This window comes from Gastrolobium bilobum, unplaced genomic scaffold (genome assembly GCF_033153095.1).
Source record: "Gastrolobium bilobum isolate Gb01-03AN ecotype WA unplaced genomic scaffold, APGP_CSIRO_Gbil_v1 utg7896, whole genome shotgun sequence".
NCBI lineage: Eukaryota > Viridiplantae > Streptophyta > Magnoliopsida > Fabales > Fabaceae > Gastrolobium > Gastrolobium bilobum.
Genome location: NW_026895151.1, coordinates 39,157 through 104,525, shown reverse-complemented (window position 1 = coordinate 104,525; position 65,369 = coordinate 39,157). Strand labels below are relative to the sequence as shown.

Genomic DNA, 65,369 nt, shown 5'->3' with positions numbered 1-65,369 from the left:
TATTTATAGATTTGACTTGTGTCTCATTAACCCATAAATCATGGGATAGTTATAATTGATTCGAGTTTTAGAACATTCTCCTATGCCATAAATTTTTTTTGAAGATCGTGGCTTAAAGTAATTTCCAAATAAGTATTAGAAGAAGAGTGTTGGTCTACATTTATTCAACAAATGAGTTTGACTAAATTATAATTTTTTTTATTCTCCCTATTATTTATTATTTTTGAGATATATATACATATATATTATTTTCACAATTTCTACTCGTGTGTGACAAAGGTCAAGGTCCCCTCAACAGTGCTTCTCCAAGGATTAAATTTTCGATCTTGAAGTTTAAACAGTCATTTTAGCCACCGCGACTGGCACTCATGAAATATATTAACTTAACATTTAATGTATATTGTTTTCTATTAGGAAAAATTATATATAATATTTATATTTTATTTATGTAGTTTGACGTGTGACTCATTAATCCAAAAACAAATTGATCTAATTAAAATTGAATCTGAAATTTAAAACATCGTCTTAGGCAAGTTGTTAAAATCGAGATTTTACCTAAGATCGGAAGAGGGTGAAAAATCATAAATTGTAAGATCGACATGGATCGTAAAATCGACATTATTTAAGATGCAAAAATATATTTAAATATATATATATTTATATGTTTAATAACAGATAAAAATTATATTTAAATCAGTATTGAATTTAATTAAAATAAATAAATCATAATCAAATGATTTAACATTCAATTTTTAATTTTATTTTTGATAAATTCATTCAGTTTTTATTTAAGAAATTTAATTATATAAAGGTCTATTTTGCTAATTTGAATCAACACACAACCGTGAGAACTGACAACAGTGAAAGCTGTGAAAGTACAAAACTAAAAATTCAAAAGATAAAAAAAAGGAACATGAGTAGGATACATATGGTGCAGGCGAGAACTAAAGAGTAAATTACATCTGTCCTTTTCTCTCTCTTTAATGAGATAAGAAACATGTGGTAGTGTGGTATTGAAGATGAAAACATAACTCTCTCTTCAATGGTCGATTGCAGCAAGAGCACACCAGTGTTCTCTTCATCTCCGATGTGGTCTTGACTATGACAACCGCATTCTCTGTTTCACTCTTTCTCTCTCTCCTTTCTTTCTGTCTTTCACACTCATTTTTCTCGAACATTTTTTGAATCACTCCAAACGTATAGATCATTCGATTCCACGTTTTTACGAATTTAATCGGCGATCCTGAACGATCGTATTCTTTCACGATCCTGTGACCGAGCAGGCGCGTCCATGGTGAAAAACTCGTAAACTCGTACGATTTTATGAGTTAAAACGCGATTTTACCAACCATGGTCCTAGCTATAAAATGTAATGAATAAAAATTGGTTAAGGATTTGGAGCTTAATGTGACTTCCCATGGCAATAAAAGAATAATATTGTGTTTGACTAAATTATAACCTTTTTCATTCTCACAGTAGATACATGGAAATATAGTTTCTTATATTATATAAAATAAAATAATCTCATTCACACACATAAAAGTGGGTGAGATACACTTATTTTCTTTTTCTCTCTTCTCCTTAGTGAGTCACATTTATATTTTTTTTATGTACATCAAACAATTTTATCTCAACATGGAAAACTATATTACCTTAATATATTATCATAACATTTCTACGGATATTGTTGTCTTAAAATGTTTTAAACTAAAAAGAAATTGTATAATATTTATCATTTTTTATGTAACCATAACTCATTACAATAATTATAATTGATTCAAGTTTTAAAATATTATCTTAGACCTTAAAATGTAATAAATAATATTTTTTTATGAAATCGACGCTTAAAGTGACTTCCAAATAAGTATTAGAACAAGTATTTGTCAAGAGTCATTTAGTAAATGAATTTGACTCAATTATTAAAAAATTTTCATTCTCACAATTAATGTATTAACTTAACATTTACTCATTTTGTGAAAATGCTCTTAACTAATAAGAAATGTTATAATATTTTTTATTTATTTTGTTTGACTTGTATCTCATTAATTCCATAATTCATTAAGATAATTATAAGTTCCTTGACAAAACAATATATAGCAATGTTATTAAATCCGACTTGGACATCGATCCGGTCGAGGAATTGGGTCACTCGTAGGACCGGTTGACCCATATATATATATATATATATATATATATATATATATATATATTTAATTATATTCACCATATCTAAAATGAGTTATATTTAATTATATTCACCATATCTAAAATGAGTTAAACAAGGTTCACAAAATTATTCAATCACACTTTTACAAGTTTATAAAGCACAAATAAATGAAAATGCACATTATTACTATGTCAATTTAAATTGAAACTCATAATCTCCATAAACATAACTCTTAATAGGGGTGTTCATCAACCGATCTAAACCAATTCAAACCGCGGTGACCGAACCGAAAAATCAAAAACTGAATTAATCGAAAAATTGAAAACCGAAAAAAAATCGCAAAATTTAATTGGATTAGATCGATTTTCGGATGGGTTGGTAAAAATTGATCCAATCCAAACCGATCCAATTATTCCCTAACCTTACCATCTACCTACTTGGGTCTTTCCCCAATCATAACCCAAAAATCATATAGCAAAATTCTAAATCCAAGAGCCATCAACCCATCATGTTGGAGAAAGTGGGTTATGTTTGATCTATGTTATTTTTTTTGGGTAAGATACATAATATATTTTTATTACATAGGTTTTTGTTCTACAACAACTCCTCTATAGGATGAAACAATTTTTATTTTTTTTTATATTAAAATGCATGACCCAATCGGGTCACTGAATTTGACCGGGTTTTGACCGGGTCAGGCCGGTTTCATAACACTGATATGTAGGATAAAAAAGGTTATTTAGTTAAATCCCGATAACATTTTACAAAAATTTTATTAATCAAATTTGATAGGAAAGTATTATATAGTTTTCTTAATTACATTTATATTTATGATGAAGTTTTATTTTATTGTTATATTACTGAAAATAATGTCATTCCATCTTAATTCGGTGGAGGGAAGAAAATAAAGATAGTATTCACGTCCATCCCCTTTCAAGCTAAAAACAATAATTCGATTACCAATAAAAAAACAAAAAAAACAAATAATTCATGTCCAATAGTCGAATAGTTGGCTAAAGACAAATTATTAAAAAAGAAATAGTGAAATATTAATAAGATGATGTACAAATCGACCCAAGTTTCATGTATATTTCCAATGAATAAAAAACATGGACAGGTTCAACCAGCTAGTGACATCATCAATTGAGGCAACTACTAAAATAGAATGGCATAATAACATAAATGAAAACTATGAACGACACAAAATATAGATTGAAACAATCATGAAAATGGCAGTTGTAGCTTAGGAGTTTTCACCAAACTTATCCACTTCGACAAACACCTCATCATATCTTTGGACCTAAGTACATGTGATGAAAACCATTATCAAGCTATGACAAGGGTATGTTATATGATATTTTAGTGCACTAAGCAGCAAAAAAAATCTAAGCTTAGAAGTTATAAGTGTATGAGTAAAGGATTTCTCCAGTCACCGGAGATAAAATTTTCTCCAGTGAGCTCAAAACGACGTCGTTTTGGGACGAAAATCAAGGTATTTTTGTAATTATAATATATTGCAGAGTTATATTAGTCTTTATCATTATAATTTTTTAATTTTATAACCGCAAATTTGAACTAACCAAAAAGTTTATCGTAGCATTTTATTTTATGCATTTGACGATATTTATTGCTAGGCATTGGAAGCTCGGTTGTGTAAAAGAATTAAATTCTTTTTCCTTCGCATTGTAAGTATTTTTTTTCTTCCTTGTTGGATTTGATCCTTCTCCTAACACAGTCATTTTTCTTCCCTTCCTTGTCGAAGTTGATCCTTCTCTCCAACAACGAAGATAAGTAAAATGATTGCATCAAGAGATGAATAAAATCCAACAAAAAAGAAAAGAAATACTTCCGATGTGAAGGGAAAAGGCCCTTATGTAACTTTACGCATTAGAACTTCCAATGCCTAGGAATGAATATAGTAAATGCACCAAATAAAATGGCTATGATATGCTATTTGATTAGTGTGAATACATTTAAACTTCTAAGCATATAATTAATTTATTATTGTTTAATGCACAAAATATTATATAACACTCTTGTAAAAAGGAAATAACAATTCACATAAATATCACTCCATTGTATTCCTTGTTGATACAAAGACCTAAAATTTGTTGAGGCTTGTAAAAAAGAAGAAAAAAGAATAGGCTAATTAATTATGCCCAGTCCCTGACCGGAAAATCAACCTAACTCACTAATTTATTTTTGCAAAAAGAAACCCTAGCCTCCTCTCCTCATCAATAGTGCCAAAGAGAATTATTTTGTGCGGCATTTAAATTTAGTTCTCGACTATGAAGCACGGATACGCCTGACATGCTCCGACCCTTCGATACGCTCTGATACCCGACATACAATCGACATTTTTGACACATTGACTATCTCGACACACAAATTTGATCGTTTCCGACACGGTCAAATGACATTTAATATTTAACTTTTTAAAAACCTTCTTTCTTCTCCCTATATTTAATATTTTATATTTATTTCCACTTTTGTATGATTATGATTCTCTATATTTAATGCTTTCACATTAAATATAACCATTGGATAAACATAATTAATCCAATGATGAAATAAAGTGGCAGTGATATTGATAATAACACTAATTGATAGTAATAATATCTCATCTCTCTATTAAAAACATAAAATAAACTTCACCAGACCTAAACCATATTGTCCAATGTCTATACTTTTCGTTCGCAGCGCTGCTATCTCTTTCTTCCTCCTTCGCTCTGTCGACGCTGCCGTCTACCATCACCATCGTCTGTTGTCGCTCAATGTAACAGCCCGTTGTACACCGGTATTGTTAACATTAATTATGATATTAAGCGCAGTTACAATCACAGCAATTCATTTATAAAAATGCGAGTAAACTTTTTCCGTTATTACGCGAGCATTTAAAACAATAAAAAGCGTAATAATTAAAAGTTGTGACCGTAACTGTAAACTCTTTGAGGAATACTTATTACAAGTCACTAAGGGGTTCCCATAAACCCACTTAGCATAATTCTCACTTTTACGTTTTCTACCCTCCCGAACATGGTTCGGTTATTATTTTTCTGCGGACACACCGCACAAGACCAGACCTTCATCTTTAGCTCTATTTTTTTTTTACTTAATTAACTTTCCAATGAGTCATCACACGAGTCATTTCGATCTCGTTTGCTCCGGATATCGCCGTTTGAAGTTGGACAAGCAAAATTGCCATCCAACCCCAAAACAGCTCTAAACATCCTTCACTCCACGAATTACTGCAGAAAAACCACTCACTCGAATAGTCTCAAATTTTTATACCATAAACTAGACACCTTAAGCTTCAATTTGACATATCATACACTTAATTTGGCCAAGAAACGAAGCAGGAATAAAATTCTTAAAAACTGCCAGAAACAGCCCCTGCACAGGTGCGTTCTGGACAGTCCGTTTTCATAGGCTTCTACCGGGCTGCGTGCAACCCAAAATTTCCTCATACTTTAAAAAAATGTAGGGGACATCTCAAGCCTTAAAATGACATATGGCACGTCCCTATCGGACCTTTGTGGAGGGAGATATGCTCTCCCAAAGTTCGCCTAAATTCTGTAAATTCTACAGAAAATTCGCCAGAGTTTCCTTTGTTTTTCCTAAAATCCCCAAATTTGCAAATGCTCTCTAGTACCTCAAATGTACCTAATAACCAATGGGTGGCACACAAAAGGACCAACAATGCCTTGGGGCACTTACAACCCAACTCAGTTTATATTCATTACACAGTTCATACCATATGGCTCACTTTATAATTCCTTAACTTGTTTCAATCACCAAAGTCCATTTACATGCAAATTCTCAACATACAATGAATCATAAACCTAAAATAGGCCTAAAGTCCTTCCACCATAGTACATCATGTATCAATTGTACAATTACAACATTTAACTTACATATTATAACTTACAACTTCAACTTTAAATTACAACTTGAAATATGAACTTTAAATTACAACTTGAACATGAACTTTAAATGACATATACAACTAACTAGACTTGGGCAAAATGACATGAACAAATATGACTATGAACCACCCCCTACATACATATGGAATGTTCATGCCCTAAGTCTAGCCTAGGCCAAATGGCCATCAAAATACAAAAAAATGCAAGTCCTCCAATGACTCATTCTACTGGCTTCTTACCCGCCGCTCCCGTACCACTGCTACCTCCTGAAATAAAGCCCCCAAGACGGGGTGAGATATACGAATATATCTAAGTAACCCAGAGGTTCTGGAGAAAACTCCGCCCAATGGCTCACTTCGATGCATATAAATAATATAAAATAACCATATTTCAAAACGGGATAAAACAAGGGATTTAGAGAAACTGGGGAATATAGGAATACAAAATACGACGAAGCGGGAATGGTAGCTACCAATACCACGCAACGCCCTCGGCATATAAGCCTATGGGTCTCATCCAAGGCGTGTTCCTAGAACATCAACCAAGGTACCCCTCCCATCCGCATACACCCGAGAGTTCCTAGTGTGCTCCTATCCGGATCACACACCACGACCCTAGGTCAACTGGAACTTCCCCTCGAAAGTGGAAGTCCGAACTGCACGAAGGCTACACTGTCTACTGGCCAGAGACTCAGTACATAAGTACCCTCATAAATACTACATGCATGCTCATGTTATTCTACACTACTCATATACATTTCCTACCATCACCCTCAACGGGTATGGTGGAACACACAAGGGGAACAAGCCCCAGTACCAAGAGGTTACCTCAATATGTTCCTCCACTTAGCTCCACAACAGCTTATTTTCCAAACTTGTTACTCAACAGAATGCCTACACAGAGGACATTCCCAATTACTCAAAACTCATACGAATACATGCAATTTACAACTATACAAGCATGATTCAACCACTTACCTCAATCCCACTTGGTTCAGGACCAAGGGAAATCCACCGACTCACGGTTCGGGGTTCAAATCGACGTACGACAACCTACAATATCCATGTACGAATCGTCAGTACACGGCAATTCTATCAAAACGCGAAAAACGTCAAATTTCGACTCCTACACCTTGTAGGTTCGACCTTCTTAGGCTTAATTTAAAATTTATTTTTCTAAATTTTCTTTCTCATTTTATTATACATTCTTAGGTTGCCAAAAGGCTAAATCAAGTGCCATTTTTCCATTTTACGCCTTTTAAGCATCGTTTTTCTTAATAATTCACTCTAGGATCCTTTATGACCCTTAACACCATTTATCATTTTTCATTGATTCTTCCACTTTCCAACCACCACACAACCCATCTAAATACCATTTAACACTTGAAACATCATCCAACTACTCACCAATAAAATCCTAACGCATTTTCAAAATTCAAGTCATGACACCTCAAAATATTCTAAGTTACAAAATCATATTTTTCACCTAATACACATTTTCCATTTGAGCTCTCTAACATCACACATCAACAATTCAAGGTTTATGGTTCATAAATGTGATCCACAAATAAACCATGGAAATGGTGTAGAAACATACTCACAATCAAGCTTGATACTCCTCCAAGACTTATCCAAGCAATGGAAAGCCAAATGACTCCATGAACATCAACTTTCCTCAACAAATTCACAACTGATTTTGGCTTGGATCTCACCAAGGAGACGGTTTCAAGGCCAAAGAGTACTACCAATGGCTTTCGGAGGTGTTTTCCATCAAGTTTCAAGGCAAAAATCGATGGATTCAGTGGAGAAATGACCAAGTTATGGTGAATTGAAAATTTTGCACAAAGATGGTGGTGGACGGGCTGTTGGCGCGGGTTTGCAAGGGGAAAGGGGAGAGAAGATGATGATGAATAGTGAGGGGATGATGTGGCTTAAGTGGATTTGAGTGGGGTGGGTCCCACCGCCACCTCACGCGATCTAAAACTAACCCAAATTTCCCTCCGATTCCACTAAACGTCCACAAATTCAAAACCTATTTAGAAACCTAATTTTTAACATTAACCATTCTCCTTTAATGATACTTGATCAGATGAATCCTGAGTTTTCCGGTCGTTCGGGGAAAATGCTGTTTTAAGCTGTTGCGCGCACTATTGGCACGCTTCCCCAAACTAACTTATTTCCATCAAATTTCATCAGAAATTATATTTCCTAGCTCTATGAATCATTTATAACTTATTTTCAAACCTAGAGCTCAAAACTCAATCGACACGTTTTACGGTGCAATCGTACCGCGGTATTTTACCAGGTAAATGTAACAGCCCGTTGTACACCGGTATTGTTAACATTAATTATGATATTAAACGCAGTTACAATCACAACAATTTATTTATAAAAATGCGAGTAAACTTTTTTCGTTTATTACGCGAGCATTCTTTTAAAACAGTAAAAAGCGTAATAAATAAAAGTTGTGACCATAACTGTAAACTCTTGCGGAATACTTGTTTGACCTATTTTTATATCTTATTTTACTTACTACAAGACACTAAGGGTTCCCATAAACCCACTTAGCTAATTTCTCAATTTTACGTTTTCTACCTATCCGAACTTGGTTCGGTCAGTAATTTCCTGCGGACACACCAGACAAAACCAGACCTTCAACTTTAGTTATCTTTTTTCTTACTTAAATACCTTCCCAATGAGCCATCACACGAGTCATTTCGATCTCGTTTGCTCCGGATATTGCCGTTTGAAGTTGGATGAGCAAAGCTGTCAGCCAACACCAAAACAGCTCCAAACATCCCTCACTAAATGAATTACTTCAGAGAAACCACTCACCCAAATGCTCTCAAATTTTTATACCATAAACTAGACATCTCAAGCTTCAATTTGATATATCATATACTTAATTTGACTAAGAAACGAAGCGGGAATGAAATTCCCAAAAACTGCCAAAAACAGCCCCTACACAGGAGTGTTTTGGACAGTCCGTGTTCACAGTCTTCTACAGGGTTGCGTACAACCCAGAAAATTCTAATATTTTAACACTAAAAGTACCAAGAGGTTACCTCAATAAGTCTCTTCACTTGGCTCCACAGCAGTATTTCTCGAGCTCGCTATACAACAAAAATGCCTACACAGAGGACATTCTCAATTAATTACTGTTCATATGAACACATGCAAGTTACTAATTCTACAAGCATGGTTCCAATTACTCACCTCAATCCCACTTAATCCAGGACCAAGGGAAATCCACCGAGCTCACGGTTTGGGGTTCAAATCAACGTACGACAACCTACAACAACCATGTACGAATCGTCAATACACGGTAATTCTGTCAGAATACGAAAAAGCATCAAAACATCATCTTAACTTATAGAAACCAACATCCACTTCCACCTAGAATTTTATTAACATACTGTTTACACAATTTTCTCCTCTTGGCCGAATTGGGCAAGTTCAAAGTCCATGATTTTCTTTCAAATATAACCATGTTTTTGCACTTCAATCCAAGAGATTCATCAACCATCAAGCCATAACATATTTAAATGAAACTCCATCCAAAGTCAGCCCCTTGGTGCGCATGTTATATGCTTGGAAACTCATCTTTTACCACTTATCAAGAAGAAGAAAATACAAGGTTATGACCACAAGAGCACAAGGATTCTTTTTCTCAAAGCAACTAAGCATTTTAGGGACAAGAAAATACTCACAAGCTCCTCTTAACTCCCTTGGTTGTTACGGTTTGGAAGGAAAGAATTGAGCTGCTTGAGTTCACCTTGGTGGCACGGTTGAGAAGTAGAAATTGAGCTGCTTGATATCTAAAACACAAAGAGACAACCGACTAACACTAAGGCTCATTCAAGTTGCTTCATTAACTTGTTCTCACCAGATTTTTTTCTTGACTGTATACAAGGGAAGAAAGAACACAAGGCGGTCATATGTTTTGAATGGGAAAGAAAGGATCGACTAAGATGTATTGGGAACTACTTAGGACTTACCTCCTTCTCTCCTAAACAATTCAGCTGCTTGATGCTCTCAACCAAGTGAGAACCGACTTGATATCTTAAAACACTTAGAATTCTCTTTGGCCGTAAGAAAAGAAAGAAGGAAAACAAGGGCGGTCATGTGTTGGTGTAAGGAGGAGGAACCGATTTGATTAAAATTAAGGAGCTTACTTTCTTGGAATCGACTTGGATGCTTTGTGCAATCAGAATTTTCTTGTTTAATATTTCCTTGACTCCACCTCATGCTTTACTTTCCCCATTTGCTTTTCATTTCCACCGTTTGGAAGACAAGGGAACCGACTTTGTTGTTTAATCAAGACAAGGACTTCATCTCTTTTAATTTCTTTTTGTTCCACCACTTGGTTCCAATTTTTTTATTGATGTTAATTTACTTACCTTCTAAGGAAGGAAAGCCAACGGACATCACACAAGAAACCGACTTTGCAACTCACCTTCTTTGGTTTCTATAGATTATTAATTTCCCTTTTTCATTTGCCTTTGTTCCACCGCCAAGCCACTTGATTTCTATGCTTATTTAATTCCTTTGATTGTTTAATCCACTCATCATCTAATGGAACAAGGCTACGTGGGATTCATCACCTACATAGGTACCAAATACACCATTTGTTGATTTGTTATCTCACTAAGGACAAAGTAATGAATCACCTACTTGGGAGACCAAAAATGTACCATTTAGTTTATATTTCCTCTACATACTTTAGTTTATACAGAGTAAAATTAATTGGTAACAAGGTTAACAACAATTTGTCAATTTACCGTTTTACGTATTTCGACCTTCTTTTCAGGATTTCGACTAATTCTTCCCTTTAATTCTCATTTAACATATTAATATTTAAACTTAAAAATGTGAGGTGTTATATTCACTCCACCTTTTAGAATTTTATCCGCAAAATTAAATCATACATGTCTGCTAACTCAGGATGCGGCCGGAGAATCTCATCCTCCCGCTCCCAAGTAGCCTCCTCAGGTGTACGTCCTTCCCATTGAATCTTTAGCATTGGAATAACTTTGCTTCTTAGCCTCTTTTCACTGCGGTCGAGGACATTAATAGAACCAACGAGAGTCTTTAAATTCTCCCGAATTTCAATATCATCCGGTATCACCACATGTGATTCATCCGGAATGTAGCGTCGCAGCTGCGAAACATGGAAAACATCGTGCAGATTTGACAACTGTGGGGGCAAGGCAAGCTGATAGGCCACTAGTCCCACTCTTTTCATTATCTGATACGGCCCAATAAAACGAGGACTCAGCTTCCTCACGCCCAATGCACGACCAACACCCGTAACTGGAGATAACCGCACAAATACTTGATCACCTTCTTCAAATTCCAACGGTCTGTGCCTATTATCATAGTAACTTTTCTGCCGATTTTGTGCCTGTTTAAGTTTTTCCCTGATCATTTCAATCTGTGCTGTAGTTTCTTGCACAAAATCTGGCCCAAATCTCTCTTTATCACCTACCTCAGTCCAACAAGTAAGAGTACGACATCTCCGTCCATACAATGCCTCATACGGTGCCATGCCCAGACTAGAATGAAAACTGTTATTATAAGAAAATTCCACCAGTGATAAGTATCTGTCCCAAGCAGTGCCCTGCTCTAGTGTGCAAGCTCTCAGCATATCCTCAAGTGTCTGTATGGTCCTCTCAGTCTGACCATCAGTTTGCGGGTGATACGCAGTGCTCAGCCGAAGTTGAGTGCCAAAAGCCTGCTGCAAGGCTCCCTAGAAACGAGAAGTAAATTTCGGGTCCCGGTCACTAACAATGCTAACCGGTATCCCGTGGAGCCTTACAATCTCCTTCACATATAACTTTGCTAATTTCTCCATAGAGAAGTCCACTCACACTGGCAGAAAATGTGCAGACTTCGTAAGCCTGTCCACTATTACCCAAATTGAATCGTGACCAGCCTGAGTCCGGGGCAAACCAACAACAAAATCCATAGAGATGCTCTCCCATTTCCACTCTGGTATATCCAACGGCTGAAGTAACCCTGCAGGTTTTTGATGTTCTATCTTAAATTTCTGACAAATTAAGCACCTTGACACATACTCGGCTACATCCTTCTTCATCCCAGGCCACCAGAACTTAGTTTTCAGATCTTGATACATTTTTGTGGCACCTAGGTGTACAACATACTGACCCTTATGGGCCTCAAACATTGCCTCCTCTGCTAACTCTTTGGGCACTACAATCCTGCCCTGGTACATCAATAGTCCTTGCTCATTCAAAGCTATACCACTCTGCCCTTTCAAATACTTGACACTGTCATTCCGTACCTGTGTTTCTTTAATTTTCTCATACAATTGGTTTTCCACCCGTAAACCCCTTAATTCTTCCACACTACCAATAAAGACATCCACTAATTTCAAATCGCGAAATTGTTCAATCACTTTGTTATCCCACAACATCAGCTGGGACACGCTGACAGACTTTCTACTCAATGCATCTGCTACCACATTAGCTTTACCCGGATGGTATTTCAGCTCAAAATCATAATCTTTTAGAAATTCAACCCACCTCCGCTGTCTCATGTTCAGCTCTTTCTGATCAAACAAATACTTCAAGCTCTTGTGATCACTGAACACAGCAAACTTCATCCCATACAGAAAATGCCTCCAGATTTTTAAGGCAAACACAATAGCAGCAAGTTCAAAATCGTGCGTCGGATAATTTTCCTCATGAGGTTTCAACTGCCTCGTAAGCAACCACTCTCCTCTCTTGCATCAACACACACCCCAAACCTTTCTTGGACGCATCACAGTACAATTCAAACTCACCTTCCGGATCGGGGAGGGTCAACACAGGAGCAGTAGTCAATTTCTCTTTAAGGTCTAGAAAGCACCTCTCACATTCCTGGGTCCACACAAAAGGAGTATCCTTTCGTGTCAATCGGGTCAATGGCAGTACCATTGTGGAAAACCCCTCAATAAATCTTCGATAATATCCAGCAAGACCCAGAAAGCTCCGGATCTCAGTAACAATTTTTGGTCGTTCCCAGTCAATTACATCATCAATCTTATTTGGATCCACCGCAACACCCCTATCAGAAATAACATGACCCAAAAGTTGCACCTCAGATAACCAGAATTCACACTTTGACGGCTTCGCATACAACTTTTTATCCTTTAATATTTGCAACACAGTCCTCAAATGCTCAGTATGCTCCTCCTTGCTCTTAGAATAAATCAAGATGTCATCGATGAACACAATTACAAACTGATCCAAATACGGTTTGAAAATACGATTCATATAGTCCATGAACACCGCCGGGGCATTAGTAAGCCCAAAAGGAATCACCTGATACTCGTAGTGTCCGTATCTAGAACGGAATGCCGTTTTAGGCACATCCTCCGGCTTAATCCGAATCTGATGGTATCCGGACCGGATATCAATCTTAGAAAATACACAGGCACCCCTCAACTGATCCAACAAGTCATCAATACGCGGCAATGGGTACCTGTTCTTAACCGTAAACTTATTCAATTGCCGGTAATCAGTACACAGTCTCATACTTCCATCCTTCATTTTCACAAATATAACTGGTGCTCCCCACGAAGACACACTTGGTCTGATAAAATCCTTTACAGACAGTTCCTCAATATGTTTCTTCAACTCAGCCAACTCCAGCGGCGACATCCGGTATGGAGCCAAGGAAATAGGCCCCACACAAGGCAACAATTCAATCGAGAACTCAATCTCTCTCTCAGGTTAAAATTCTGGTATCTCGTCAGGGAATACATCCAAAAACTCATTAACCACCGGAATCATAGAAATTTCAATCTCCTTAGCACCCACCAATCCACCCAAGAAAATATAACCCTGATCCCCAGCCTTTAAGGCTTTCACAGCTTAACACATAGACAAAAAGGGAGACGGAGTAACCGAGGGCTTCTCGTGAGATAATATTAACCTCTTGCCGCAATAATCAATCATTACGCAGTTTTGAGACAACCAATCCATTCCAATATCAAATTAACAGAGGCCAGGGGCAAGATAATCAAATCAATAGTGTAACCCCTGCCTTCGTAGGTAAACCCGACTTCTTTACAAATAAAGGAGGAATCACTAACCTCTCATGTAGCCGTAGTAATACGCATATGGGGGATCATCCGTGATACTTTTAATCCCAACCCCTTAGCAACATATTCCACCACGAACGAATGCATAGCTCCCGAATCAAATAAGATAGATAAATCAATATTAGAGAGGAAAATTATACCTTTTACCAATTCTAAATTAGTAGTATAGACACGCCCAACCGTAGGAGCAGATGGCAAGGCCTGCAGATTCGCATATAACACCTCACAATTCTAAATTAAGTATTAAAATATTAAGTAAGTAATTAAGTGAAGGATTAGTGAAAAATCTTGAAGATTATGCCAAAATACAAAGAAAGGGCAAAACGGTAATTAGCCAACACGCAACCCTAGGAAGATAAAAATTGAGTAGAAGGTCTCAGATGATAAAATTAACACTGGAAATGGATTCAGAACGAAAAATTGAGTGGATAGGAAAGTTTCAGAAAAGTCAGTGAATAGTGTTTTTCGCGGGTAAAAATACTGCGGTACGATTGCACCGTAAAACGTGCCGATTGAGTTTTGAGCTTTAGGTTTCAAATAAGAGTTATAAATGGTTTATAGAGCTAGGAAAACTCCGGATTCATCTGATCAAGTATAGTTAAAGTATAATGGTTAATGTTAAAATTACAGTTTCTGTAAGAACCTGCACCGTTAATTAAGGTATTTAATTAATTAATTATGTGAAAATAGGAAATGGTTCCATAATTGACCCTAATAATTATTTATGAGGCTTAATAATTATAATAAGTGGGTTAGAATGCTGAAAGTCGCTTTTCGGAAGAAAAGTGTAAATACCGGTTCTGCTAGTCAGTATAAATGCATACCAAAAAAGTATCCCAGAAAATTAATGTAAGTGCATGATAATTACTAGATTGATATGTAGGACTTGTAAAACGAGTTTCAAGTCCAAATAATGAGAACTGGTGTTAGAAACCGGTACTGGCTCTGAAAAGCGCGTATCGGAAAGGTGCTCAGAAAAATATAATAAAAATATGATAATTCTTGGAAAAATGTGTAGTTTCAGAATCCAAAGTTTGGGATTAAAATGCTAAGCGTAGCAATTAAAGCTAATACTGCGTGATTAAGTGTGAGTTGGCTATTTATACACTTACTAAGGGCACATTGCCCTAGATACCTGATTTTCCTTCGTGAGAGAGGTTGACCAGCTGCTTGAGCACTGTTCCATTGGTCTCCTTCACCTTATCTTGAGCCAAGTTGGGACCTTTGGCATTGATCCTTCTCTTTTCTTCTTGTAAACACTTGAGAGCATCATTGTTGAGTGAAAGGAGAGCCTTTTTGGTGAGAGTCCAACTGCTGTGAGAGGTGTGAGGGAGCTGTGTTTTCTGTTCATGAGGGGTGTGACCTTTTGTTGGCATTTTGATGCTCCAAGGTGCCTTCTTGTTGAGTAAAAGAGTCATCTTGTGATACATTTTCGTGCATCATCCTTGAGTCAGACTTGAGGGGCTGTGTTGAGCTCCAAGAGCATCTCCATTCTGAGTTTTGAGCCTTGGTATGTTGTACCACCCTTTAACTTGAGTTTAAATGCTTAAAAATGGTACCTTGATGCATCTAATGACTAAAAGATGATAACTTGTTGTTGGGTAATGTTGAACACACCTAGAAATGCATGTTTAAGTGTTTAAAATCGGTAAAAACCCAACCTTGAAGGATATCTTCACGAAATGCAGAAACTGCATTCTGTCGTGAAATATCCGGATATCTGCCCGTGGAATATCCGGATATTGGATATCCGGATATGTGATATCCGGATATGGGGTTTTGGGATATCTGGATATTGGATATCCGGATATGGGAATCTGTATATCCGGATATTGCATATCCGGATATGGACAGTGAGATATCCGGATATTGCATATCCGGATATGGTCCCGAGGAATATCCGGATATTCTGGGATTTCGTGGAACAGTAGCTGTGCTGTGTGTACAGTAGGCTATTGGGGGTTTGTGGACCCTAGTTTGATGAAGTTGAACTTCTGTATTTATTGGACTAAGTCAGAATCATGTGATTAAGGGCTTGTGGCTTTTTTAGAAGCTTTAAGACATAAAACGTAATGAAAAGGCGTTGTCTTTAATTTGTATGCATGTGGTACATGTTTATTGATTTATATTTGGTCCATATCAGATTGTGATCTGCTGTGATTGGACTTTGAGCTTGTGGTATTGGATAGCTAGCTTAGAGGTAAGCTTCCGTGTCCTCGGTTTAGCCATGTTGTGGTTCCACCATGTCCCATGGGGGTATGATATATGCATGCTGTGTTACATGCTTTTGATGTTTTGGAAATGCTGTTGAGCTATTGTATGTTAGTGCCTTGTTGATATGCATGGAGGTGTTCCACCTATACGGTAAGCCTGAGTATGTAGAACATATAAGAGGGTGAGGCTGTGGGTGAAGTGCAAGCGGTGTTCCTTGTACTACATGTAGGGAATAGACGTATTCCTACATTTCTCTGGCCAGTAGATAGTGATTACACACATGCCATAGATATCTGTTGCACTACATAGTTTTGGAACTGATAATGATATAAATGCGTTTAGAACTTATATTGCACATGTAAGTGAGCTTGGGGTGGAAGATCCTTGAGGACCCCTTGTCTTACTGAGATTTCTTGTTTAGAGATCTCACCCCACGTTTGGGGAATGCTTATTTCAGGGTCAGGTAATGTTGAGACCTCAGGCGGCAGGAGGTCGGAGTTGAGTTAGATTGCTGTTATATTATGCTGCCATGTTGGATGCTGGATTTGCATGCTGCTTTTATGCTTATAGCTTCAGTTTATGTTTTTGGAGTTTTATGTTGAGACTTGTTGTTTACTATGTTTATTTGGTGAGCATGGGGATTGTCCATGACACATAGTATTGTTATGTCTTGATTATGTCTTGAGTCTTTTGGAGTTGTATTAATGTATCAGGATATTGTCCGGATTACTAGATGTAATGCCGTGATTTAGATACACACTTTATTTATATATTGAGGTATTTCAGTAGATGTCTTATTGCAATTTATATACAGGCGTTATTTTATGAAATTGATTAAGTAATCAAGTTGGTAATTGATAATGACGTCATAATTGAAAAGAAAAAGAATATTCCGCAATTTTTTATTAAGCACCGCTTAATACGATGTAATGTTAATATTCCGAGTATACACGGGGTGTTACATTTTATGGTATTAGAGCAACGGTAAGGGGAAAAGCCGGTATGTATTGCAATGATTAGGATGTTTGGTTGTGTTTGTTTTGTGTGTTTGCTCCGTCGAGTATTATTATGATAATGCATATGTGACCACATTGCGTGGGCCTGATCAACTCATATTTGTGTAACTTGTGCAGAGTCATGGTAAGACCTGGGAGAAACCGCGAGACTTCGGAGGATCGGCCTGATCCTGTCCTGGCTGCATTGGTTGAGATGCAGGCGGCCTGACTAGCCGACCAGGAGGCCATGAGAATGGCAAACCAGGCCATGCTGGACGCCGTCAGAGAGGCGAACAGGAAGGCCACTGAGGACGTACTGGAGGGCGATGCCCATGAGTGGTGGACAAACCTTTCTCATGTCTACGAGATGCAGGGTCATGTGATGACTTGGCCTATGTTCGAGGATTTCTTCTTGGGTCAGTACTTTCCATACGAAGCTCAGGAGAGGCAGCAGGGAGAGTTTGACAGATTGGTTCAGGGCTTGTTGTCTGTGGACGAGTACCTGGCCAAGTTCAACCAGTTGGTGAAGTTTGCTCACTTCAGGATGGCGAGGCCTACTCCTACAATTCTGGCTGCTAAGTTCTGCAGGGGACTTAGTGAGGATATTGCTGGTTACCTAGCTGGTTCTGCTTCTAGAGATTTTGGGACACTGGTTCAGCAGTGTCGTGATATTGAAGATTACTACAGCTCGAGTAAGGCCAAGAAGGCCAAGGTTGCTGAGGCGACGAAGGTTGCAGCTGGTAGTTCCACTTCTTGGCGAGACAGGAAGTTTGGGAACAAGGGCAAGGGTAAACAGTTGGCAGCTCGGCAGGCGCCGAGTCAGTTTAAGAGGACTTCTGCTCAGGGGAGTGCAGCGAGACCTCCTGCTCCCAGGTGTTCGGGATGCGGGAAGACTCATTTTGGGCCGTGCTCTACCGGCCAGTTGAATTCCTTTCAGTATTTCTCCAAAGACTGTCCGTCGGCAACGGCGAGGGCTACTGCAGTGCAGGCAGTGCCACTTCAGATGGTTCCCCTTCCACCTACTTCGGCACCGGCAGTGCCACCATCTTCTGGGAGAGTTTATACTCTGGATCGTCAGCAGTCGGATCGAGCTCCGAACCTTGTCAGAGGTACTGTTACGATTGGTACATCAACTGCTGATGTTTTGTTTGACTCTGGGGCTACGCATTCTTTTGATGCTACCCCGATTGCTGTGGGGCTTGAGTTGCCCATGTCTGTGCTTTCTCCACCGCTGCGGGTGACCACCGCCACCGGAGAAAGATGTGATGCTACCACTGTTCATCGTGATGTGGCGTTTCAGTGGGATGGCCGTGAGTTCTCGGTAGATCTGATAGGGTTGTCGATGGCCAACTTGGAGGTTATTCTGGGCATGGATTGGCTGTCCAGAAATTGTGTGATGATTGACTTTTGTGCCAAGCGTGTAGTGTTGTCTCCGTGTGATTCCACAACCAGTTCCTCGCCGTACATTTCGTTGCTGCAGGCTAGGAGAGCCTTGAGAGCAGGGGCATTTGGTTATGTCATGTTGGGAGGTTTGGTGAGTGGTACACAGGAGGATATCACTGGCATTCCTGTGGTGAGGGAATTCCTCGAGGTGTTTCCTGAGGAGATTCCTGAGTTTCCGCCACAGAGGGAGATAGAGTTCTCCATAGATCTGTTGCCTGGTGTGGAGCCGATTTCTTTAGCTCCATACCGGATGTCGCCACTGGAGTTGGAAGAGCCGAAGAAGCATATTGAGGATCTTTCAGCGAGAGATTTCATTAGACCGAGTGTGTCTCCTTGGGGAGCACCGGTTATCTTTGTGAAGAAGAAGGACGAGACAATGCGATTGTGCACCGACTACAGGCAGCTGAACAAGGAGACAATCAAGAACAAGTATCCCCTTCCTCGGATTGATGATCTGTTGGATCAGCTCAGGGGTGCTTGTGTGTATTCCAAGATTGATCTCCGGTTCGGATACCATCAGATTCGGGTGAAGCCGGAGGATGTCCCGAAGACCGCATTTCGCTCGAGATATGGTCATTTTGAGTACTTGGTGATTCCGTTCGGTCTCACCAATGCACCTGCTGTGTTCATGGATTACATGAACCGGATTTTCCAGCCGTATCTGGATCAGTTTGTGATCGTCTTCATTGACGACATTTTGATTTTTCCAAGACGGAGGAAGAGCATGTGGAGCATTTGAGAACTGTTCTGCAAGTGCTGAAGGAGAAGAAGTTGTATGTGAAGCCTTCCAAATGTGAGTTTTGGCTCAAGTCTGTGAAGTTTCTTGGGCATGTTATTTCTGTTGAGGGAGTTGCAGTGGATCCGAACAAGATTGAGGCCGTGCTGGATTGGGAGAGACCCAAGACAGTTACGGAAGTGAGGAGCTTTCTGGGTTTGGCAGGTTACTATCGGAGGTTCATCAAGGGATTCTCCACCATGGTTTTGCCATTGACTCGCCTTACTCGGAAGGAGACTCCATTTGTGTGGACTCACAAGTGTGACGTCTGTTTTCAGGAGTTGAAGGAGAGACTGACTACTGCTCCTGTGTTGGTCCTTCCTGATCCTGCGCTTGAGATTGAGCTTTACACCGATGCCTCCGGGAAGGGGCTAGGTTGTGTGTAGATGCAGTTGGGCAAAGTGATTGCCTATGCTTCGTGGCAGTTGAAACCTCATGAGGAGAACTACCCTACTCATGACTTGGAGTTGGCTGCTATTGTGTCTGCTTTCAAGATTTGGAGGCATTATCTTTTTGGTTTGAGGTTTGTGGTGTTTAGTGACCACAAGAGTTTGAAGTACCTGTTCGACCAGAAGGAGTTGAACATGAGGCAGAGGAGATGGATGGAGTTCATAAAGGACTAAGACTTCGAGCTAAGGTATCATCCTGGCAAGGCCAATGTGGTAGCTGATGCTTTGAGTCGGAAATCCAGTAGTTCATCCAGCTTGTTACTTGGTAACTTTGATGTGGTTGAGAAGTTCTGAAACTTGGCAGTGACCGCTCCGTGTGAGAGTGTACTTCTCGAGTTGGAAGCAACTGATGTTGTGAACGAGCTGCTAGAAAAGATTAAAGAGGCACAAGTTCAGAGATAGTGTCTGGATTATGTGAAGAACCAAGACGGTGTGTCTTGGAATGATGATGGATTGCTTTTATTTCAGCAGATGATTGTAGTTCCTCGAGGCCCGTTGACAGAAGAGGTTATGGCAGAAGGCCATAAGGGTCAGTTTTCTATCCACCTTGGTGCTACTAAGATGTATCGAGACTTGAAGAAGAACTTCTGGTGGCCGGGCATGAAGAAAGATGTGGCTATCTTTGTGTCCAAGTGTTTGGTTTGCCAGAAGGTGAAGATTGAGCATCAGAGACCATCTGGTGAACTTCAACCTCTTGAAGTATCACAGTGGAAGTGAGAAGGTATTTCCATGGACTTCGTGGTGGGATTGCCGAAGACTCAGGAGGGTTGTGACTCTATTTGGGTCATTGTGGACAGACTGACGAAGTCTGCCCATTTTCTTCCAGTGAAGATGAGCTTCACTATAGAGCAGTTGGCCAAGCTTTATGTTCGCGAGATTGTGAGGCTTCACGGGGTGCCCGAGAGTATCATCAGTGATAGGGACCCGAAGTTCACATCTCGGATCTGGGAGGCGCTGCAGGAGGCTTTTGGTACGCAGTTGAGATTGAGTACCGCCTATCACCCTCAGACTGATGGATAGACTGAGAGGACCATCCAGACCTTGGAGGACATGTTGCGAGCTTGCACGTTGGAGCAGGGCTCGGCATGGGATAGGTACCTTCCGTTGGTTGAGTTTTCTTACAACAACAGCTTTCATGCTAGCCTGGGCATGGCGCCCTACGAAGCACTGTATGGTAGGAGGTGTCAGACTCCTACTTGTTGGTCTGAGGTTGGGGACAAGGAGCTTTTTGGCTTGGACTTTGTCCAAGATACCACCTTGCGGATCCAGATGATCCGTGAAAAGTTGAAGCAGGCGCAGAATCGCCAGAAGAGCTACTATGATGTCAAGCATCGTCCGCTGGAGTTCAGTGAGGGTGAGCACGTGTTTGTGAGACTTTCACCTGTCACCGGTGTTGGTCGGGCACTCGGAGTGAGGAAGCTGAGCCCGCGATATATTGGGCCATACCAGATCCTTGGTAGAGTAGGACCTGTTGCCTACCGGCTTGCCTTGCCTCCGAACCTGGCTAACATCCACGACGTGTTTCACGTGTCTCAGCTTCGGAAGACATAGCAGATCCTTCGCACGTGGTGCAACCGGATGATGTGGAGGTTCGGGAGAACCTGAAGACTCCCGTCGGACCACTCAGAATTCTCGATCGTGGCGAGAAGCAGCTGAGGAGCAAGATCATTCCAATGGTCAAGGTGCAGTGGACCGGAAGAACTCCTGAGGAGTGTACTTGAGAGCGTGAGGACGAGCTTCTCCGGCAGTACCCCGAGTTTCAACCAGGTATGTTTCTGATTTTGAGGTCAAAATCCTAAAAAGGTGGGGTGAATGTAAGAACCCGCACCGTTAATTAAGGTATTTAATTAATTAATTATGTGAAAATAGGAAATGATTCCATAATTGACCCTAATAATTATTTATGTGGCTTAATAATTATAATAAGTGGGTTAGAATGCTGAAAGTTGATGTGCCTCTGGCATATATGGTTTTCCAAGACAAAAATATTAGATTTTAAGTCTATTTGTAGTTGTTTTTACACATTATATTTTGATTTTTATTATCTCAGTTTTATTTCTCACTTTTTATTTATTTTTATATAGGTTTTAGCAAGAAAATACAAAAAAATCCAAAAAAGAGGAAAACTGATCGTGTCATGGGCCATTTTCCAGAGAAGCCACGCTATATCGCGTGGACCATCGCGTGGTACCGCGTGGCCAACCCAGAATTTTCAGATCAGGCTATCATACATTGACCAGAGTGCCCACGCGATACAGCGCAGGATCCCACGCGATGGAGCGCGGGAAGTACGAAAGTTGCGAATTTATGAGGGTATTTTTGGAAAAGTGGAAGAAATGAGATAAAAGTTATGCTCCTTTGGTGTTTGACATATACACACAGGTGGAGGCTAGGTTTTGGAGAGTTTTTCAGAGAGAATTCATTCATCTTCATCTTTTTGGATCTAATTTCTGTTTTATGTTGGATTCTTGTATAGCTACCATGTATATGGCTAGCTAAACTCCTTTGTTGTGGTTAGGGTCACAAGCCCTTGTGAACCCCTGATACGATGGATTGAGTTTTTATACTTTTATATATATCTTATATATTTTGTTTCTACTCTGATCGTATTGATATCATTTTTATTAGAATTGATCAATCTAGTAGTTAATGGTAATTTGGGGATTAGGGCCAACAAGAGGAATCTGCGGCTTTCAATCTAGAAAGGGGGTAGAACGATGGTATGAATGCGTTCTAGGGATAGACGTATTTTGTATTGCATACGTTTAATTTATCGATCTCTATGCTTAATTTTATGTAGAGCACCTCAAGGAATTAGGGCTCCATATGAGATTAAAGGGTTAATTCATCAAGGAATTGGGGGTTGACTATTGATATTTTATCTGATAAATTGTCTGATTATATTTATATATATTGGTATTTGAAATCAATCCGGAGTAAAAGGCGGAGATCATCGGTGAGTGTTCTCTAACTACAGCGTTTTCTCTCATACTCTCTAAACCTTTTTCCTGTGTTAATTCCAATTAATAGAAAATCAAAAATACTTTTTAAATTGCAATTCAATTTCTACACAAATCCTGACATTCGTGTCAAAACGTCTTGAATCTTTTCATTTTAAAAGGATAGATTTTTTTTTTCTGATATTAGATACACTCCTTGTGGGTTCGACCTTTCGTATTACTATATTACTTGCGCGATCGGTACACTTGCCGAATAACGTCAAGTTTTTGGCGCCGTTGCCGGGGAGCTGCATTTTAATATCAATTAATCTTGATTTTTAAAATTGAAAATTGTGAATATTTTGATTTTTATTTTTTATTTTTGTTTTTGTTACTGTGCTACTAATTCTTTTTCTGAGTTGTATGCAAGGCAGCGTTTTTCTAAGGAGAAGTGCACGAATTGCTCAGAGGGAGAGAGAGAGAGCACAGGCAACCGGTACTTCATCAATTGACAATACAGCCGTACCATTTGAGATACCAGAGATGGCTGCTCCTAATCAGAATGCAGATCCACGCATGAATACTATCCTCACACCTGTTTTTAACAGGCCAAATGCTGGCATTGTTCCACCTGACCTTGGGAACAATCAATGGGAGCTCAAGTCCAATATTATTCAGCTGGCTGAAAGAGAAAAATATGGAGGAGAGGATGATGAAGATCCGCATAAATTTGTTGATAGATTTTTAAGAATCTGTGATTCCACAAAGCCTCCACATGTTTCAGATGATGCCATACGGTTGAGACTTTTTCCTTTTGCTGTTAAGGGAAAAGCTCTTGATTGGATGGAAAGACAACCTGCTGAAAGCATCCTTACGTGGGAAAATTTGTCTGAGAAATTCTTTGCAGAATTCTTTCCCATGGAAAAATACAATAACATGGTAAATGATATCACATCATTTAAACAACATCTGGGAGAGACCATCTGTGCTTCTTGGAATAGATTTAAGGCTCTCATGAGAAAGGTTCCTCATTATAACCTATCTCAAGGCGATCAGGTGCGGATTTTCTTCAATGGGTGTCTGCTTGAAACCAAATTAGTTGTGAATACTGCAGCAGGAGGTTCTTTGGGAGACAAACTAGCATCTGAGTCATATCAGCTGATTGACAAATTGGCTAAGAATGAGAATGAGACAACCTCAATGCTGGGAAAAAGAGGAGTGGTGCCATTAAGAGATCATGATGCAGTCTTGGCTGAGCAAAAATTATTGTCTCAGCAGATGACTAATTTGAATACCAAATTTGAGAGGATGCAGCTTTCTAAAGTTCAAGCCAATGCTGTTAATGTTGAATGTGAATATTGCCATGAGAATCATGATACTAATGCTTGTCCAACACTGATGTCTTCATATTCTTCTCAACAACTGCAAGTAAATGGTGTTTGGTATGATCAACGTCCTAACCAGCAAAATTACCAAAGAAGGAATTATCAAGGCACTGGTTTAGATATGAAATCTGATAATTATTTGAAGCCACCGCCTATTCCACAAAGAGAGCCTTCTGATTTGGAGCGGTTAGTTGGATCTTTGGCACAAAGTACCAATGCTTTCATTGAGGAGAGTAGAGCTGATGCCAGGAATACCAAAGCTTCAATTAAGAACCTGGAAAATCAGATTGGTCAGCTTGCCCAACAATTGTCTGACAGAGCACCAGTACATTTCCTGGCAATACTATCACGAATCCTAAGGAAGGTTGTATAGCTATCACCACCAGAAGTGGTAAAGTGGTGGCATCTCCCCCAGAGCCTATCATTGAGGTGGAGGAGGATGAGAAAGTTGAAGAGGTAGAGAAATCTGAAAAAGAAGCTGAGAGTTCTCCAAAAGTAGTGAAGCCTGTTGTTGCTGGTAAACAGAAAGACCAACCTGATGTTTCAAAAGAAAAGTTTGAGCTTAGTGAGGAATATCTTATGAAAATGGCACCTTACCCTGGAAGGTTGAAGCCAGAGTTGAAAGCAAAAAGCTATGACAGGTTTCTTGACATTTTTAAGAAGTTGCATGTGAACATTCCATTTGCTGAAGCATTGGCTAGTATGCCAAATTATGCAAAGTTTATGAAGGACCTTCTCTCTAGAAAGCACAAGCTGCAAGAATGTCAGACAGTTGCACTTACTGAAGAGTGCAGTGCCATCATTACTAGAAAGTTCCCTCCTAAGCTTCGTGATCCTGGAAGCTTCAACATTGAAATTGAAATTGGTGAAACAAAGATTGGCAGGGCCTTATGTGATTTGGGGGCAAGCATTAATTTGATGCCTTTATCTGTCTGTAAAGCCTTAGGGATTACTGAATTGAAGCCTACTTTGGTTTCTCTTCAGCTTGCTGATAGATCCCTAAGGAAGCCCAGTGGTATTATCGAAGATGTTCTTGTGAAAGTTGACAAGTTCATTTTCCCTGCTGATTTTGTTGTGCTTGATATGGAAGTTGAAAATGAAATGCCCCTTCTTTTGGGTAGGCCTTTCTTAGCCACAGCTCGTGCTATGATTGATGTGGAGCAAGGGAAACTTGTGTGAAGAATGAATGACGATACAATTACTGTCAATGTCTTTGATTCTATGAAAAGACCCTATGAAGATGGTGATTGTTTCAAAATTGATGTCTTAGAGGAGGTGGTACATGAAGAGAAAACTCCTTTGCAAGAATTGAATGATGATTTGCATGAGCGAGATCATATCCCTTTTGAGGAGGATACTTATGTTGCTAATGAGTTTCTTGAACATAAGGAGTCTGATAAAGAAATAGGTGCTCCTAAAGTTGATATAAAAGAGTTGCCTATTAATCTGAAGTACATGTTTCTGGGAGATAATGAGACATATCCTGTAATTGTTAATAAGGGGTTATCTTCTGATGATGAGAAAAAGTTGAAACAAGTTCTTCTAGAGCACAAAACTACCTTGGGATGGTCCATTACTGATCTAAAGGGTATAAGTCCTTCCTTCTGCACACATAAGATTCTGATGGAGAATGATATCAAACCGGTAAGGCAGCCTCAAAGGAGATTAAATCCCGTGATGAAGGAGGTGGTGAGAAAAGAAGTTGTTAAACTCCTTGATGCAGGCATGATTTATTCTATATCCGATACTGCATGGGTAAGCCCTGTACAAACTGTACCTAAGAAAAGAGGTATCACTGTGGTGAAAAATGATAAGAATGAGCTGATCCCCACCAGGACAATTACTGGTTGGAGGATGTGCGTTGATTATAGAAGGCTTAATGCTGCAACAAGGAAGGACCACTTTCCTCTTCCTTTTGTGGATCAAATGCTGGAAAGGTTAGCAGGTCACTCTTATTATTGTTTCTTAGATGGGTACAGTGGCTATAATCAGACTGCAGTAGCCCCTGAAGATCAGGAAAAGACAGCGTTCACTTGTCCCTTTGGCGTTTTTGCCTATAGGAGGATTCCGTTTGGGTTATGCAATGCACCTGCTACTTTTCAGAGGTGCATGCTGTCTATTTTTTCTGATATGGTGGAAAAGTATTTGGAAGTTTTCATGGATGACTTTTCTGTCTTTGGCTCTCGTTTTGATGTTTGTTTAGACAATTTGTCTAAGGTGCTACAAAGATGCCAAGAGACAAATCTGGTTCTCAACTGGGAGAAATGTCACTTTATAGTCCAAGAGGGCATTGTGCTTGGACATAAAATTTCAAGGGATGGTATAGAAGTGGACAAAGCAAAATTGATGCTCATTGAAAAACTCCCTTCTCCAGTTAACGTTAATGGAGTGAGAAGTTTCCTTGGCCATGCTGGCTTTTATAGAAGATTCATTAAGGACTTCTCTAAAAGTGCTAAGCCACTAAGTTAGCTTATGATGAAAGAGAATGAGTTTGTTTTTGATGATGCTTGTCTCAAAGCATTTAATTTGCTAAAAGAAAAGCTCACCACTGCTCCTGTTTTAATATCTCCTGATTGGAGTATGCCTTTTGAGTTAATGTGTGACGCTAGTGATTTTGCCATTGGTGCAGTTCTTGGGCAGAGGAAAAATAAATTTCTGCATGTTATCTACTATGCCAGTAAAGTTTTGAACGAAGCTCAAGTGAATTATGCAACAACTGAAAAGGAGATGCTTGTTGTGGTGTATGCTCTGGATAAATTTAGACCATATCTCCTTGGTGCCAAGACTATTATTTTCACTGATCATGCGGCTATAAAATATTTGATGTCCAAACAGGATGCCAAGCCATGATTGTTAAGGTGGATGCTGTTATTCCAAGAATTTGATTTGGAAATAAAAGATAAGTCTGGAATGGAGAATAAAGTTGTTGACCACCTGTCCAGAATTCAGGAGAAGAACCTGCAAGATGATCCTGCTATAGAAATCAATGATTCTTTCCCCGATGAACAGGTTCTTGCTATTTCTTTAGAGTTATTTGAAAAACCGATTTTTGCTATGCATGTAGAGCCTTGGTTTGCTGATGTTGTCAATTTTAAAGTGATCAAGAAAATACCTCCTAGTCTCATAAAGCAACAGGTGAAAAAGTTTCTGTATGATGCGAGGAGGTATGTATGGGATGATCCCTTTCTTTATTTCCAATGTTCTGATGGTATCTTGAGAAGGTGTGTATCTGAGATGGAAATTACAGAAATTTTGTGGCATTGTCATAATTCTGAATATGGTGGCCATTTTGGTGGTAATAGAACTGCCCAAAAAGTATTACAAAGTGGTTACTATTGGCCTACACTTTTCAAAGATGCAAGAGAATATGTTGAAAAGTGTGAAAAATGCCAGAAAACGGGTAACATATTCCGTAGAGATGAGATGCCTCTAAACAGTATTATGGAGGTGGAGTTATTTGATTTGTGGGGAGTTGATTTTATGGGCCCATTTATATCTTCCTATTCCAACCAGTACATTTTGGTAGCTGTTGATTATGTTTCTAAATGGGTTGAGGCAGTGGCTCTTCCTACTAATGATGCCAAAGTGGTTGTGAATTTTTTGTGGAAGAACATTTTTACTAGGTTTGGTGTGCCAAGAGCAATCATAAGTGATGGAGGCTCCCATTTTTGCAACAAGAAGTTTGAGAATTTGTTGGCCAAGTATGGTGTCAGGCATAAGGTTGCTACACCTTACCATCTGCAGACTAGTGGTCAAGTCGAGGTTTCCAACAGGGAATTGAAGCGCATTCTTGAAAAGATTGTTAGCATTTCTCTGAAAGATTGGTCAAAAAGATTAGATGATGCACTATGGGCTTATCGAACTGCATATAAAACTCCTATAGGGATGTCCCCTTATCAGCTGGTGTATGGGAAGGCTTGTCACTTACCTGTGGAGCTTGAACATAGAGCCTTTTGGGCTATCAAATTCCTGAACTTTGATTTTACAGTAGCTCCTGAGAGGAGAAAATTTCAATTATTAGAGCTTAATGAGTTTAGGAATTCTGCTTTTGAAAGTGCCAGGATATACAAGGAAAAGACAAAGAAATACCATGATAGCAGAATTGTACACAAGGAATTTGAGCCTGGTCAGAAAGTGTTGTTGTATAACTCTCGCCTGAAGCTGTTTCCAGGAAAGTTGAAATCCAGGTGGACAGGTCCTTTTGTGGTTAAAGAGGTGTTTCCCTATGGCACTGTTAAAATATCTCCCATGGATGAAGACAGACCTTTCAAGGTCAATGGCTCGAGGCTGAAGCTCTTACGTGGAGGACCTGTGGTAAAGCACGCAGTGGCTTTGCGCCTAACATCCCTTCAGCCTTAAAGAGGTAACCGTCAGGCTCGGGACGTTAAACAAGCGCTAGCTGGGAGGCAACCCTCCAATGTAAAGTTTATACTTTAAAAATAAAAATAAAAAAATAAAAAGTAAAGTGAAGAAAAATTGTTCATAGCAATGAAAGGTGGTAAATAAAGGAATTGGTTCTCGAAATTCTGTGAGAGCTAGTGGAGCTAAATTTTGTTGAGATATGAGTGTGCTTCAAAAGTATGTATATCTGTGTGTTTCAATCTCAACTTATATGTTAGCTACTGTCCATAAATTCCTAACCCTGAGCCTGGCCAAGTTATATCCTTTGCAAGTCCTTCTGATCAAATTATGCATGTGTTATAGTTCCTTATCTTTGGGAATTTTGAGAATATGATCAAGCTTTGGTTGTGCTATTGCTGTGGTGGAATTGAGTGCTTGTTATTCCCCTAGACACGTGAGTGATGAGTGTTATATTATATCTGTGAGGGGTATTCAAGTTAGATCTCTGATAATTTTCATGAGAATGAGGGTATTGTTGAGAGTTCAGTACATTGATTCAGGCATGCTTAGTATAGTGGTCTATGATTGCTTGTGTGATATTATTGCTGGATTGTTGCTTTTGTTGGTCTTCCTATGGTCTGATCTTGTCTATTGCTGGGGACATCAACGTTTAAATCTGGGAATAATTTGATGTGCCTCTGGCATATATGGTTTTCTAAGACAAAAATATTAAATTTTAAGTCTATTTGTAGTTGTTTTTACACATAGTTATTTTATATTTTGATTTTTATTATCTCAGTTTTATTTCTCACTTTTTATTTATTTTTATATAGGTTTTAGCAAGAAAATACAAAAAAATCCAAAAAAGAGGAAAACTGATCGTGTCATGGGCCATTTTCCAGAGAAGCCACGCTATATCACGTGGACCATCGCGTGGTACCGCGTGGCCAACCCAGAATTTTCAGATCAGGCTATCATACATTGACCAGAGTGCCCACGCGATACAGCGCAGGATCCCACGCGATGGAGCGCAGGAAGTACGAAAGTTGCGAATTTATGAGGGTATTTTTGGAAAAGTGGAAGAAGTGAGATAAAAGTTATGCTCCTTTGGTGTTTGACATATACACACGGGTGGAGGCTAGGTTTTGGAGAGTTTTTCAGAGAGAATTCATTCATCTTCATCTTTTTGGATCTAATTTCTGTTTTATGTTGGATTCTTGTATAGCTACCATGTCTATGGCTAGCTAAACTCCTTTGTTGTGCTTAGGGTCACAAGCCCTTGTGAACCCCTGAAACGATGGATTGAGTTTTTATACTTTTATATATATCTTCTATATTTCGTTTCTTATCATATTGATATCATTTTTATTAGAATTGATCAATCTAGTAGTTAATGGTAATTTGGGGATTAGGGCCAACAAGAGGAATCTGCGGCTTTCAATCTAGAAAGGGGGTAGAACGATGGTATGAATGCGTTCTAGGGATAGACGTATTTTGTATTGCAGACGTTTAATTTATCGATCTCTATGCTTAATTTTATATAGAGCACCTCAAGGAATTAAGGCTCCATATGAGATTAAAGGGTTAATTCATCAAGGAATTGAGGGTTGACTATTGATATTTTATCTGATAAATTGTCTGATTATATTTATATATATTGGTATTTGAAATCAATCCGGAGTAAAAGGAGGGGATCATCGGTGAGTGTTCTCTAACTACAGCGTTTTCTCTCATACTCTCTAAACCTTTTTCCTGTGTTAATTCCAATTAATAGAAAATCAAAAATACTTTTTAAATTGCAATTCAATTTCTACACAAATCCTGACATTCATGTCAAAACGTCTTGAATCTTTTCATTTTAAAAGGATAGATTTTTTTTTTTCTGATATTAGATACACTCCTTGTGGGTTCGACCTTTCGTATTACTATATTACTTGCGCGATCGGTACACTTGCCGAATAACGTCAAAAGTCGCTTTTCGGAAGAAAAGTGCAGATACCGGTTCTGCTAGTCGGTATAAATGCGTACCAAAAAAGTATCCCGGAAAATTAATGTAAGTGCATGATAATTACTAGAATAATATGTAGGACTTGTAAAACGAGCTTCAAGTCCAAATAATGAGAACTGGTGTTAGAAATCGGTACTGGCTCTGAAAAGCGCGTATCAGAAAGGTGCTCAGAAAAATATAATAAAAATATGATAATACTTGGAAAAATGTGTAGTTTCAGAATCCAAAGTTTGGGATTAAAATGCTAAGCGTAGCAATTAAAGCTAATATTGCGTGATTAAATGTGAGTTGGCTATTTATACACTTACTAAGGGCACATTGCCCTAGATACCTGATTTTCCTTCGTGAGAGAGGCTGACCAGCTGCTTGAGCACTGTTCCATTGGTCTCCTTCACCTTCTCTTGAGCCAAGTTGGGACCATTGGCATTGATCCTTCTCTTTTCTTCTTGTAAACACTTGAGAGCATCATTGTTGAGTGAAAGGAGAGCGTTTTTGGTGAGAGTCCAACTGCTGTGAGAGGTGTGAGGGAGCTGTGTTTTCTGTTCTTGAGGGGTGTGACCTTTTGTTGGCATTTTGATGCTCCAAGGTGCCTTCTTGTTGAGTAAAAGAGTCATCTTGTGATAAATTTTCGTGCATCATCCTTGAGTCAGACTTGAGGGGCTGAGTTGAGCTCCAAGAGCATCTCCATTCTGAGTTTTGAGCCTTGGTATGTTGTACCACCCTTTAACTTGAGTTTAAATGCTTAAAAATGGTACCTTGATGCATCTAATGACTAAAAGATGATAACTTGTTGTTGGGTAATGTTGAACACACCTAGAAATGCATGTTTAAGTGTTTAAAATCGGTAAAAACCCAACCTTGAAGGATATCTTCACGAAATGCAGAAACTGCATTCTGTCGTGAAATATCCGGATATCTGCCCGTGGAATATCCGGATATTGGATATCCGGATATGTGATATCCGGATATGGGGTTTTGGGATATCTGGATATTGGATATCCGGATATGTGAATCTCCATATCTGGATATCTGGATATTGCATATCCGGATATGGACAGTGAGATATCCGCATATTGCATATCCGGATATGGTCCCGAGGAATATCCAGATATTCTGGGATTTCGTGGAACAGTAGCTGTGCTGTGTGTACAGTAGGCTATTGGGGGTTTGTGGACCCTAGTTTGATGAAGTTGAACTTCTGTATTTATTGGACTAAGTCAGAATCATGTGATTAAGGGCTTGTGGCTTTGTTAGAAGCTTTAAGACATAAAACATAATGAAAAGGCGTTGTCTTTAATTTGTATTCATGTGGTACATGTTTATTTATTTATATTTGGTCCATATCAGATTGTGATCTGCTGTGATTGGACTTTGAGCTTGTGGCATTGGATAGCTAGCTTAGAGGTAAGCTTTCGTGTCCTCGGTTTAGCCATGTTGTGGTTCCACCATGTCCCATGGGGGTATGGTATATGCATGTTGTGTTACATGCTTTTGATGTTTTGGAAATGCTGTTGAGCTATTGTATGTTAGTGCCTTGTTGATATGCATGGAGGTGTTCCACCTATACGGTAAGCCTGAGTATGTAGAACATACAAGAGGGTGAGGCTGTGGGTGAAGTGCAAGCGGTGTTCCTTGTACTACATGTAGGGAATAGACGTATTCCTACATTTCTCTGGCCAGTAGATAGTGATTACACACATGCCATAGATATCTGTTGCACTACATAATTTTGGAACTGATAATGATATAAATGCTTTTAGAACTTATATTGCACATGTAAGTGAGCTTGGGGTGGAAGATCCTTGAGGACCCCTTGTCTTACTGAGATTTCTTGTTTAGAGATCTCACCCTTAGGGCTGGCAATAGGGGCCAGCCCGCCCCAGCCCGCCACTAGCCCGCCCAAAATGGGCTGGCCCGCCCCGGCCCGTTTTGATAAAATGGGTTGAATTGAGTAACCCGGCCCGTTTTATGAGTGGGCTGGCGGGCTACGGGCCAGCCCGCCTAAAATAAAAAATATATAAAAATAAAATACAAAAAATTAAATTCTGCATAAAATCACATAAAAAAATCTGCATAAAAGCATACAAAAATCTGTATAAAATCCTAATGTGCTTATGAAACCAAGAAGATCAGTGTTTAATAATCTGCATATAAATATGCATCTTTCAATCCAAAAATAATAATAAAAAAATAAAATCATATCAGGATAAAATAGAATAACAAAACAAGTAACAAAGTGTTGTATGAGCAGTCCACAATAATTCAAAAAAGCCACTTGCAAGCAGAGAAATCTAAGATACGGAGCTACATAACAATTGGGTAACCTAAAAAAAAAAAAAAAATGACTTGGCGGGCTAGCCCGCCCCGTGGCGGGCTGACCCATATGGGCTGGCGGGTTTGGCGGGGCGGGTTTGGCGGGTTGGTGGGTTGAAAGACTCAACCCAGCCCGCCCCATTTGGCAGGCGGGGCGGGCCAGCCCGGCGGGCTCAGCCCATTTTGCCGGCCCTACTCACCCCACGTTTGGGGAATGCTTATTTCAGGGTCAGGTAATGTTGAGACCTCAGGCGGCAGGAGGTCGGAGTTGAGTTAGATTGCTGTTATATTATGCTGCCATGTTGGATGCTGGATTTGCATGCTGCTTTTATGCTTATAGCTTCAGTTTATGTTTTTGGAGTTTTATGTTGAGACTTGTTGTTTACTATGTTTATTTGGTGAGCATGGGGATTGTCCATGACACATAGTATTGTTATGTCTTGATTATGTCTTGAGTCTTTTGGAGTTGTATTAATGTATCAGGATATTGTCCGGATTACTAGATGTAATGCCGTGATTTAGATACACACTTTATTTCTATATTGAGGTATTTCAGTAGATGTCTTATTGCAATTTATATACATGCGTTATTTTATGAAATTGATTAAGTAATCAAGTTGGTAATTGATAATGACGTCATAATTGAAAAGAAAAAGAATATTCCGCAATTTTTTATTAAGCACCGCTTAATACAATGTAATGTTAATATTTCGAGTATATACGGGGTGTTACAGTTTCTAAATAGGTGGTCAATTTATGGACGTTTAGTGGAACCGGAGGAAAATTTGAATTAGTTTGAAATCGCGTGAGGTGGCGGTGGGACCCACCCCACTTAAATCACTTAAGACACATAAGCATTTCACTATTCATTGTCTTCTCTCTCCCTTTCTCCCTTTGCTGAAACGTGACAGCCCCCATCCCCCTCCATTTTCATTTTGTTTGATTTCTCCATAACTTCATCAATTATTAACCGAATCGGACGATTCTTGTCTTGAAATTCGATGGAAATCACCACCCGAACCCGTTCCACCAATTAGTTTCCCTCAAAACCCTCTCTATTGTTAGAAAAATGGAATATACAGCCACAAAAGTTTTGGGAATTTTGTGATTTTGGGGTTGATTTCTTGAGCCATTGCTTGTGGAGTGCTAGGAGGAGCCTTGTGACGTAATTGTGAGTAAGTTTCTTCACCTTTTGATGGTTGATTCATGAATTTGAATTTATGAACCCTAGACCTTGTTTTGTTGATTTGTAATGTTAGAGATCTCAAATGGAAAATATGTATTAGATGATAATGTCTTAGAATGATGTGTTAGAGCTAGAAATGCAATGAAATTTATTGGTGAAAAATATGATTTTGTAACTTAGAAAATTTTGAGGTTGTCATGACTTTGAATTTTGAAAATGTGTTAGGATTGTATTGGTGAGTTGTTGTATGATTACATGTTGATATAATGGGATTGTATGAGGTGTGGAGTGGTTAAATTGAGCGAGAATCCTTGGGGATGGCTTGTGTTGCAATTCAGCCATTTAGAGAATTTTAGGAATTTGATGTTGTTGCTATCTACGTAGCACCGATACCGACACGGGACACGTGACACGATACGACACGACACTCCGACACGTTAATTCTAAAAAGTTTTAGATTTCGACACGTTAGGACACATTTTAATATTAAATAATATTTTAATTTATGTAGTGTATATTATATTTAATATTCAATAATTTAACAAAAAATGAAACTAAACTTATAATATTCATTAATTTTGCAAAGAAACATAAGATATCACAAATATTTATATTAAACTCAATAAAATGCTAATCATAATCCAACGAATCTAATAGTTGGAACTAAAAACTCAACGCAACGCAACCTTTGAACTGTTTTTTGAATTTCTATAACGCGTGTTGGAGTGTCGGGGAGTGTCGGAGAGTGTCGGGAAGTGTCGGACACGACACGTCAAGGTTTTTGAAGTGTCGGTGCTTCATAGGTTGCCATTGCTTGGATGATGTATCATGTGAAAAATGGTAAAATTAGATGGGTTGTGTGGAGGTTTGAAGGTTGAAGGATCAAAGAAAAATAATTGAGGGTGTTAAATGCCAAAAAGGATCCTAGAGTAAAATATTAGGCAAGACATTGTTTAAAAGACGTAAAGTGAAAAACGGCACTTGTTATGGCCTTTTGGCAACCTAAGGATGTATAATAAAATGACAAAGAAAATTTAGAAAAATAAATTTGGATTTATGCCTTGTTTGGCCTAACCACCTAGTGTAGGTGTAGGATTTTGACATTTTTCGCGTTTTGATGGAATTGCCGTGTGCTGACGCTGTACATGGTTATGTAGGTTGCCGTACGTCGACTTGAATCCCGAACTGTGAATCGGTGGATTGCCTTTGGTTCTGGACCAAGTGGATTGAGGTAAGTCATTGGATCAATGCATGTATAGTTGTGAATTAGCATGTGTTTTGTGAACTTCGAGTAATTGGGAACGTCCTATGTGTAGGCGTTCTGTTGAGTAACAAACATGGAACCTAAGCTGTTGTGGAGCTAAGTGAAAGACATTTGAGGTAACCTCTTGGTACTGGGGCTTGTTCCCCTTTTCTGTTCCACCATACCCGTTGAGGGTAATGGTAGGAAGTGTATATGAGTAGTGTAGAACATCATTAGCATGCATGTAGCATTTATGACGGTACTTATGTACCGAGTCTCTGGCCAGTAGACAGTGTAACCTTCGGGCAGTGCGGACTTCCACTGGATAGGTCTCCGAGAGGGAGTTCCAGTTGACCTAGGATCGTGGTGTGTCATCCGGGTAGGAGCACACTAAGAATGTCTCGGGTGTATATGGATGGAAGGGGTACCTTGGTTGTGGTTCTTGGAACACACCTTGGATGATACTCGTAGGCTTATATATGCCGAGGACGTTGCGTGGTATTGGTAGCTACCATCCCGCTTCGTCGTATTTTATATCCCGATATTCCCCAGTTTCTCTAAATCCTTTGCTATATCCCGTTTTGAAAGTGGTTATTTTATATTACTTATATGCATCGAAGTGAACCATTGGGCGAAGTTTTCTCCAGAACCTCTGGGTTACTGAGATATATCTGTATATCTCACCCCGTCTTGGGGGCATTATTTCAGGAGGTAGCAGTGGCACAGGAGCGGCGGGCAAGAAGCCCTAGGATGAGTCGTTGGAGGACTTTTATGTTTTGCATTTAGATGGCCGTTGGGCCTAGGCTGTATTTAGATCATGAATAATGTATATGATTGGGAGCATGGTCATTATTTGTTGATAATGTATATTTTATCTAAATTTATTCTTGAACACCATGTTATTTAGGGAGTATTATCTTGTCTATTTTAAAGAGGAATTGTAATGTGTTCATTGGAGTTGTAAGTGGTACCTGAATTAATGTAATCATGAATCATGTGTAATATGATGAAAGGGCTTTAGGCCTATTTTAGGATCATGATTAATTGTATATTGAGAAAGTTGCATGTAAATAGACTTGGGTGATTGAAACAAGCTAAAGGTTTATAAAGTGAGCCATATATTATGAATTGTGTAATAACTATATCCTGAGTTGGGTTGTAAGTGCCTCAAGGCATTGTTGGTCCTTGTGTGTGCCACCCATTGGTTATTAGGTACATCTGAGATACTAAAAAGCTTATGTAAATTTGGGGATTTTAGAAAAATCAAAGGAAACTCTGGCGAATTTTCTGTAGAATTGGCAGAATTTAGGCGAACTTCGGGAGAGCATATCTCCATCCACAGAAGTCTGATAGGGACGTTACCTATGCCATTTTAAAGCTTGAGATGTCCCCTACATGGTGTTAAAATATGAGAAAATTATGGGATGCACACAGCCCTGTAGGAGTCTTTGAACACAGACTGTCCAGAACCCCCTTATGCAGGGGCTGTTTCTGGCAGTTTTTGAGAAATTAATTCCCGCTTCGTTTCTCAGTTAAATTAAGCGTATGATATATCTAATTGAAGGTTGAGGTGTCTAGTTTGTAGAATAAAAATTTGAGAACAATTGGATGAGTTTAATTTCTGCAGAAATTCGTGGAGTGAGAGAGGTTTTGAGCTGTTTTGGGGTTGGTTGGCTGTTTTGCTTATCCAACTTCAAACGGCGATAACCGGAGCAAACGAGCTCCGATTAAAGCGTGTGATAGCTTTTTAGAAAGGGAATTAAGTAAGAAAAAAATATAACCTGAGAGGAAAGTATGGTTTTAAGTGGTGTGTTCGCAGAAAAATAATTAGTGAACCATATTCGGAAAGGTAAAAACGTAAAGTTGAGAAATTGGCTAAGTACCCCTTAGTAACTCATAATAAGTAAAGTAAGACATAAAAATAGTTTAAATAAGTATTCCGCAAGAGTTTACATTTACGGTCACAACTTTTTATTATTACGCTTTTTATAGTTTTAAATGCTCGCGTAATAATTGGAAAAAGTTTATTCGCATTTTTATAAATGAATTGCTGTGATTGTAACTGCGCTTAATATCATAATTAATGTTAACAATATCGGTGTACAACGGGCTGTTACATTCGCAGCCTGCCCTGTGTTACTGTAACAATTGTTGGCATAATGCCCAACCTTACCACATTTAAAGCATGAGTTCAGAGCCGCAGTACAAGGCCCCTGATGAAATCTCTTACACTTATCACAGCGGGGATTAGAATTCCTGTCATTGAACCCACTTCTCTGACCACCACCCCTTTTAAACTGACTCGGAGGCTGCCTCACCTGCAACCCCCTACCTCTATTATTATTCTGATGGTAGCCACCCCTGTTATTATTACCTGGAGGACCAGATGTCCTCGAAGAACCAGACTTCGGATATCTATTATAAACACTTTCAACCCGTTTGCACTGGGTCACAAGATCTGCAAAATTCCTCACAGCAGTATTAGACATTCTTTTTGCAATCTTCTTATTCAAACCTCTCTGAAACTTAGTAGACAGAAACTCAGGAGTCGGCAGCACACCCCCATAATTAGCAAATTTCACTAGCTCATTAAACTTTGATACATAAGCATCAACAGTCATGGTACCCTGTACCAATTTCTCAAACTCACCCTGTTTAGCTTCCCGAACATCCCTGGGAAAGTAATCTTCATGAAATAATCTTTCAAATAAAGCCCAAGTAATTTCTTCCCCCTGAATAACAAAAGGCTGAGATGTAGTATACCACCACTCGTGGGCATCTCCCTCGAGCATATAAACAGAATACAATAATCTCTGGGGATCCTGACACCTCATAACCTGAAATATCTTCTCTATACCCATCAACCAAGTAGTCACTACCTTCGGGTCCCTTGACCCCTGAAATGTTGGTTGTTTATGCTTTCTGAAAGAAATGAGCCTCTGCTCGTCAGTACCAACAAATACTTGCGCAGCAACTCCAGCAGACTGAGCAACCACAGAAGGATCCACAGAAGGCTCTAGGACATAAGTAGGATCAGTAGTATGACGAATAGCCTCCCCAGAATGATGACTAGCCCCACTCCCCTCCTGGTGAGGTGTAACAGATGGTGTACGGGTATTAGTCTCTGTAGCCGTATGTGGAGGAGAATCACCCCTCTCGTTCCGAGCCCTATCCGCCCTCATCTCATTCATGAAGGCACGTTTTACGATGCAATCGTACCGCGGTATTTTACCCGGTAAATGTAACAGCCCGTTGTACACCGGTATTGTTAACATTAATTATGATATTAAGCGCAGTTACAATCACAGCAATTCATTTATAAAAATGCGAGTAAACTTTTTCCGTTTATTACGCGAGCATTTTTTTAAAACAGTAAAAAGCGTAATAAATAAAAGTTGTGACCATAACTGTAAACTCTTGCGGAATACTTGTTTGAACTATTTTTATATCTTATTTTACTTACTACAAGATACTAAGGGTTCCCATAAACTCACTTAGCTAATTTCTCAATTTTACGTTTTCTACCTATCCGAACCTGGTTCGGTCAGTAATTTCCTGCGGGCACACCGCACAAAACCAGACCTTCAACTTTAGTTATCTTTTTTTCTTACTTAAATACCTTCCCAATGAGCCATCACACAAGTCATTTCGATCTCGTTTGCTCTGGATATCGCCGTTTGAAGTTGGACGAGCAAAGCTGCCAGCCAACACCAAAACAGCTCCAAACATCCTTCACTAAATGAATTACTGCAGAGAAAACACTCACCCAAATGTTCTCAATTTTTATACCATAAACTAGACACCTCAAGCTTCAATTTGATATATCATATACTTAATTTTACTAAGAAACGAAGCGGGAATAAAATTCCCCAAAACTGCCAGAAACAGCCCCTACACAGAAGCGTTCTGGACAGTCCGTGTTCACAGTCTTCTACAGGGTTTCTTACAACCCAGAAAATGCTAATATTTTAACACCATGTAGGGGACATCTCAAGCTTTAAAATGGCATATGTAACGTCCCTATCGGGCATCTGTAGAGGGAATTATGCTCTCTCAAAGTTCGCCTAAAAACTGTCAGTTTCTAGAAATTTCGCCAGAGTTTCCTTTGTTTTTCCAACGTTTTCCAAATTTGTACAAGTGATCTATGACCTCAAATAGTACCTAATAATCGGTGGGTGGCACACACAAGGACCAACAATGCCTTGGGGCACTTACAACCCATCACAGTTTATTTTACTTATATAATACATATCACATTGCTTCTTGGATTTATACTTAATACGTTTCAATCATCAAAGTCCAACTGCATGCATCTTCTAAACATACACATAATCATGTTCCTAAAATAGGCCTATTGCCCTTCCATCATATTACATGCTTACATATTACATCAAGTATTCAAGTACAGTTTACAATCTCCATATGCATATTACACTTTACAACTCAAAGTCTTCAAATACAACATAATGTAAAAACCTCAAAATGATATATGTACTAGACTTAGGCAAAATGACATGAACAAATATGACAATGAATCTCATCCTACATACATATGGAATGTTCATACCCTAAGTCTAGCCTAGGCCCAGTGGCCACCAAAATGCGAAATACTGCAAATGCTCCAGCTAATCATCCTGCGGGCTTCTTGCCCGCTGCTCTTGCACCACTGCTACCTCCTGAAAGAAAGCCCCCAAGACGGGGTGAGATATACGAATATATCTCAGTAACCCAGAGGTTCTGGAGAAAACTCTGCCCAATGGCTCACTTCGATGCATATAAATAATATAAAATTACCACTTTTCAAAACGGGATAAAGCAAGGGATTTAGAGAAACTGGGGAATATAGGAATACAAAATACGACGAAGCGGGAATGGTAGCTACCAACACCACGCAACGTCCTCGGCATATAAGCCTATGGGTCTCATCCAAGGCGTGTTCCTAGAACATCAACCAAGGTACCCCTCCCATCCACATACACCCGAGACTTCCTAGTGTGCTCCTATCCGGATCACATACCACGACCCTAGGTCAACTGGAACTCCCTCTCGGAGACCTATCCAGTGGAAGTCTGAAGCGGCCGAAGGCCAAAACTGTCTACTGGCCAGAGACTCGGTACCTATGTACCAACATACACACTAAATGCATGATCATTATTCTACATAACTCATATACATTTCCTACCATCACCCTCAACGGCATGGTGGAACACACAAGGGAATCAAGCCCCAGTACCAAGAGGTTACCTCAATAAGCCTCTTCACTTAGCTCCACAGTAGTATTTCTCGAGCTCGCTATACAACAGAAATGCCTACACAGAGGACATTCTCAATTAGTTACTGTTCATATGAACACAAGCAAGTTACTAATTCTACAAGCATGGTTCCAATTACTCACCTCAATCCCACTTAATCCAGGACCAAGGGCAATCCACCGAGCTCACGGTTCGGGGTTCAAATCAACGTACGGCAACCTACAACAACCATGTATGAATCGTCAATACACGGTAATTCTGTTAGAATACGAAAAAAACGTCAAAACATCATCTTAACTTACAGAAACCAACATCCACTTCCACCTAGAATTTTATTAACATACTGTTTACACAATTTTCTCCTCTTGGCCGAATTGGCCAAGTTCAAAGTCCATGATTTTCTTTCAAATATAACCATGTTTTTGCACTTCAATCCAAGAGATTCATCAACCATCAAGCTATAACATATTTAAATGAAACTCCATCCAAAGTCAGCCCCTTGGTGCACATGTTATATGCTTGGAAACTCATCTTTTACCACTTATCAAGAAGAAGAAAATACAAGGTTATGACCACAAGAACACAAGGATTCTTTTTCTCAAAGAAACTAAGCATTTTAGGGACAAGAAAATACTCACAAGCTCCTCTTAACTCCCTCGGTTGTTACGGTTTGGAAGGAAAGAATTGAGCGGCTTGAGTTCACCTTGGTGGCACGGTTGAGAAGTAGAAATTGAGCTGCTTGATATCTAAAACACAAAGAGACAACCGACTAACACTAAGGCTCATTCAAGTTGCTTCATTAACTTGTTCACACCAGATTTTTTTCTTGACTGTATACAAGGGAAGAAAGAACACAAGGCGGTCATATGTTTTGAATGGGAAAGAAAGGATCGACTAAGATGTATTGGGAACTACTTAGGACTTACCTCCTTCTCTCCTAAACAATTCAGCTGCTTGATGCTCTCAACCAAGTGAGAACCGACTTGATATCTTAAAACACTTAGAATTCTCTTTGGCCGTAAGAAAAGACAGAAGGAAAACAAGGGCGGTCATGTGTTGGTGTAAGGAGGAGGAACCGATTTGATTAAAATTAAGGAGCTTACTTTCTTGGAATCGACTTGGATGCTTTGTGCAATCAGAATTTTCTTGTTTAATATTTCCTTGACTCCACCTCATGCTTTACTTTTCCCATTTGCTTTTCTTTTCCACCGTTTGGAAGACAATGGAACCGACTTTGTTGTTTAATCAAGACAAGGACTTCATCTCTTTTAATTTCTTTTTTTCCACCGCTTGGTTCCAATTTTTTTATTGATGTTAATTTACTTACCTTCTGAGGAAGGAAAGCCAACAGACATCACACAAGAAATCGACTTTGCAACTCACCTTCTTTGGTTTCTATAGATTATTAATTTCCCTTTTTCATTTTCCTTTGTTCCACCGCCAAGCCACTTGATTTCTATGCTTATTTAATTCCTTTGATTGTTTAATCCACTCATCATCTAATGGAACAAGGATACGTGGGATTCATCACCTACATGGGTACCAAATACATCACTTGTTGATTTGTTATCTCACTAAGGACAAAGTAATGAATCACCTACTTGGGAGACCAAAAATGTACCATTTAGTTTATATTTCCTCTACATACTTTAGTTTATACTAAGTAAAATTAATTGGTAACAAGGTTAACAACAATTTGTCAATCTACTGTTTTACGTATTTCGACCTTCTTTTCAGGATTTTCACTAATTCTTCCCTTTAATTCTCATTTTACATATTAATATTTAAACTTAAAAATGTGAGGTGTTATAGTAAAAACACTATTCACTGATTTTTCTGAAACTTGCCTAACCACTCCATTTTTCGTTCTGAATCCATTTTCAGGGTTATTTTTACCATCTGAGACCTTCTACTCAACTTTTTATCTTCCTAGGGTTGCGTGTTGGCTAATTACTGCTTTGCCCTTTCTTTGTATTTTGGCCTAATTTTCAGGATTTTCACTAATCCTTCTCTTTAATTCTCATTTAATATATTAATATTTCAAAATGCGAGGTGTTATACTCAACCGTCGGTTCCTGCCGATAAGTGCTCTGATGAGTCTGATCACTCTCTCTCTCATCCTTTTTTTCCTTCTATTTGAAGTGTGGTTTTACATATACACAGGGACTTGTATAACAGTCTGCATCTGATCCCTCTTATTCTTTTAATGACCATAAACGTCAAACATGTGAGGCAATGTCTCAGTGCTCTTCTTTTCTTATCTTCCTCTGTTTTATCTTTCTTTTATTCAAAAATAAAAATAAAAATATTTCAATTCTTATTCTTTATTATGTGATTAGTAAAAAGCTTGAGGTCATACTAAATTCTAGAGACAATTAATATGACAATCATTTTTTTTAATTAATTTATTGGTACAACTCAAACTGACCAATATAACCAACATTGTCTAATTAAATTTACAAAATAGCTAAATATCGAGATTCAGAACTTGCTCAAGATATATTTCAAAGTCTTAATCTCACAATACAGCTTAGATCAGAGCTTGACTAAAATGGCAGAGATGGTAGTGTCCTTGGCTCGTGAGAAATTGCTTCCACTGTTACAGGAAGAAGCAAATCCGCTTATGGACGTCCCAAAAGAATTTGAAGATATAAGAGATGAACTTGAAAGCATTAAAGCCTTCCTCAAGGATGCAGATAAAAGGACTGCAGCTGAAGGTGGCAGCACAAATGATGAAATCAAAGAATGGCTGAAGATGATGAGAGAACAAGCTTTTCGCATAGAAGATGTCATTGATAAATAATTGATCTATGTGGAATAGAATCCTCGTGATCTTGGATGCAAATGTTTTCTATGTAATATTGCTCACTTCATCAAAATTTTGATCCCTCGTCGTCGAATAGCTTCTGAGATTAGAAACATAAAGTCGTCTCTTCGTGCAATTAGGGAAGAAAGTACAAGTTTTGGCTTCCAAATGGAACTTTCTTTTGAACAGAGATCCAACAGTTCAAGAAAAAGCCAAAATGTCAATTCACAAGTCCCTCGGAGGATGGTTTATTGTTACATTGAGGAAGACCAACTTGTAGGCTTTGATGCCCCAAGACGTGAATTGATTGGTTGGCTGGTAGATGAACAAGCGGAGTGCACTATCATCTCTGTTGTTAGAATGGGAGGAAAAGGAAAAACCACTCTTTCCAAGAAAGTTTTTGACAACCAAAAGGTGGTTCGACACTTTGATTGTCATGCATTGATCACAGTGTCCCAGTCATGCACTGTAGAAAGGTTGTTGAGGGAGATGCTGCAAAAGTTTTATGAAGAAGAAAAAGAGGATCCTCCTCTAGGTCTTCTTGAAATGGATTGAGATTCTTTGGTTGAAAAAGTGAGAAGCTACTTGCGGCAAAAGAGGAATATTGTCTTGTTTGATGATGTGTTGAATAACAATTTTTGGGATGATATTAAATCGACTATGATTGATAATAAGGATTGAAGTAGGATATTTATCTCAACCAGGAATATGCATGTTGCACAGTTCAGTAAGGAATCTTCTCTTGTTAAAGTGCTTGAGCTGCAATTTTTAACTCCAGAAAAATCTTTTGAGTTGTTCTATAAGAGGGCATTCCGATCTGACTTTGACGGATGTTGTCCTGAAGAACTTATTGATATATCTTTCAAAATTGTTGAAAAATGTAATGGACTCTCACTGGCAATTGTGGCAATTACTAGTATTTTAGCTACTATAGCAAAAACAAAAATGCATTTGAGTGGATAAAGTTTAATCAAAGTCGAAGTTCAGAACTAGAAAGGGGGTCTCATTTGACTGATATAACAAAAATTTTAGGTTTAAGCTATGATGATTTTCTTGATTATCTCAAATTGTGCTTACTGTATTTTGGAATATATCAAGAAGATTATGTGGTTAAATCAAAAAGATTGATTCAGCAATGGGTAGCAGAGTGATTTGTTACATCTAAAAAGGGGAAAACTTTAGAGAAAGTTGCAGAGCAATATTTATCAGATTTGGTAAGTAGAAATTTGGTATAAGTATCTTCATCTACCCCTGATGGCAAAGCTAGAAGTTGTAGTGTTCATGATCCTTAAAAAATTTAAGGATTCAAGTTTTTGCCAGTGTAGTATGGAAGCTGATCAGTTAGTAATTGGGATTATTCGGCACCTATCAATAGCAAGCAATTTAATTGAATGATTTAATGGGAAGTACTAAAAGCTTACGCGTTCAATCCCTGCTTGTTTTCAGAGATAGAGAATTACATCCAGACTTTGTAAGGAAAATCGCTACAAAATACAAGTCATTGAAGTTACTTGATTATGAAAGTGATATGAATTGGTTTGATATTCCTGAAAATTTCAGGTATTTAATCCACTTGAAGTATTTAAGGTTCAGGGGAGCGAGGACAGAATGTGTGAGTCTGGAAATATTCATTGCTAAACTCCAAAACTTGGAGACCTTGGATGTAAGGGCTCAATCGCATTACGATGAGCGAAAGTACAATGTGTGTAACATCCCAGGCGCTGACGAGGGCGGAGAGTGATCGCCGGTGCGAAAGGGCATGGACAAGGAGCGGTTCCTGACAGGCTTCCAGCGGGGGGTTACATGAATGAATCGAATCGACACCTGAAAGAGAGGGATTCCAAAGACTGTGCAAGTATGAGACTACACAGTTTGGGATAGTTTATAAAAATTAATTGGTACTACCTATACTAACAAGATGCATCTACTTTTCGGTAGCCCAGAACGGAAGAACTCCATAGTTAAGCGTGCTTGACTTGGAGCAATTCTGGGATGGGTGACCTCCTGGGAAGTTTTCTCGGAAAGTGTTCGAGTAAGGAAAAAGCACACCGAAAAGTCTCGTGTTAGTATATGGGGATAGTCATTGATTCTTGAAGTGGTCGGGGCGATACAATGTGCCAAAGGGGATTAGCAAGCTTAGAAAACTATGACATCTCCTGGGTTATCGTATGTTTTCAACTCAATTGAAGGATGGTATTGGAGGCATGGCATCCTTACCAACATTACGTGAAGTGGAAATAGATGATGATGGAGTATAGCTATTTACAAAGCTGGGAAAGCTGAAGCAATGAAGGGAATTGGGTTTGATTGAAGTTATGGAAGAAAGCGGAAGGGATCTTTGTTACTCAATCAATGATATGCAACACTTGCTAGTGGTAATCCCTTACATTTCTTAACAATTTTTGAAGATATATCAATGAGTTATTTTGGACAAATTCCATCAAAATCAGATCGAAATGCCTTCTTGTAGAACAATTCCAAAAAAATTTCAGGAGTTAAACATTGCAGCTCATACACCTAAACAAAAGAGGATTCCTTATAATAATTAGCAACATCCAAATTCCTGGTTGTGATAAATATCTTACTTCCATATTTATTATCATCTACAGATTTTCTAATCCCTTTCCAAAAAAATTTATTCCACACATCATCAAAGAAGATAATGTACCTCTTTTGCTGCAAGCAGTTTCTCACTTCAGCTGTCAATTGATTTTTATCCATTTCAAGAATATCTTTAGGTGGATTCTCCTTTTTTTCTTCGCAAAACTTTTTCAGCATGTCCCTCAGCAACCGTTCTACTGTGTATGACTGAGACACAGTGAGCCATGCAAGAAAATCAAAGTTCTCAATCATCTTTTGGCTATCAAAAACTTTCTTGGCAAGAGTAGTTTTTCCAATTCCTCCCATACCAACCACAGAGATGACAGTGCGCTATGTTCGTCTCTCTACCAGCCAACCAATCAATTCATTTCTTGGGGCTTTAAAGCCTGCAAGTTCGTCTTCCTCAATGTAAGGGTAAGCTAATTGAATGACTTGCTAATTGACATCAGAACTGTTGGATCCTTGTTCAAAAGAAGGTTGGATTTGGAAGCCATACTTTTCACTTCTTTCCTTGATTCGACTAATAGATGACTTAATGCCTGAATCTTAGAATCTATGCCCACTCGATGACAGTGAATCTTAGTTTTGATGAAATGAACAATATCACGTAGTAAAGCTTTACATCGAGAATTAGGCGGATGCTGTCCCACATACATCAGATATTCATCGATGAAATCTTCTATGCGAAAAGCTTCTTCTCTCAGCAGCTTCGCCCATTTTTTGATTTCCTCACTTACGCTGTCTCCTTGAGCTGCAACACTTCCATTATCTTCAGCTGCGATGTTTTGATCTTCTTCAGCTGCAACTCTTCTATCTGCATCCTCGATGAAGGCTTGAATGCTTTCTAGTAAATCTTTTATCTCTTCAAATTCTTCGAGGATGCCCATAAGCCGTTTTACCTTTTCCGTTAACAATGGAAGCAATTTAACACGAGCTAAGGACACTGCAATTTTTGCCATTTGAGTCAAGCTTTGATTTCACCTGTATTGTGAGATTAACACTTTGAGCTACTTCGAGCAAGTTCTGAATCGATTGTAAAAAAGATAGAAAGAAATAAAGAAAAAAGAACAACAACAACAACAACAACAACAACTGAGTTTCGAAACCTGTATTGCGAGCTTAACACTTTGAGCTGATTCGAGGTGATTTAACAAATATGTAAAAGTAATTAAACAGTGTTAGTTCTATTTGTTTCTATAAGTTATCCCAATTAAGATTATAAAAAAGAAATAAATAAATAAAGAAAAAAGAACAACAACAACTCAGTTTCGAAACATGTATTGTGACATTAACACTTTGAGCTGCTTCGAGCAAGTTTTGAATCGATTGTAAAAAAGAAATAAAGAAATAAAGAAAAAAGAACAACAACAACAACAACTGAGTTTTGAAACCTGTATTGTGAGATTAACACTTTGAGCTGCTTCGAGCAAGTTCTGAATCGATTGTAAAAAATAAAGAAAGAAATAAAGAAAAAAGAACAACAAATGAGGTTCGAAACTGGTATTGTGAGATTAACATTTTGAGCTGCTTCGAGCAAGTTTTGATCGATTGCAAAAAAGAAAGAAAGAAAGACAACGACAACAGAGTTTTGAAATCTGTATTGTGAGATTAACACTTTGAGCTGCTTCGAGGAAGTTCTGATCGATTGTAAAAATGAAAGAAGGAAATAAAAAAAATAACAACAACAACAACAACAACAATTGAGTTTCGAAACTTGTATTGTGAGATTAACGCTTGGAGCTGCTTCAAGCAAGTTCTCAATTGATTGTAAAAATGAAAGAAAGAAATAAAGAAAAAAAAAGAACAACAATAACTAAGTTTCGAAACCTGTATTGTGAGATTAACACTTTGAGCTGCTTCGAGGTGATTTAGCTAATATGTAAAGGTAATTAAACAGTGTTAGTTCTATTTGTTTCTGTAAGTTATCCCAATAAAGGTTATAAAAAAAAGAAAAAAAGAAAAAAGAACAACAACGACAACGACAACAGAGTTTGGAAATCTGTATTGTGAGATTAACACTTTGAGCTGCTTCCAGCAAGTTCTGAATTGATTGTAACAATGAAAGATATAAATAAAGAAAAAGAACAACAATAACAACAACAACAACAACAACAACAACAAAAGAGTTTCAAAACCTATATTGTGAAATTAACACTTTGATGTGCTTCGAGCAAGTTCTGAATTGATTGTAAAAAAGAAAGAAAAAAAGGAAAAAGAACAACAACAACAACTGAGTTTCGAAACCTTTGTTGTGAGATTAACACTTTGAGCTGCTTTGAGGTGATTTAGCTAATATGTAAATGTAATTAAACAATGTTCTTACTATTTGTTTCTGTAAGTTAACCCCATAAAGATTATAAAAAAGAAATAAATAAAGAAAAAAGAACAACAATAACAACTGAGTTTCGAAACCTTTATTGTGAGATTAACACTTTGAACTGCTTCTAGCAAGTTCTAAATCGATTGTAAAAAGAAATAAATAAATAAAGAAAGAAGAAAAACAACAACAACAACAACAACTGAGTTTCAAAACCTGTCTTGTGAGATTAACACTTTAAGCTACTACAAGCGAGTTATGAATCGATTGTAAAAAAGAAATAAATAAATAAAGAAAAAGGACAATAACAACAACAACTAATTTTTGAAACCTGTATTGTGAGATTATTGGGGTATGTTATATAAGTGGAGAGTTTTCAGAGAATGCAATGCTCCTCCGTCAATTAAGATGGAATTCAAGTTGAGTAAATTTCTAAGGTGTAGCTCCTTTAGTTTATGAAGCCCTCCATCTTCAAAATGCAAAGTTTCACCTTTATATTCATCGTTCAGATTCAGATACAACAAATTTGGCATCTTTTGTAGCGATTTCAACGAATCATGAGTTATCGCTGAGCATTCCAAGGTCAACCTTACAAGATTTTGTAGCTGTAGAATCCACTCTGGTAGTTTACTTAACTCCCCACAAAGGTAAAGCTTTTAAAGCATATGAGGTGGAGATGAAACAAAAGACAAATCAATGATATCATCTGCAAATATGTGTAGTTTCTGCAAGTATTGCATCTCCTTTATTGAGGACATAGAGCTCTTTCGTGTTCTTTCCTAACATTAGCCACACACAACGTCCTTAACTGCGTTAGCTTTCCCAACCCTCCAATTAGCTCTAATCCATCTTCATGAATTTTTACTCCATTTAGCGTTTGTAGTGATGTCATGACTCCAATACAATCCCTCAATTGAATTAAAGATGTCTGATATTTCAGAAGAAGATGTCTTAGCTTTCTAAGCATACTAATCTCCCTTGGCAAATCTACAACACTTGTATCTCTTAGATTCAAGGTCTCCTGGTTCTGAAGCTCACCAATGGATTTTGGAAGATTTTTTATAGGTGAAAGCCGAAGCTTAAATACTTCAAATGGATCAAATTCCCCAAATTTTTTGGAAGAACATTCAACGTAGGACATTCTTCAAAAGCAAGTAACTTCAATAACTTGTATTTCGAAGGGATGTTACTTACAAAGCAATCGAGTAAAACACTAGTCTCTGTGTAAACAAGCAGAGACCAAATGTGTGAGGTTTCAATACTTCCCATTAGATCAGTGGAACTGCTTGTTATTGATAGGCGCCGAACTATCCCACGTAAGCCTGACTTATCATCTTCCATTATACAATGGCAAACACTCAAATCCTTACATTTTTTAAGGATCATATCATGTAATAGGTCATGAACACGACGCCTTTTAACTCTTCCGTTAAGGGAAAATGATGATGCTTGCACCAAATTTATGCTTATCAAATCTCTTAAATATTTCTCTGCAACTTCATCAAAAGTTAGTCCCTTTTCATATGTTACAAACCTTTCAGCTATCCACTATCGAAATAGTCTTTTAATTTAACTATATGTCTTTCGAATACATACAAAAATACAATAAGCATGGTTTTAGATGATATGGAAATCATAATAACTGAGACCTAAAATTTTTGTCATTAAAGTCAAATTGGACTCCTTTTCATGCTCTGAACTTAGACGTTTTCTGAACCTTTCCCATTCAGTTGCACGTTTTCTTTTACCAGCTAATAGACCACCAATGGCCACAATTGCTAGTGGTAATCCCTTACATTTCTTAACAATTTCCGAATATATATCAATGAGTTCTTTTGGACAAATTCCATCAAAATCAGATCAGACGCCTTCTTGTAGAACAATTCCAAAGATTTTTCAGGGGTTAAACATTGCAGCTCTTACACCTTAACAAAAGAGGATTCCTTACAGTAATTAGCAACATCCAAATTCTTGGTTGTGATAAATATCCTACTTCCATTTTATTATCATCTACAGATTTTCTAATCCCTTTCCAAAAAATTTTATTCCACACATCATCAAAGATGACAATGTACCTCTTTTGCTGCAAGCAGTTTCTCACTTCAGCTGTCAATTGAATTTTATCCATTTCAAGAATATCTTCAGGTGGATTTTCCTCTTTTTCTTTGTAAAAATTTTTCGGCATGTCCCTCAGCAACCCTTCTACCGTGTATAACTGAGACACAGTGATCCATGCAAGACAGTCAAAGTGCTCAATCACCTTTTGGCTATCAAAATATTTCTTGGCAAGAGTGGTTTTTCCTACTCTTCCCATAACAACCACAGAGATGACAGTGCGCTCTGCTTGTCCCTATAGCAGCCAACCAATCAATTCATCTCTTGGGGCTTCAAAGCCTACAAGTTAGTCTTCCTCAATGTGAGGATAAGCTAATTGAATGACTTGCAAATTGACATCAGAACTATTGGATCATTGTTCAAAAGAAGGTTGGATTTGGAAGCCATATTTTTCACTTCTTTTCTTGATTCGACCAATAGATGACTTAATGCCCTGAATCTTAGAAGCTATGCCTATTCGATGACAAGGAATCATCTTAGTTTTGATGAAATGAACAATATCACATAGTAAAATGTTGTCCCACATAGATCAGATATTCATCGATGAAATCTTCTATGCGAAAAGCTTCTTCTCTTAGCAGCTTCACCCATTTTCTGATTTCCTCGTTTATGCTGTCTACTTGAAAACAATATAAAATGTAATGATATAAATTGTGTATAACAACCCTCATCAGTAAATTAAGAGAAAAGAAATTAATTAGGTGTTTAATTAAATTAAACACTTATTCAAGAAAATTATGTGAGATAAATTATTAGATTGAAATAATAATTAATAAGATGTTACAATCATACAAGTGTAATAGGATTCAAATATAATTATTTGATATGATTAAAAATATGAATGTCATTAAGGTGTAAGTTAGAGTTATTCTGGTGATTAGACAAAATAAGCCTAAATATGGATTAAAATGTATAATTAAATAGTTTAAAAAAAGAAATTAGTGGGTTCAAAGTATCTTTAATTTAATTAAATGGGGCTTAAATTAATTGCAAAAAAAAATAAGTCAAACTTGGTTAATTACTAACCAATAAGATGAGTTTTGATTTTATAAAAGTCAAATTAGTGTAAATAAATACACTTAGTGATATTGCTTAGTCATAAACGATTTTGTCTCTTCTTTGTTACATGGTTACGTAAGTTCTTTTCTTTCCTTAGATGATTGATGAATGTTGTGGAAAATTGATAAGAAAGGACCAATAGAAATTAAGATAGGTTAAGAAAGTTAAAACGTTTAAAGACTTGTATAATAAGACAATTTTGGTTACCAACCTAAATTCCTAATAAGTGTTGTCTATTTTCTTTCAAGTTACGTTGCTGTTATTTTTTTCTAATAAAGAGATGATGAAAGTTGTTGTAAAAGAAAAGTCAAAGCACTTTAGGGGAACCAATAGGAATTAAAAACAAAGTTAAAATGAAGGTTTAAAAATTGAAGAAGCTTGGTCATCAACATGTTAAATAGGCGGTTTCTCTTTCCTTCTTTAAAGAACACGCTCTGTACTCTCTCCCTCTCTTCTTCCTTGGTCGAAGACTTCAATGGAGAAAGGGCAAGTTTGAAGGTTAGGTTCTAGTCATCATTTCACCTTGTGGTCTTCATGAAACTTGTAGATAACTATGTTGTGAAGTTATTTCTAGATTTATTTTTTGTGGGAAGCATTAAATCTCTTCATTCCTCCTTTGGGCAGCAGCGACCTGCATAGGAAAAGAAAGAAAAAAAGACACTATTTCATAGTTTAAAGCTTTGGGGAGTCTTCCTTGGTGATTGGAAAAGCTAGCCTAGGTAAATAATCTTCACTTGGTGTGTTAGATTTCAAGTTATAAAATTAATTGCTTGGATGGGGGGCTGTTATTAATAAGTTTAAACATGGAAATATTGATGAATTTTATGATTGATTATTGGTATTTAGTTGTTGGAAGTTTATATATGTTTGTTTTAGTTGAAAATAAAAATAGAGGAACCTTGTATATACAAAGAAATTTTCAGCCATAATGTGATTAAGGTGTGCCAACCATGTGTTTGCTAGATTGTCTAAAAGAAATATTGATTTCAAGTGATTGTTTGATGATTGCTTTAATTAAATTAAGAGTGAAATTATGAAGAAAGACTATAGAATCCTTTATAGGCCAATTCGGCCAAGTAAAATAAATTACATAAGACATATTTAGATCTTGTTTTTATGTGTGTGTGTGACTAAAAATATATATTAGAAGGTTACTTAGCATGAAACAAGTTGGTGTTAATGTAGTGAAGTTGATAGAAGTCTCAATTTGTCATATAGTTACTATTTGGCAATGGTAGTTTAAATAGGTACATGATGTGTTTGATTAATTTTGCATATGAACTCATGTTCAATGATTGGTTAAAGATTGATGAGAATAAAGTGTAAAGAGTAGAACCCCCAAGGGTAGCTCAGTTGGCAGCTGAGCTCCCAAGGGATTGCTTGGTCCAGGGATCAAACCCTGCCTCAAGCAGTTTCTTAGAAAATCTTTGGGGGCCAGAGGATAAGCCAAAAAATCTTCGGTTGGGGGATTAGTCTTGTCCTTTCTCCGGTTGCGAAGCTTAGTGCACCCACTGTTACAATGAGGGGCTAGCCCAAACGGGCCGTACCCCGAGGGCATGGTGCCCGGAGAAGGTTGAATGGGGATACCTCCTGGCAATGTACCAAAAAAAAAAAAAAAAGTGTAAAGAGTAGAGGTGGTGAGAAAATCCTTGAAACTCTATAAGTTCCAATCGGCTATTTCATGGAAGTGAATGGAATTATGTTGTCATTAAACTAAATGGTGTTGGAGGTTCCTTGAATATGATGTAAGTGATTGAAAGCTTGAAAGAAAATCATGGAATCATTAAATAGGTCAATCGGCCATATAGTGCAAGAGTGATGAAGAATGATTATTGATAATGTAGGTATGCTTAAAGAATGCTTGTTTTATGATATAAAAGTTGATAAATTGTGGGGAACTTACATGGGCACATTTAGGCTATACATGTATTTTGGCCATTGAATGGTGTTAATTAATATTATGAGTGTGTGATGTTCCTTTGCAATTGTTAGTAAAATGAAGCATTAATTAACTAAGATGAAATGGTAAATCCATGAGTATATGTATATGTAAATATTCGACCAATATGTATTGCATGGCTAAGGAAATTGATGTTAGATTTATGTCAAGTTAATGGAACTATAGTGTGTGAATTCTTTCACAAGAGTTAAGCTAATTAAACTTGATGAAATTATATATGTATGGTTTTGGTTAGTAAGAGAAATGAATTAGAATGAGCTTATATGAATTGTTTGTCTATGTTTTGTAGACCGTAACAGTGTATGTAAGTCTTAATGAGATAAAAATATGTATGGGTATTAGTGGTTGAACTAACCGATTAAGGGTCTATTATGACTTGTGAATTAAGAGTAAGACCTTGTATGCCATGAATTGTAATAAATAAAGGAATGTTGGAATCACAAAGTTAATGAACGTTTGTAACCGAAAGAATATTGGTTACTTAAATAAATAATATAATAAACTGTCATTAACGGTACGTTAATTATGGTAACAGTGAAAAGCAAGAGGTATGAATCTTAGAAATTCGAACCCTGTGAGACGGACTACACGTGGATAGCTAAGTTCATAGTCTTTGTGTAAAACAAGTTATAGAAACGGAAAGCATTCAGGTAAGCTTTCGGTTTAGGAGTTTTCTCAGCCTTTTTGTTCTGCCATGATCAGTGGCGATTATGGTTTCCGTATGGATATAATTGTTGCTAATATTGATACTTTGCGTAGTTGCATTCATATAGTGCATGCATATGATATTATTTATGTTATGATAAGTTAATATGATATGATCTTCAATGAAATAAAGCCTTGGAAGTGTAAGTTATGGTTTCTGAACAGAGGAAACATTTATGGATATGATCACGGTGTACATAAGGTATAGCCGAGGAAACTTTAGTTCTCTGATCATTATGAGTATGCTATTGAATATGATACGATATTACGAATATAAGATGAAAGCCTTATTTATACATAAGACATGAACATACTCAAGATTAATAAGAAAGTACGTTATAAGAATAAATGAGAATTATCAGAAAAGATATATGATACAAAAATTCTAATATGGATTATATGGTGTTATCTATGTCTTGGTACTTGATATTTTCTTGCAGGAAGTGGACTCTTGGGTGGAGACTGCTCCATAAACCCCAAGTTTATTGAGATTCATTGTCACCCCGCGTTATGGGGACATATTTCAGGTATCGCAGCAGTTGACGATCGTTCTCAGGGCAAGAGGTCCGTGGTTGATGAGTAGATCGGAGCATAGATGTTGCTTGCTTACTTTGGGAGTCTGTTGTATATATATGTTAAATTGTGATATGGTTATTTGATATTTTGCTGATGCATGGTTGTTAACTGGGTTTTTTGAGAGGCTATGCTAGCCTGTAAACAGATCTATATATTTGTGATACTGTTATGTTTTATGTTTATGTAGGTTGACGTAGGATGTTGTAGTTATGGCACAGAGCCACCTTTTGATATGCCATATATAGAGTTATGGATTTTGTCTGTATACTGATTTATATGACCTGGAATTGTTGTAAAAAGGAGGGTTGTAAGTGCCCCAAGGAATTGTTGGTCCTTGTGTGTGCCACCCATTGGATTATTAGGTACATTTGAGGTGTTAGTGATCATTTGCAATTTGGGGATTTTAAGAAAAACAAAGGAATTTCTGGCGAATTTTCTGTAGAATTGGCAGATTTTAGACGAACTTCGGGAGAGCATATCTCCCTCCACAAAGGTTCGATAGGGACATGCCATACGCCATTTTGAAGCTTGAGATTTACCCTACATGGTGGTAAAATATGAGGTTGTTCTGAGCTAGGCGCTGGACTTGGGAGGGCTGTGAACACAGCTGCCCTGTTTGCCCTACACTTGGGGGCTGTTCTGGCCAGTTTTTGAGGAATTGTTTCCCGCTTCGCCTCTCAGTTGCACGTTTTGTTTTACCAGCTAATAGACCACCAATGGCCACAATTGCTAGTGGTAATCCCTTACATTTCTTAACAATTTCCGAAGATATAACAATGAGTTCTTTTGGACAAATTCCATCAAAATCAGATCGGACACCTTCTTGTAGAACAATTCCAAAGATTTTTCAGGGGTTAAACATTGCATCTCATACACCTTAACAAAAGAGGATTCCTTACAGTAATTAGCAGCATTCAAATTCTTGGTTGTGATAAATATCCTACTTCCATTTTATTATCACCTACAGATTTTCTAATCTCTTTCCAAAAAAATTTATTCCACACATCATCAAAGAAGACAATGTACCTCTTTTTCTGTAAGCAGTTTCTCACTTCAGCTGTCAATTGATTTTTATCCTTTCAAGAATATCTTCAGGTGGATTTTCCTCTTTTTCTTTGTAAAAAATTTTCAGCATGTCCCTCAGCAACCCTTCTACTGCGTATGACTGAGACACAGTGATCCATCCAAGACAGTCAAAGTGCTCAATCACCTTTTGGCTGTCAAAATTTTTCGTGGCAAGAGTGGTTTTTCCTACTCTTCCCATACCAACCACAAAGATGACAGTGCGCCCTGCTCGTCCCTCTACCAGCCAACCAATTAATTCATCTCTTGGGGCTTCAAAGCCTACAAGTTGGTCTTCCTCAATGTAAGGATAAGCTAATTGAATGACTTGCAAATTGACATCAGAACTGCTGGATCATTGTTCAAAAGAAGGTTGGATTTGGAAGCCCATATTTTTCACTTCTTTTCTTGATTCGACCAATAGATGACTTAATGCCCTGAATCTTAGAAGCTATGCCTATTCGATGACAAGGAATCTTAGTTTTGATGAAATGAACAATATCATATAGTAAAATATTGTCCCACATAGATCAGATATTCATCGATGAAATCTTCTATGAGAAAAGCTTCTTCTCTTAGCAACTTCACCCATTTTCTGATTTCCTCGTTTATGTTGTCTACATGAGCTGCAACACTTCCATTATCTTCAGCTGCGACAATTTGATCTTCTTCAGTTGCAGCTCTTTTATCTGCATCCTCGATGAAGGCTTAAATGCTTTCTAGTAAATCTTTAATCTCTTCAAATTCTTTGGGGATGCCCATAAGCTGTTTTTCCTTTTTCGTTAACAGTGGAAGCAATTTATCATGAGCTAAGGACACTGCAATTTCTACCATTTGAGTCCAGTTTTGATTTCACCTGTATTGTGAGATTCACACTTTGAGATTCTTCGAGCAAGTTCCGAATCTATTGTAAAAAAGAAAGAAATAAATAAAGAAAAAAGAACAACAATAACAACTGAGTTTCGAAACCTGTATTGTGAGATTAACACTTTAAGCTGCTTCGAGGTGATTTAGCTAATATATAAAGGTAATTAAACAGTATTAGTTCTATTTGTTTCTGTAAGTTATCCCAATAAAGATTATAAAAAAGAAATAAATAAATAAAGAAAAAAGAACAACAACAACAATTAAGTTTCAAAACCTGTATTGTGAGATTAACACTTTGAGCTGCTTCTAGCAAGTTCTGAATTGATAGTAACAATGAAAGATATAAATAAAGAAAAAATAACAACAATAACAACAACAACAACAACAACTGAGTTTCAAAACCTATGTTGTGAAATTAACACTTTGATCTGCTTCGAGCAAGTTCTGAATTGATTGTAAAAAAGAAAGAAAGAAAGAAAAAAGAATAACAACAACAACTGAGTTTCGAAACCTTTATTGTGAGATTAACACTTTGAGCTGCTTTGAGGTGATTTAGCTAATATGTAAATGTAATTAAACAGTGTTCTTTCTATTTGTTTCTGTACGTTATCTCCATAAAGATTATAAAAAAGAAACAAATAAATAAAGAAAAAAGAACAACAACAACAACTGAGTTTCGAAACCTGTATTGTGAGTTAACACTTGTGCTGCTTCGAGCAAGTTCTGAATCGATTGTAAAAAATAAAGAAATAAATAAAGAAAAAAGAACAACAACTGATATTCAAAACATGTATTGTGAGATTAACATTTTGAGCTGCTTCGAGCAAGTTTTGGTCGATTGCAAAAAAGAAATAAAGAAAAAAGAACAACAACAACAACAACAACAGAGTTTCGAAACCTGTATTGTGATATTAACACTTTGAGCTGCTTCGAGCAAGTTTTGAATCGATTGTAAAAAAGAAAGATAGAAATAAAGAAAAAAGAACAACAACAACTGAGTTTCGAAACCTTTTTTGTGAGATTAACGCTTTGAGCTGTTTTGAGGTGATTTAGCTAATATGTAAATGTAATTAAATAGTGTTCTTTCTATTTAATTTTGTAAGTTATCCCCATAAAGATTATAAAAAAGAAATAAATAAATAAAGAAAAAAGAACAATAATAACAACTGAGTTTCGAAACCTGTATTGTGAGATTAACACTTTGAGCTGCTTCCAGCAAATTCTAAATCGATTGTAAAAAAGAAAGAAGTAAATAAAGAAAGAAGAAGAAGAAGAACAACAACAACAACTGAGTTTTGAAACCTGTCTTGTGAGATTAACACTTTAAGCTACTACAAGCGAGTTATGAATCGATTGTAAAAAAGAAATAAATAAATAAAGAAAAAAGAACAATAACAACAACAACTGATTTTTGAAACTGTATTATGATATTAACACTTTGAGTTGGGGATGTTATATAAGTGGAAAGTTTTCTGATAATGCAAAGCTCCTCCGTCAATTAAGATGGAATTCAAGTTGAGTAAATTCCTAAGGTGTAGCTCCTTTTGTTTATGAAGCCCTTCATCTTCAAAATGCAAAGTTTCACCTTTATATGTATCGTTCAGATCCAGATACAACAAATTTGACATATTTTGTAGCGATTTCAACGAATCATGAATTATCGCTGAGCATTCCAAGGTCAACCTTACAAGATTTTGTAGCTGTTGAGTCCACTATGGTAGTTTATTTAACTCCCCACAAAGGTAAGGATTTTAAAGTATATGAGGTGGGGATGAAACAAAAGATAAATCAATGATATCATCTGCAAATATGTGTACTTTCTGCAAGTATTGCATCTCCTTTATTGAGGAAATAGAGCTCTTTCGTGGTCTTTCCTAACATTAGCCACACATAACTTCCTTAACTGCGTTAGCTTTCCCAACCCTCCAATTAGCTCTAATCCATCTTCATGAATTTTTACTCCATTTAGAGTTTGTAGTGATGCCATGACTCCAATACAATCCCTCAATTGAATTAAAGATGTCCAATATTTCAGAAAAAGATGTCTTAGCTTTCTAAGCATACTAATCTCCCTTGGCAATCTACAACACCTGTATCCTTTAGATTCAAGGTCTCCAAGTTCTGAAGCTTCCTAATGGATTTTGGAAGATTTTTTATAGGTGAAAGCCGAAGCTTAAATACTTCAAATGGATCAAATTCCCCCAAATTTTTTGGAACATTCAACGTAGGACATTCTTCAAAAGCAAGTAACTTCAATAACTTGTATTTCGAAGGGATGTTACTTACAAAGCAATCGGGTAAAACACTAGTCTCTGTGTAAACAAGCAGTGACCGAATGTGTGAGGTTTCAATACTTCGCATTAGATCATTGGAACTGCTTGTTACTGATAGGCGCCGAACTATCCCACGTAAGCCTGACTTATCATCTTCCATTATACAATGGCAAACACTCAAATCCTTACATTTTTTAAGGAGCATATCATGTAATAGGTCATGAACACGACGCCTTTTAACTCTTGCGTTGAGGGAAAATGAAGATGCTTGCACCAAATTTATGCTTATCAAATCTCTTAAATATTTCTCTGCAACTTCATCAAAAGTTAGTCCCTTTTCATATGTTACAAACCTTTCAGCTATCCACTGTCGAAATAGTCTTTTCAATTTAACTATATGTCTTTCGGATACATACAAAAATACAATAAGCATGGTTTTAGATGATATGGAAAATCATAATAACTGAGACCTAAAATTTTTGTTATTACAGTCAAATTGGACTCCTTTTCATGCTCTGAACTTAGACGTTTTCTGAACCTTTCCCATTCAGTTGCACGTTTTGTTTTACCAGCTAATAGACCACCAATGGCCACAATTGCTAGTGGTAATCCCTTACATTTCTTAACAATTTCCGAAGATATAACAATGAGTTCTTTTGGACAAATTCCATCAAAATCAGTTCGGACGCCTTCTTGTAGAACAATTCCAAAGATTTTTCAGAGGTTAAACATTGCAGCTCGTACACCTTAACAAAAGAGGATTCTTTACAATAATTAGCAGCATCCAAATTCTTGGTTGTGATAAATATCCTACTTCCATTTTATTATCATCTACAGATTTTCTAATCCCTTTCCAAAAAATATTATTCCACACATAATCAAAGAAGACAATGTACCTCTTTTGCTGTAAGCAGTTTCTCACATCAGCTGTCAATTGATTTTTATCCATTTCAAGAATATCTTCAGGTGGATTTTCCTCTTTTTCTTTGTAAAATTTTTTCAGCATGTCCCTTAGCAACCCTTCTACTGCGTATAACTGAGACACAGTGATCCATGCAAGACAGTCAAAGTGCTCAATCACCTTTTGGCTGTCAAAATTTTCCGTGGCAAGAGTGGTTTCTCCTACTCTTCCCATACCAACCACAAAGATGACAGTGCGCCGTGCTCTTCCCTCTACCAGCCAACCAATTAATTCATCTCTTGGAGCTTCAAAGCCTACAAGTTGGTCTTCCTCAATGTAAGGATAAGCTAATTGAATGACTTGTAAATTGACATCAGAACTGCTGGATCATTGTTCAAAAGAAGGTTGGATTTTGAAGCAATATTTTTCACTTCTTTTCTTGATTCGACCAATAGATGACTTAATGCCCTGAATCTTAGACGCTATGCCTATTCGATGACAAGGAATCTTAGTTTTGATGAAATGAACAATATCACATAGTAAAATATTGTCCCACATAGATCAGATATTCATCGATGAAATCTTCTATACGAAAAGCTTCTTCTCTTAGCAGCTTCACCCATTTTCTGATTTCCTCGTTTATGCTGTCTACTTGAGCTGCAACACTTCCATTATCTTCAGCTGCGACATTTCGATCTTCTTTAGTTGCAGCTCTTCTATCTGCATCCTCGATGAAGGCTTAAATGCTTTCTAGTAAATCTTTAATCTCTTCAAATTCTTTGGGGATGCCCATAAGTTGTTTTGCCTTTTTCGTTAACAGTGGAAGCAATTTATCATGAGCTAAGGACATTGCAATTTCTACCATTTGAGTCCAGTCTTAATTTCACCTGTATTGTGAGATTGACACTTTGAGATGCTTCGAGCAAGTTCCGAATCTATTGTAAAAAAGAAAGAAATAAATAAAGAAAAAAGAACAACAACAACAACTGAGTTTCAAAACCTGTATTGTGAGATTAACACTTTGAGCTGCTTCGAGGTGATTTAGCTAATATATAAAGGTAATTGAACAGTATTAGTTCTACTTTTTTCTGTAAGTTATCCCAATAAAGATTATAAAAAATAAATTAATAAACAAAGAAAAAAGAACAACAACAACAACTAAGTTTCAAAACCTGTATTGTGAGATTAACACTTTGAGCTGCTTCGAGGTGATTTAGCTAATATATAAAGGTAATTGAACAGTATTAGTTCTATTTTTTTCTGTAAGTTATCCCAATAAAGATTATAAAAAATAAATAAATAAACAAAGAAAAAAGAACAACAACAACAACTAAGTTTCAAAACCTGTATTGTGAGATTAACACTTTGAGCTGCTTCTAGCAAGTTCTGAACTGATAGTAACAATGAAAGATATAAATAAATAAAAAATAACAACAATAACAATAACAACAACAACAACAACAACAACAACTGAGTTTCAAAACCTATATTGTGAAATTAACACTTTGATCTGCTTTGAGCATGTTCTGAATTGATTAGAAAAAAGAACAATAACAACAACTGAATTTCGAAACCTTTATTTTGAGATTAACACTTTGAGCTACTTTGAGGTGATTTAGCTAATATGTAAATGTAATTAAACAGTGTTCTTTCTATTTGTTTCTGTACGTTATCCCCTTAAAGATTATAAAAAAAACAAATAAATAAAGAAAAAAGAACAACAACAACAACTAAGTTTCGAAACCTGTATTGTGAGATTAACACTTGAGCTGCTTCGAGCAAGTCCTCAATCGATTGTAAAAAATAAAGAAATAATTAAAGAAAAAAGAACAACAAATGAGATTCAAAACATGTATTGTGAGATTAACATTTTGAGCTGCTTCGAGCAAGTTTTGATCGATTGCAAGAAAGAAAGAAAGAAATAAAGAAAAAAGAACAACAACAACAGAGTTTCGAAACTTGTATTGTGAGATTAACACTTTGAGCTACTTCGAGAAAGTTTTGAATCGTTTGTAAAAAAGAAAGATAGAAATAAAGAAAAAAGAACAACAACAACTGTATTGTGAGATTAACACTTTGAACTGCTTCCAGCAAGTTCTAAATCGATTGTAAAAAAGAAAGAAATAAATAAGGAAAGAAGAACAACAACTGAGATTCGAAACCTGTATTGTGAGATTAACATTTTGAGCTACTTCGAGCAAGTTTTGATTGATTGCAAAAAAGAAAGAAATAAATAAAGAAAAAAGAACAACAACAACAACAACAACAGAGTTTTGAAACCTGTATTGTGAGATTAACACTTTGAGCTGCTTCGAGGAAGTTCTGATCGATTGTAAAAATGAAAGAAAGAAATAAAGAAAAAATAACAACAACAACAACTGAGTTTCGAAACCTTTATTGTGAGATTAACGCTTGGAGCTGCTTCAAACAAGTTCTCAATTGATTGTAAAAAAGAAAGAAAAAAAAAAAGCAACAATAACTAACTTTCGAAACCTGTATTGTGAGATTAACACTTTGAGCTGCTTCTAGCAAGTTCTGAATTGATTGTAACAATGAAAGATATAAATAAAGAAAAAAGAACAACAATAATAACAACTGAGTTTCAAAACCTGTATTGTGAAATTAACACTTTGATCTGCTTCGAGCAAGTTCTGAATTGATTGTAAAAAAGAAAGAAAGAAAGAAAGAAAAAAGAACAACAACAACTTAGTTTCGAAACCTTTTTTGTGAGATTAACACTTTGAGCTGCTTTGAGGTGATTTAGCTAATATGTAAATGTAATTAAACAGTGTTCTTTCTATTTGTTTTTGTAAGTTATCCCCATAAAGATTATAAAAAAGAAATAAATAAATAAATAAAAAAGAACAATAATAACAACTGAGTTTCGAAACCTGTATTGTGAGATTAACACTTCGAGCTGCTTCCAGCAAGTTCTAAATCGATTGTACAAAAGAAAGAAGTAAATAAAGAAAGAAGAAAAAGAACAACAACAACAACAACTGAGTTTCGAAACGTGTCTTGTGAGATTAACACTTTAAGCTACTACAAGCGAGTTATGAATCGATTGTAAAAAAGAAATAAATAAATAAAGAAAAAAGAACAATAACAACAACAACTGATTTTTGAAACTTGTATTATGAGATTAACACTTTGAGTTGGGGGATGTTATATAAGTGGAAAGTTTTCAGAGAATGCAAAGCTCATCCGTCAATTAAGATGGAATTCAAGTTGAGTAAATTCCTAAGGTGTAGCTCCTTTAGTTTATGAAGCCCTCCATCTTCAAAATGCAAAGATTCACCTTTATATGTATCGTTCAGATTCAGATACAACAAATTTGGCATATTTTGTAGCGATTTCAACGAATCGTGAATTATCGCTTAGCATTCCAAGGTCAACCTTACAAGATTTTGTAGCTGTAGAATCCACTATGGTAGTTTATTTAACTCCCCACAAAGGTAAAGCTTTTAAAGCATATGAGGTGGGGATGAAACAAAAGACAAATCAATGATATCATCTGCAAATATGTGTACTTTCTGCAAGTATTGCATCTCCTTTATTGAGGAACATAGAGATCTTTCGTGGTCTTTCCTAACATTAGCCACACATAACTTCCTTAACTGCGTTAGCTTTCCCAACCCTCCAATTAGCTCTAATCAATCTTCATGAATTTTTACTCCATTTAGAGTTTGTAGTGATGTCATGACTCCAATACAATCCCTCAATTGAATTAAAGATGTCCAATATTTCAGAAGAATATGTCTTAGCTTTCTAAGCATACTAATCTCCCTTGGCAAATCTACAACGTCTGTATGCTTTATATTCAAGGTCTCCAGGTTCTGAAGCTCACCAATGGATTTTGGAAGATTTTTTATAGGTGAAAGACGAAGCTTAAATACTTCAAATGGATCAAATTCCCCCAAATTTTTTAGAAGAACATTCAACGTATGACATTCTTCATAAGCAAGTAACTTCAATAACTTGTATTTCGAAGGGATGTTACTTACAAAGCAATCGGGTAAAACACTAGCCTCTGTGTAAACAAGCAGTGACCGAATGTGTGAGGTTTCAATACTTCCCATTAGATCATCTGAACTGCTTGTTACTGATAGGCGCTGAACTATCCCACGTAAGCCTGACTTATCATCTTTCGGTATACAATGGAAAACACTCAAATCCTTACATTTTTTAAGGATCATATCATGTAATAGGTCATGAACACGACGCCTTTTAACTCTTCCGTTGAGGGAAAATGAAGATGCTTGCACCAAATTTATGCTTATCAAATCTCTTAAATATTTCTCTACAACTTCATCAAAAGTTAGTCCCTTTTCATATGTTACAAACCTTTCAGATATCCACTGTCGAAATAGTCTTTTCAATTTAACTATATGTCTTTCGGATACATACAAAAATACAATAAGCATGGTTTTAGATGATATGGAAAATCATAATAACTGAGACCTAAATTTTTTGTTATTACAGTCAAATTGGACTCCTTTTCATGCTCTAAACTTAGACGTTTTCTGAACCTTTCCCGTTCAGTTGCACGTTTTGTTTTACCAGCTAATAGACCACCAATGGCCACAATTGCTAAAGGTAATTCCTTACATTTCTTAACAATTTTCGAAGATATAACAATGAGTTCTTTTGGACAAATTCCATCAAAATCAGATCGGACGCCTTCTTATAGAACAATTCCAAAGATTTTTCAGGGGTTAAACATTGCAGCTCATACACCTTAACAAAAGATGATTCCTTACAGTAATTAGCAGCATCCAAATTCTTGGTTGTGATAAATATCCAACTTCCATTTTATTATCATCTAAAGATTTTCTAATCTCTTTCCAAAAAAATTTATTCCACTCAAAGAAGACAAGGTACATCTTTTGCTGCAAGCAGTTTCTCACTCAGCTGTCAATTGATTTTTATCCATTTCAAGAATATCTTCAGGTGGATTTTCCTCTTTTTCTTTGTAAAATTTTTTCAGTATGTCCCTCAGCAACCATTCTACTGTGTATGACCGAGACATAGTGATCCATGCAAGACAGTCAAAGTGCTCAATCACCTTTTGTCTGTCAAAATCTTTCTTGCCAATAGTGGTTTTTCCTACTCTACCCACACCAACCACAGAGATGACAGTGCGCCCTGCTCGTCCCTCTACCGGCTAACCAATCAATTCATCTCTTGGGGCTTCAAAGCCTACAAGTTGGTCTTCCTCAATGTAAGGATAAGCTAATTGAATGACTTGCAAATTGACATCAGAACTGCTGGATTATTGTTCAAAAGAAGGTTGGATTTGGAAGCCATATTTTTCACTTCTTTTCTTGATTCGACCAATAGATGACTTAATGCCCTGAATCTTAGAAGCTATGCCTGTTCGATGAC

At 37.3% G+C, this 65,369-nt stretch overlaps 1 protein-coding gene and 1 pseudogene across 1 annotated transcript; one reads left to right on the top strand and one right to left on the bottom strand.

Moving 5' to 3' along the window:
• Positions 1–23,557: 23,557 nt before the first annotated feature.
• LOC133296027 (uncharacterized) lies at positions 23,558–25,578 on the top strand. Its single transcript, XM_061494985.1, has 3 exons — positions 23,558–24,689; positions 24,764–25,414; positions 25,490–25,578. Exons 1-3 carry the CDS (start codon positions 23,558–23,560, stop codon positions 25,576–25,578), a joined length of 1,872 nt encoding a protein of 623 aa, XP_061350969.1.
• A 23,232-nt stretch (positions 25,579–48,810) lies between these two features.
• On the bottom strand, positions 48,811–58,797 carry LOC133296007 (disease resistance protein RPM1-like; annotated as a pseudogene).
• Positions 58,798–65,369: the final 6,572 nt, after the last annotated feature.

Bases quoted from the DNA above. Each gene is read 5' to 3' on its own strand.
- LOC133296027 (XM_061494985.1), top strand. From the start codon at position 23,558: ATGGCTGCTCCTAATCAGAATGCAGATCCACGCATGAATACTATCCTC. The intron at 24,690-24,763 runs GTCAGCTTGCCC...ATCCTAAGGAAG, and splicing joins GAACCTGGAAAATCAGATTG to GTTGTATAGCTATCACCACC. The intron at 25,415-25,489 runs GTATTATCGAAG...TTGATATGGAAG, and splicing joins ATCCCTAAGGAAGCCCAGTG to TTGAAAATGAAATGCCCCTT.